We start from the raw sequence: 72,089 nt of genomic DNA on the forward strand, positions 1-72,089 counted from the left end.
GCTGCTGTTCACTTCCTACACCCCTCTCTGGAAATATGTCATTGTGAAGTGTGAAATGATTTTTCTAGGGGAAGGGGATTCAATCTGGGAGCCCTTGGTGGTGCAGCGGATTAAAGCCTTGTGACTTGAAGGTTGGGTTGCTGACGTGAAGGCCGCCAGGTTCGAATCCAACCTGGGGAGAGCACAGATGAGCTCCCTCTATCAGCTCCAGCTCCATGTGGGGACATGAGAGAAGCCTCCCACAAGGATGGTAAAAACATCAAAACATCCGGGCGCCCCCTGGGCAATGTCCTTGCAGGTGGCCAATTCTCTGACACCAGAAGTGATCTGCAGTTTCTCAAGTCGCTCCTGACACACACAGGCCTGTACAATCTGTGCCCTCCCCCTGTTGTTTTGTACTTCTTAGATGTCAGAAAGGGGCATCTGTGTGACCAGTTGGTCATGACAGCCAAGAGCTTAGATGGCAGTGACATAGAAGAGGTGAGATATGGCCCACCCTAGCAAAGCATATGTATTTCCATGCTGACTAAACAACAGCCTCTGAGTCAGATTTTCTCTGGGTTAAACTACAAAATGTAATTAAATCCTTGGGGGGGGGGGGGCACCACTTTCTCCTTATAGCTATCCATTATATCTCAGATGACAAAGGCACAATGCCATGGGTTATGCCAATGCTTTGGAATCACAAGAGGTGTAGTTTGGTAAAGCACCAACATGCTTTGGTAGAAAAGGCTAGAGACCTTTAAAACTACAACTCCCATGATTCTATAGCACTGATCCGGAGCAGTTAAAATAGTGCCAAACTGCATTGCAGTGTAGGAAGCCTTTCGCCAGGGTGGTTCCTCGATGGAGCCTACTGGATGCCATCACATGATGTAAGACAACTTCCAGTGGGGCTCCGTTGACAAAGTGCCCTGGCAGCATGCTAGGACACTTTCCTGAGAACAAGGAAGGCCTCCCGTGTTCTCATTAAGAACGGGGGCAGCTGGAGATGATATTTTCCCTCCTATGATCGAGGGAATGGGGTAACAGTTTCCCCTAGCTGGCCGCTGGATTCGCCACGTTGTATGATGAATCCACCTGCTGTTACTTGCCTTCAGACCTCAGTGTGATGAGGCCCTTGGTGTAGTTAGGTGAATTATTGACCCAATGTATTACCTATAACTTATCTGCCTGGTTTGAGTTTCATTTATCAGCAGTTGATGCTGTTGTTTACTTTTCAGTTCCTTTCAAATTGTTTGAGAGAATGTATGACCTGGCCAAGGCCACCTAAGGGGTTCCTTGACTCAATAAGGACTTAAATCCTGGGCTCCTGGAGTACTTGTCCAACTCTCAAACCACTATGTCACACCGGTTCTAGTGTGCCACCAGACTTCGGTCATTTTATTAGCACATCTAGGTGTTCATTTCATACTATCATTGCTTCACGTGAACTGGAAGGTGGGAGGAGGGGAGAGGGGGGAAGAGAGTTGGCTATCATCTATATGTGGATAAACTCTCACCCTGAAACAGACATAGGAATCATGAGACCCTCCAAATGTTACCAAATTACAAATACTGGCATTGGTCACCATCACTTATGCTGGTTGATGGAAGGTGCAAGGAGGGGTGCATGATTCCTGCGCTTTCTCCATTTAAAAAAAAAACATAATAGGAATTATGCTCTGATTTTAGAGTAAAGGATTTTTAATCTGGACTGAGTTTGTTTCCATTAAGAGAATGAACCTTGTAAAACAGTTCTTCTCAAACTACAAACAGGTGCATGGATCTTCCAGGTGGGATTTGTTTACCAAACAAATTAATATTAATTTTACAACACTTTATCCAATCATGCTAAAGAATCCAAGTCATTTCTGGTGAAACAAAAAAAGTTATAAACATTTTTTCATTTCATTTTCAGTAGAGGTATTTCTATACATTTCCTGAGCCATTTCTTTCTTTGACCTGTTCCCTGCAACTCAAGTGCTGATCTCTGAACATAAAACTAATCTTTGATACATTGTTGTAGCACTTACAGAATTATTATTTGACCTTTTTTTAGAAATGTCCACAGATGCTCTACATATGAGCAGCTTGCACATATCGGCCCCTGCTATGTAAAAACTCCATCAAAACACCCATGAGACAGACATAAATATCTTGAATCACTATGAACTAATGTAGGGATGCAATTATTTTAAATGCTTCTCCTAGGGATTCTCTTGGTAAAGGATTTTAAACTCATGCATAAAATATTAATGTCGCTGTGCACCAGATATCCTATCAGTTGAAGTGGATTGAAATGATAGATAAAGGATTCAAATATCTTTATTGGATAAAGGGGTAGCTAAAATCTACCTGTACTTTCTTTTTTTCTAACATAACAGTCAGATCACATTTGTGTTACAACTAGCCAAATCTTGACAAAATTTTGGGCCAGTGTTTGAGATCCCAGACCCCTTCATCTAGCAGGTATTTAGCCAAGAGGAAGGGGGAAGAAGATTAACAATGTTAAAGCTATGAGGTCTGTATGGTTTAGTTTTACAACGGAGTGGAAGGGGAAGAACAGACTGGAACGGGGAAAGGTTCTGTATGTTTTCATGTAGAGTTTCCCTCTCCTCAACACTGTTCCTTATTATGTTGTTCTAGGATTGTTTTTAAATCAGTTTTTCTTCTTTTTAAATATGATTTTTATTAGAGGTTTTTATATTGTATATACAAGGAAAGAGTGGGAATATATTTTATAGGAAAATCAGGGAAAAAGATATAATAAAGAAGATGTATTAGAGAAAAAAGTTATGAATATGAAAAATAAGCCACAATTTTTCTTCTTTTTAACCTTTTAAAAGGTAAAGGTTTCCCTGACGTTAAGTCCAGTCATGTCTGACTCTGGGGGTTGGTGCTCATCTCCATTTCTAAGCCAAAGAGCCGGCGTTGTCCATAGACACCTCCAAGGTCATGTGGCCGGCATGACTGCATAGAGCGCCGTTACCTTTCTGCTGGAGTGGTACCTCTACTCACATTGGCATGTTTTCGAACTGCTAGGTTGGCAGGAGCTGGAGCTAACAGCGGCCGCTCATGCCGCTTCCGGGGTTTGAACCTGGGACCTTTCGGTCTGCAAGTTCAGCAGCTCAGCGCTTTAACGCACTTTGCCACCAGGGCTCCTTTTAACCTTTAAACACTGGAATTTTGGGTTACTTTGAGAGGCTCTGTGAAGAAATAGTGAGAAGCTCCCTCTATGGTAGTGACTTTAGTCAGCTGAGGTAAAGTCATATCTGCCTGCCCTCAGAGAAATCATCAGGAACAACTAGCCCAGACATGGGCAAACTTCAGCCCTCCAGGTGTTTTGGACTTCAATTCCTACAATTCCTAACAGCCCATAGGCTTTTAGGAATTGTGGACTTGAAGTCCAAAACACCTGGAGGGCCGAAGTTTGCCCATGCCTGAACTAGTCTATAAGCAAGAGCAGCAGAACCAGCAAATCATCTGGGCTCCCGAGTCTTAGAATTATAGAGCTGAAAGAGACCACAAAGTCCATCCAGTCCAACCCCCTGTCATGCAGGGACACATGATCAAAGCACTCCTGACAGATGGTTTAAACACCTCCAGAGAAAGAGACTCCACCACATTCTGAATCAGCATATTTCATTATCTAATCGTTCTTACCATCAGGAAATTATTCCTAATGTTTCACCGGAATCTCTTGTAGTTTGAAGCCACTGCTAAGTGTTCTATTTTGCAGCAGGGGGACTAAGAAGAGGCCAGGAGATTCCTCCAAAGCCCTGAAACAGAAATGAGCAAAGTGAGGCCCTGTTGCCATCTGTGATTCCCATGGGTGGTTTTGTCACCCCATCACCTCCAGAATCAATAGATCAATCTTTTTCTACCCCTCACTCACAGAAGCCTCCTAGCGTTACAATTAAATTTTGAAATAAGTTCCAAGAGCATGTTTCAGACTGTTTGGTGCAAAAATTACACATTTTAAAGATGGATATATTGAATGCCAGCTACCTGGGGCCTTTCCAATGGCTCCTGTATCTACTACAGAATTGTCTAAATATGCTAAAGACATCAGATATTGTCTGATCTTGAAACCTAAGCAAGGGCAATTCCGGTTATTTCTTGGTTGGGAGACCACAAATGAATAATAGGTGCCATTGGCTATATTTGAAAGGAAGGAACTGGCAAAACCTCTGAGTATTCCTTGCCCAAGAAACCTCCATGAAATTATTGGAGTCACCATAAGTTTACAGGTGACTTTAAGGCATGCAGACACACCTCCTGCAGTTGCTCACTCCTGCCCCAAAGACTGAAGCTTTACTTCATAGCACAGCTTTCCAAACTGTGTGTCATGACACATTAGTGTGTTGGCTGCAGTATGTAGATGTGTTGCATGAAGGAACCAGAAAGCATTCATGCATATATATGGAGTCTATATGAAATAACCCCATACATTTTGTTATTACAATTTGTACTATGTGGCTGTATATCTTATAAGGGGCTGGTCTAACCTCTGGTTTGTTAGTAATCTTTGTTGTGAAATGATACATATATAAAAGGTGTGTCACCAACATGAAACATTTGGCAAGCTCTGCTTTATAAGATCAATAATTGATCCTCAAATTGCATTATAGCAAATTGAGCAAAGTCAGGTCACCAATGTTACTTCCTGAAGGAATGCAGAGGTCTACTAAAAAAAATCTCTGCACAGCTCCTTTCCATTACACTTGGTCATTATAAGAAGTTGATAACATTAAAAATCAGTGTCTGCAATCTTTCTTTTGATCTTTTCCTCCCTCATGGTTTCCCCCCCTTTTGAAGCATAAGAGAGGGGCCATCTGTTTTATTGATTTATAAAATGTGCCAGGAGCCTTTTTGTCTGAAACACAGAATATGAATTTTAAATAAAAACACATATTCAGTTAACCTGGGTATTTCTCTCTTTCAGGGCACTTATGGTGTCAGCATCTAGATTAACTAGGAGACCAACTTTGCATCAAACATTAGAGCATAGTAGGCTATACTTTGATATGCAGGAACTCAGCAGTGGGAAGATGATATTCAGATCCAGAGCAAACCTATAATTGTCCACTTGTTGATGTTTTCATGATCCACATTTCTTTCTCTACCTTTTAATCTCAAAACACAGAAAAATCTTTATCAGGTATAGTAACAGACTCCATGAAAAGGGGCTATTATACCCCCCAAATAAGTTTCTACATTGATGCTGACTTGAAGGACCACTCCATTTTCCCCTGAATACCTTTCCTGTTCCACAGGTATATATGATACATTCTTCACAATTATAACACTAAGACTCCACTTTAATTACCATGGTAATATTCTATGGGGTTTATAGTCTCATGGGGCATATGACAATTACTCTTTCAGAGAATTCTAAATATGGCAAATCCCAGGATTCCATAACTTGTTGCCATGACATTTAAAGAGGAATCTTCATGCCAAAATTGATGGATGAGTGTAACATTCTGAAATTTGGTGGAAAATGTGTGGTACAATTATAGCAAGTTTCATCATGATAGCTCTAAAATGAGGGAAAAATGAACTCCTGAAGTTTCCCAATTACTTAACAAAAAGAGTAATGAAAAATTCGTTACTTTGATATTGTTGCAAAAAATTTAGGGCCATAATTTCAGAAACACCCTCAAAAACAATTCACTCCCTCCCCAATTTCATAGGAGTATTGAATTTTTTTTTCATTGATCACACAGCGCATATATATACAGTACAGTCTCACTTATCCAACATAAACGGGCCGGCAGAAGGTTGGATAAGCGAATATGTTGGATAATAAGGAGAGATTAAGAAAATGCCTATTAAACATCAAAATAGGTTATGATTTTACAAATTAAGCACCAAAACATCATGTTATACAACAAATTTGACAGAAAAAGTAGTTCAATACGCAGTAATGCTATATAGTAATTACTTTATTTATGAATTTAGCACCAAAATATCACAATATATTGAAAACATTGACTACTAAAATGCGTTGGATAATCCAGAATGTTGGATAAGCGAGTGTTGGATAAGTGAGAATCTACTGTATATATGAAATGGTTAACACCCTCATGGTGTTGCTTTGCTCTCTGTCTTCCTGTTCAGAAGATTTCACTTCACTTTCTGTCCCCGTGATAATTGGATTTTGAAAAATATGGCTTGTTGTGGAAAAAAGGATTGATGATAAAGTTTCAGCTGAGACACCTTTTCCTCATGATAACTCTTTCATGAGTGAATTCCTCACCCTAAGGGTAGATTTGTTCACTTCCTCTTGTCTCACCCCCATTCTTAACTATGAGTCCTTTGTAAGTCTGATGTTTGCAACTCTGGGACTGCTTGTTTATATGAAAACATACAACTATGGAGAGAATGGAGGCATGGGTCACATCTATGCTGGTAAAAAAAAAAAGGTAGGCTCAGCTTGAAGCTGGTGACAGCAATCCAGGCTCTGTACATTTACTTTTGAGAGGAGGATTCATCTTTCTTTTGGCCAAGTCAAGCAGAGTCAGGGGAAAGTCTGGTCACTCCAGAGTGACCTCAGATTTTTTTGCCATGTATTAGTTGAATGGTCCAATTTTGCCTGAATAGTCATCCACACTGCAGAAGCTTCATCATCCCCAGTCTACATGGAGGGGAAGAACCTGTTTTTGATATCAACAGAAGTGGTGCACCAGGCAGCAGTGGCCCCTATGCAATAGGCAATCAGCATAGTCTCTCCTTCTTGCTGATCATGTGGGCACCCTATTCTGACCTAAGTAGGTACATCCATGAGAACTACACACTTTCATGAGTTGCATGGACAGCAGGGAGTGGTGGTATGATATGGGCATGATCCATCCCCTTTCCTGTGCTGATCAGTGCAGGGAAAGAAAAATGGTGTCTGTGTGGACAGTGAATCAGGCTGCAATTGAATCAGTCCAGCTGATCATGATGTTCATGATGTTCTAGCACATTCAAGAGTTTGCTGCAAACTCCAGAGTATTCTCTGAATTTGCTTCGTGCAGAGCAAAATTGTGTTTAGGGTAAAAAATCTGGGATACTTATTGGAAGCCCTATGTATCATGAAGCTTGCCAGTGCTGGATTCCAGGTATGTACAGATTTCTTTGTGTAGACAAGCCCTTGGTGTTACCTGAAGGCCTGACTACTTCTGTGCTTGTGAAGGTCGAGCATCCCTTATCCAAAATGTGTGGTACCAAAAGGCTTTTGGTTTTGGGGATTTTTTTTTTTTGCATTTTGTAATGCCTGCGTTTGCATATACATATATAATGAGATATATTGGACATAGGAGCCAAAGCAAAACAAAAAAATCATTTATGTATCATATACACCTCATATGCAAAGAATTAAGGTAAATTTGGGCAATATTTTTAATAATATTGTGCATGAAACAACATTTGTATACATTGAACATAGCGGAAAGATGCCACCAACTTAACCAGCCATGTGGACAGTTTTGGATTTTGCAGAATTTCAAATTTTGGAATTCTATTTAAGGATGCTCGGGCACTATATAACTTCAGATTCATTTCTGGTTTCAGCTCAGGATGCCTAATTTTACTCAAATCCATTAACATTGAATTAATAAATAAGCCTGGTTCCTGGTATGAGTAAAGGTCCACTTCCATCTCTATGTCTTGTTCTTATATGGGCAAGAAATATGAAAACAGGGAGTAGAGGTTGTTTAGTCACAGAACACATGTTGTGGAAACTCTTCCTAGTCGCAATGTTACCTTATGATGCTGAGATTTTTGACAAATGAGGAGAGCATGGAGGCATTTTAAGTTTTATAGTGATGTCAGATGCAATTATGTAGCTAGAATGATGGATTTTTGTAATATTGACATAAGTTATTCAAAGGATTAATTGAATATCATGCCAGGTATAAACCCAATATATAATAATAACACTGGCAATAATAATGGAAATACTTTTTGAACTACACATTAAAGAAATTGGATATGTGAACTGTTTTATAGAATATTAATCAAGCACATCAGAAAACACGAATGCGCTTCTCCTGAAAGTATCTTCAAATAAATTATTTTTAATACAAGAAAACTAAGGGATTTACTTGAAATTTAAGGTGTATGATCAAAGAAGCAGCATATTCACCAAGCTACATGGGAGACACAGCATTGTTGATATGCACATTTGGAGGAAGAATGAGATCCCTGTGGTTCTAAGTGCGTTCTAAGTGCATCCACATCTGATCTTGTGCCCTTATACATGACTACTGAGAAAAAAGAAAATCAAATAGATTGTCATCTGGATAAACCAATTACACTGTCAGTTTTCTTGATTTGTCATGAACTTGACAAAGTATTCTTCAGAACAGCAATCGTAGCCTAGAGCTCACAAAACCTTCAAGAGGGCATTTTGTTGAAATATATGAATGATCTGTAGATGTGGCTGGCTCCTTGTGAGCTGCATTGTCATGTCCAAGTGCTGGCCTCTGGGGTGTTTTCAGATGCAAACTTCATTCTGTAATGCTGGCAAAAAGCATGGAAAAAATTAATATATGCATAACATTAGCACTAGCATCATTATTTTATTTCATATTATATGCTGCAGGAAAGGTCTGCATAGTTTTCAACTGTTCTTTCTCTCACCTGGGGTGCATTTACACTATAGAATTAATGCAGTATAGCCCACTTTGTCAGTGCTCAATCCTGAGAGTTTTAGTTTGGTGAAGCACCAGCAGTCCATGGCAGAAAAGGTCAAAGACCTTTTAAAAGGTTAAACTCCCTTGATTTCATGGCATTGAGCTATAGTGGTTAAAATAGTGTCAAACTGCATTAATTTTTTGCAGTGTAGATGCACCGTCTGTTAGGATTGGCACATTCTAATCTAGGGAGCTCCTCTTCTCCTTTAAACCCTAATATGAAATACCATATTTCCTCAAGCGTAATATGCCATTAAATCTAATGTGCACCTCCATTTTCTAAACCCTGAAACCCAAAAAATATTTACTATATTATGCAAATCTAATGTGTACTCTAATTTTGGGAATATACTTTAGTCAAAAAAGGTAAGCATTAGAATTGGATTAATATGTAGTTGCAGTTTTCCAAATGTTTTCTTTTCCTCATCTTGACACTTACTCATTTGCTAACTTTCATCCTTTGTCCTTATTCAGCTACCCAAGTTGTTTTCCCAAAGAAAAATTCCATCAATGGATTGTCACCTTGTCATGGTGAGGGGGCTGGCATGTTCCAATGAACCTGTGGGTGTAAATATTGGAGTCATGTAATACATAATAATAATAATAATAATAATAATAATAATAATAATAATAATAATAATAATAATAATAATTTATTTTTATACCCTGCTCCATCTCCCCGAACAGTCTCGGAGTGACTTACATGGGGCCAAGCCCGGATAAAACAACAAACCAAAATAAAATGACATCAGAAGATACAGACACAAAAATTAAATTAACACTCTAAACATAATAAAATATAAAATGATAATCATAGTAAAAACATGGATTTGGCACCCAAGTAGAGGGGATAAGACGAACTGGGTAAAGTGCAACGAGTGAATATTGTAAACAAGGTAGTTGATTAAGTGCTAATGTAATGTATTCCTAGGAGGGGCCGCAGGGGAGGCTCCAGGCCAAGAGCAATCTGAAGATCTCAACAGTGGAACAGGGAATAACAACACGGAACAAGGCGGACGAAGGCCCCAACAGATGAGAAGCAACTGTTGTCATGTTAACCATGCCACCAGATGGGACCCTCATTCTGTGAAGACTGTGTTGATCAGCTGTACCTCTGCACATAAAAAAACCCTCATGCACAGGTGTCTTCCAAGAAAAATAAAACTAAATCAACAAAAGTCCCATAGTGATCAGTGAGTGGTGATGGAGGCAGTACTGCAAAATCTGGAAGCCCCTAGACACAGTCTGGCACATGGGCAGTGGATATGGATTCAGTCATTCTACTTCAAGGTCTGAGGCAGTTGAGATGTCTGGCAGCTGTATCCATGACTGAGCAGCCCTTTTTAGAATTCACCCTGCTCCTGCACACATGGAGGGGGTTAGAAAAGGTGCCCTAAACATAGCCACCCTCTCTTATACCTGACTGTACTGCCATGTCCAGAGGGGTCATCACCTTGTGGCCAAAAAAAAAAGAACTTTGGAACATGGAATGTATGGACACTGTTGGACAACACAGACAGTGAACTCCCTGAATGCAGGACTGCTATTATTGCAAGGGAGCTGGGATGCTTTAACATTGATATAGCAGCACTTCAAGAAACTTGGAGAGTAGGAGAGGGACAGCTGAAGGAAGCAAAAGGAGGCTATACCTTCTTCTGGAAGGGACTGTCTGAAGAAGAACGAAGAATACACGGACTTGGCTTTGTGATCAGAAACAATGTGGTGAAGCACCTGTCCGAAGCACCCATTGGCATTAACAAATGACTCTCAACCCTCCAAATTAACCTTGCCAAAAACCTACAGGCAACAATCATGCCCATACACCAACACTAGATGCTGATGAAAACATCAAGGAAAATGTTTACTGTCAGCTGGACACCATCTTGTTGGTCGGCAGGAAAAGAGATTTAAAATTGAGCTCAAAGCCAACCTTTGAAACTATGGCATAGACACAGAAAAATTGCAATCCCTGGTCCTTGAGCATTCTAACTAGGGATCAGCTGATACCAACAGTGCTGTGAAATTCAAAGAGGCACAAATGGGGGGCAAAAGGGAGATATGGATCAAGACGAAGGCACATCAAGCCAAGGACTGCCGGGACTGCCTTCCACCTGGAAATTGATGTCTTCACTGCAGAAGAACATGCAGGTCAAGAATAGGCTTCATAGTCACCTAAGGACCCACCGCCAAGATCCTACACTTGGAAGGCCATCAAACTTGGAATCAAGTGATCACCAATGATGATGATGATTTCCCAAAAGAGTGTCACTGTAGAATTCCTCCTGTAAGCTGAAGTTCTGTTGTCAAGGCAGCATTTTCTTGATATTTTACTTTCAGTAAGTTGGTATAAGTAAGAAATCCCTCTGGGAAGTCAGAGGGTCAAGGGCTAAGTGATTATGTTCTCTGGTCCAGAAGGATGTCTGAAGCTGCTGCAGGTAAATAGATAAGCAGCATAACAATACAGTACACTCGCAGTCTATCTGGGCAAGGAAACCTCTTATTCCCTCCTCATCCTAATGGAAGGACAATAGATACTAGCCTTGTCAGGTCTAACTGAGCAGTCCTTTATGCCTCTGGCTCAACGTGCTGACTCCAGAAGACCTTTCACCCAAGCAAGGACATATAATTTCCTTACTTGGGCATAATGCTAAATTATTGTTTAATAGTAAAGGTTTCCCCTGTTTAATAGCATTATAAAAATGATGTGCTACTGTATGCTCCTTTTAGCCTGCTTAAAAGGCTAAAAGTCACCAGATTATCTTGGGTCAACTCTCGTTAGTACTTAAATGGGAGACTCCCAAGTAATATCAGGTTGCTGCTGCTGCTCAGTCGTTTAGTCATCTCCGACTCTTCGTGACCTCATGGACCAGTCCACGCCAGAGCTCCCTGTCTGCTGTCACTGCCCCCAGTTCTTTCAAGGTCAAGCAAGTCACTTTAAGGATACCGTCCATCCATCTTGCCCTTGGTCGGCCTCTCTTCCTTTTTCCTTCCATTTTCCCCAGCATCATGATCTTTTCCAAGCTTTCCTGTCTCCTCATGATGTGGACAAAATACTTCAGCTTTGCCTCTAATATCCTTCCCTCCAGTGAGCAGCCGGGCATTATTTCCTGGAGGATGGACTGGTTGGATCTTCTTGCGGTCCAAGGCACTCGCAGGATTTTCCTCCAGCACCAGAGTTCAAAAGGGTCTATCTTCCTTCGCACAGCCTTCCTTATGGTCCAACTCTCGCATCCATAGGTTACTATGGGGAATACCATTGCTTTGACTATGCGGACCTTCGTTGCCAGTGTGATGTCTCTGCTCTTCACTATTTTGTCAAGGTTGAATATCAGGTACTACAGACTACATTTCAGAGGAAGGACCTGGCAAAACTATTTCAGAGAATTCCTTGCCTAAGAAAACCCCATGACATCCATGGGGCCACCTTAGGTCGTCTTAAGTATCTAACATTTGAAGGTCTCAGCTCCTCATCTTGCCTCCTGCTCCTCCAACAGGGGTACAAAGAGATTTTCAAAAGTTGGGGTATTGTGCAGTTTCTGGACGGTATGGGCTATATTCTAGCACCATTTTCTCCTGATGTTTCGCCTACATCTGTGGCTGGCATCTTCAGAGGATCAGCAACAGATGCAGGCAAAACATCAGGAGAAAATGCTGCTAGAATACAGCCATACAGCCCAGAAACATACCACCCCAGTGATTCCAGCCGTGAAAGCCCTTGACAACATGTAAGTTTTTTATTTTCATTTTAAATGCTTACCATTGTCTTTGAAACAGAACAATAGCTGCTAATCTTAATTCAATGAGCTGTAAAGTCATGGTTGATAACACTGGTTCCCCCCCCCCCCCCAACTCCACATAGTGAGGATTAACTTCAATTTAGAGTTCAGATGATGTTCAAAACTATGGTTTGTGTAAAAGGCAAGAGTAACATTTGATACACTTTCTCACAATGGAGCTGTGCAGAAAGAGGGGTGTTCACAAGCAAAAAGCTTGTTGTGACTCAGTTCCATAAGGCTAAACCACAGTTCAACATTGTGATTGTTTTGTGGGCATTATTTCAAGGGTGTCTTTGATTCACTCTCTTTAAGTCATGCATGGCATCTTTATTTCAAAAAGTTTGGGATAGTGACCTACCTCAGGGCTGATGTATTGAATCAGACCAGTGTGTATTGCCTGATGTTATTTAATTCATGTTAAGATAGACATGAGTTTGACACATTCAAGTATTGTGTGTTCAAGCGATAGAATTGTGATACATTAAGTGCACTCCCTTAGCTGCTCAAGAGTGTAACATTTCAGCCCTCAAAGTATTCCACTGGTGTATGGCTCTTTAAATGACTGAGGAATGCCTCTGAACAAAAGTGGATATGGGAACATACTCTGACGCCACAGTCCTTAAAAAGCTTTCTTAGCAGCCATATAATTGAGAGTAGAACCATTCTAGAGTAAATGGTTTCAAACCTGTGGCACTAAGTGATTGAAAACACCATTATTCTTCTCTGGGGACGCCCTGTTGAGAAACAATGGCAGCTGGAGCTATAAAAGCCTATGGGGTCCTTTCAAAGGGGTGGTCTTTACACAACAGAGATAACTGTAGTTAACATGAAGTAATTCTTTCAGATTAACATGCTGAATTGTCACAAATGATACTGCCAAAAACCTCTTCTTCAGGGTTTTTTTTTTAAATGAAAAGCACTAGAAAGGCAGAGAGCGTCAATGTTTAATTATGTTCTAAAGACTTCAAAGAGTAAATAATTTGGTCTATTGTAATTGTACAGCCATAATTTATGAACTTTATTAGGAAATAAAAAGGTGGCACACATTTTAAACAGAACACATTTAAAACTGCAGTGCAATTATAGCAATGGAAGGGTTTACAAGAAATTATGAGTGTAATCCAGCCCAAATTAAAACATCTTTAAATTCTAAGGATTTTACTGAGAAAGAGTTCAGCATGTATTTAAATTGTCAGAATGAAATCACTTCAGGTTTCAGTGTGCTTAAGATTACAATCCTAAATATAAACGCCTGAGAGGAAACCCAACTAACTCATTTCAATTTACTCTGCAAATACTAACTATAGTATTGGCTGTTTCATACTCTGTATATTTGATCCCGACAAGTAACTCTGCAATAATTCTGAAAAAAATTCTCAAAATTGTCAGTGTAAAGAGTAATATTGAATATAAGTATAGTGTTTAAGGGGGAAGATGTGTTTGCATATTTTTGCACATTAGAATATTCGGTGCAGTGCAGATACTTCATGAGTATCTGAAGCTGTGCTTTTTTGTACTGTATGTATAGTAACCATCATTGTTTAAACCAGTGGTTCTCAACTTGGGGTCCACGGACCATTGGGGACAATTATGTCATAAAATATTGAAGAAACGTTAGGTTTTTTGTAGTTAAATCATTATAATAAAGACATTCTATTATTATAGCAGTATACGTATAAACAGATGAACTTATATCCCCTTCGCTCTAAATCTGAAGGACTTTAATGAGAAAATTGAAATAATTATTTGAGGCAGTCTAGTGCTTTAAATCTTAAGTTAAGTCTTGGTGGTCTTAAAGGAGGATCCTTGGTGAAGAAAAATTTGAGAACCACTGGTTTAAACTATTGTCACTAGCGTCACCCATTTAGGATTATCCCTAGATTTCAGGGTGAAAACCCTTGCCTTGAAATGCAGGCCCAGAAAGCATGCACACCTGCCACTGCCTGCAGCCGAGCGCCTCCTCTAGACTAGAAAGAAACAGCAGGTAAGAAGAAGCCTTCTTAAAGTGCACGGGAAGGGGAGCCTGGGACCTCCCCCCCCCCCCAATAATGGGCCGATAGAAAACAGATCTTTCAGCACCCCAGACTGAAAAGAGGTATCTGGCCTCCCAATTTTGAGAGGCTCCCCAAAAACTGACCGAAAGCCAGGACATGAAATGAAAAAAGGATTACCCCTAAAGCACAACCCTAAATTCTAACTGCAGAAAACATATGCATTCATTTCTTTCAAGGTATATCTCCTGCCATGAAATTTCTCCCTTTTACCTTGAGGACTGAAGAACTGCAGCTCAGTAAAAGACAAAGAAAGAACCAGGAATATTCTGTCACAAAAGAGTTCTCCATTGTGCAATGGTAGAAGCAAGTATTCATACAACAGAGATTCCTGTGTTCTCCCATAGTATGAATAGGGGAAGTTTAAGGCTAGAGGTAAATACAGACAAGTGACTCTGAATGTAAACATGGTTAAAATTCACTCACATTACCCCCTTGATGGATTGTCACCTTGACGTGGTGAGGGGGCTTGCGTGTTCCAATGAACCTGAGGGCACAACCACAGGAGTCACACACTCCCAGGAGTGGCCACAGGGGAGGATCCAGACCAAGAACAATCCGAAGACCCAAAGACCTCAACGGCGGAGCAGGCGAAGGATAACATGGTACATGTTACAATGGCTGTGAAGGTGGAAGAAGGCTGTAACAGACTGAGAAGCCACTCTCGTTGTGTTAATCACACCACTGCTGGGACCTCACTTTGTGAACACTGTGTGTTGACTGGCCATGCACCGATCTCCACACATTAAAAAAAATCATGCACAGGCGTCTTCCAAGAAATCGAGGACCATCATCCTCGAACTACAAGGGATCGCCTAAGTAAGTAAGTACATGCTAAGGATTACACATTTCCAAATTATCTATTTGGGTCAAAATGACCCATTGGACAGTGCTGGGGAATTCCTTGGACATACTCTGTAGGCACCCATGACCCTCATTTAGTAGTGACTTTCCTTCAGATTCAGCTCTAAGGGAAAGTCATTCTTTGTTGCCTAAAATGTCCTGCAGCTAGTCAGGATTGTTTTCTGTAGTCAAAATATTAAATAGAATTACATTAATCTGAGATTTAATACCAACCAAGCATCAAGTTGGCTACATTTGATTAAACACAATTTTAGCATATTGTCACAACTAGATGACTGTGTAATATGTTCTGTAAAAACATGAAAGCAGCAGGCTGCCATGAATCGTTTAGAAACTTGCAAACAGTAAACAATTTTTCCAACATTATTTGTTTATTGCCATTAGATGCCCTTCAATCATTTTCTAATTTGGGCTATGGAGAAGCATGTTTCATCCAACAAATTGGAATGATTTATGCTGTATGAGTACATATGAGTAGGACAAATAAATACTTAATTGGAAGAAGTGCTCAGAGCCAGATGGATTTCTTAAGGCTATCTACCAGGAAAGCATAAAAGAAACATGCCAATGTGGCCGAAGGAGACTAAATATTGATAATTATAAATGTTGCTATGGTTTGGTAAATAGTGGCAAAATATCCACAGTTTGATCAAGCATGGGAGTCCAAAATCATTGGGTGTTTATACTATTCTGTGTCTTATAGACAGTAAGGACAGGGGTGAAGAAATGTGTGTACTTTGCAATTCAGTAAGAACCAATATAATCCACAGTTCCTGAACAAATATCACTGGAATGTATTTACTTTTCAGTTCCCACATTTCTCTGAATTTTGTGATGCAGCTCCTCAATTGAAATATATTATATACTGTCCTGGTAGATACTATGATTACAGTAGAGTCTCATCCAACATAAACGGGCTGGCAGAATGTTGGATAAGCGAATATGTTGGATAATAAGGAGAGATTAAGGGAAAGCCTATTAAACATCAAATTAGGTTATGATTTTACAAATTAAGCACCAAAACATCATGTTTAACAACAAATTTGACAGAAAAGGTAGTTCAATACGCAGTAATGCTATATAGTAATTACTGTATTTATGAATTTAGCACCAAAATATCACGATATATTGAAAACATTGACTACAAAAATGCATTGGATAATCCAGAATGTTGGATAAGCGAGTGTTGGATAAGTGAGACTCTACTGTATTATAATTATATAGTATTGTTTGGTATATAAAATGATGGTTTCAATCCAAAAAAATCCCCAATAGTATCACTTTGTACAGAAAATGTTGTTTCCTGCGCAAAAAAAAAAAAAAATTGCTATTTTCTTGCAAACAGAAAATTCTTTGCAGAATATTTCCTGAACTGTGAAAGTTCTTGTCACTCTACTGGGGAAAAAATCATCATTTCTTGAACATTTTTGGATATTCTTTCCCCTTTTTTAACAGCAAACTGTTGCATATATGTATTGGATGACTATTTTTTAAAACATGACTTGATTCTTCACTTAGAAGTAGAACCATCAATTGAAAGTATGATGTCATAGACAGAACGCCAGCGAGTAAGACAAAACTCAGTTTATTGAGGTTACAGAACTAAAAACGCCCGTAGGAGACAAAGAACAGGGCAAACACTTGACTTCAGTGTGATAAGTAACAAAAAACAACTCAATTTGAGCTTAAACGATTCAAAGGGATAAACCGGGTTAAACAGAAGTATAATCCGGATTAAATCAAAAGTGCTTACTTCAACCTGGCAAACAATGCAAACAAAAGAGGATCAACAGGAGTCAGAATGTAAACAACAGACTGGTAGCAGATTCCTCTCTGCTACTCAGAAACAGCAGGAGAATAAACCAGGCTTGTTTATTCCTTCCTGCAGCAAACGGAAAGCGTGGTCGTAGTCAGGATTCAGTTTAAGGTTCAGCGGCCAACGATATCCAGGTCCAGGCTCAGCAGTCAGGGTAACGGCAGTCAGCAGGGTCCCAATCCGGTCCAGAGGTCAATAGCCAAGCGTAGTCGTCTAGAAATCCAAAGGTCTCACCGATAGCCAGCAGAAGGGATAATCCGGAATCGAAGTCAGTCAGTCCAGCGTCAATCCAGTGCGAGTAGATATTGCCCGTCAAAAAGACGACGGAGATCCAAGCTATCGAGATTAAACACAAGTTGCACAGAGAAAAACCCCGCACAGTTCCTCCCGCCGTCGATGCCCAGTGTCCTTGGTAAACTTACGTATCCAGTAACGAATCACACCCGTCTTCAGGAAGTTCCCCAACAAAAGCCCAAGCGTCCGTCCAGATTACCTTGCCCAACGCAATTAGACATTTGTCCCAAACCCCAATTTATCCCAGTTCAAGCTCATCATCGCTGTCAGCTGCCATCCCAATTCCAGGTGCCCCAACATCCTCATCCTCATCAGAGCTTAAGCTCCTTTGACTACGCCCCACAGCATCCCCAGCTGTGGATCCCGCTCCATCCCTCCAGCCAGTCCATGGGTCTGATCCTGCAACCCGCCAATCACCTCCCATGCTTTCATTGCCTGTTTCCCCAACACCCAAATCCTCCCTCACACGAGTCCATTCCATGTCATCCTCCTCCGAGCTGGCCATCTCTTCCTCCAAACCCTCAGAAAAACCCTCAAATGAGTCCTCATCTGTCGGGTCTGTAAACAAATCCCGGAGCCGTTTTCTTTCACGCTCCTCGAAAGAGTCTGACTCTCGAGGAGTCTTATGACCCCTTCTTCTATTACCGGAGCCCGAAGGCTCAACCATAACACATGATTATCATTGACTCTGGCGCAATCAAGACACTGCAGTTTTCAAAAGATAAATGTAGTTGCTAGAAAAGGATGGTTCATGGTGGAACCAGGGCAAGAGGAGTTTCGACCTTTTCAAATAGTGCAGGTGAGATTATGGCAATGAGTTAGAGAGACACTTTTCGAGCCCTTAGCGAGATGACTCCAGGATTCCAAACAGTTGAAAAACTTGCACCTAAAAGAAATATGAACTCAATATAACATTAAAGGAAATGTTTTCTGCCTGCCTGTTCAGGATATGTTCCATTATATAGACAATTAATCAAGATACGAGTGAAACTCCTGCTATAGTTTTCACTTTGTTTGTTTATTAGCTTTCATTATGAGCATAGCTAAGGTGTGATTGTAAACAGGATGGATTATACTGTAAAGATATTTCTTTCTCCTTCTCCCTCCCTCCCCCACCTCAGTGCCTCCCTCCCTTCCCTTTTTGCTCTCTCATATAACATCATCCATTCATAGAGTTCCTTATTAAACCATACCATGGTGATGTATTATGTTAAGGAGATATAAAATGTAAGGTGACAATGACCTTCTTCTTAATTAGATGTGATGGAAATAAAGGTGAGAACAATGATGATGAAGCTGTGCCAGGAACCATAAATCATAAGCTACTCTGCTGGACAGGACACAGCTACAAAAATAACATTGCAATTCATAGGTAAGATGTGTGGCCTGATGAAGTGTATTCCACAATTATTTATCTATTGTGTGTCAGCTCATAAAGTTTTCTTATAGCAAGAATAGTTTTATATAAAAAGGCTTTCAAATGAACAGGATACTTCAGTAGAGAGTCTTTCTAAATCTGTTTTAAGTACCAAAACTAACTGTGAAGTCACAATCTTTCCACACAAAAATCTATTTCTGATTACCCCAATCTTTCTCCACATTATTGGTATAATTTAGGAAGGATGAGATGTTTTATTGCTGCTGTTGAAAAAAAAAATAGAACAGAGAAAAATAGGAGAAGGCATCAGAAATTCCTCCAAACATACATTAACATTGTAAAGCCATCCAATCTTTCTGTTTTTATGTTTCTTCAAAATGTTCCAATAGTCACAAGCAGGGAGTTGCCTGTTGTCTAGTCAGGGAGGATGAATTATGTTTAAATGATGGGAAGAGAGACACTGCCTCCTCGAAACCGGGGTTGCTGGTAATTCCAAGTTAAAATGAACTAGGATTTCTTTATTGAGGAGATTAATAGAATTTTGGAGCAAATGTAGTTGAAGTGCATGGCTTCATTATTTCTTTTAAACGTCAAATACGCTCATTCTGAAAGCATGAATATGGTGCAATAATACATCCTAAGTACATGTGCTCATCATGAAGAGTCCCCATAGCACTGCCCCCAAGAAGAATAAAAAATACAAGCAGTTCAAGTTGTGTGCTTGTGTTATATTTGTGATTCATATGCTCAAATTCATGTATGTACAGAAATACAGTCTATAGAATAATATTCAATTGGTAGGATCTGATAACTGTCACAGAATAGTTATGCTCAGTTAATTGAGTGGTCTGTTATGTTGTGTGTTTGCTGTTGAAGCTTCAAATTGCACAGGAAAACAAAAAAGGACATAAGTTACTTTTCTCAGCATGAAGAGCAAACTTTTAATCTCAAAACCAACACATCAGTTCTAACAGTTTTTATCTTCTTGAAGAGTAAGTCATTCATAGCAGTAGCTGTTCTGTATTGACCATTTATGAATCATTCAATTCACAATTTTTAAAAATATAACAGAAATAGTATATCTTTTAGTTGCTTTGAAGACTGCACCTAGATTCAAACGACACAGGGAAGTTTGTGGAAACAGCTTTCTGAAGGAATATTTGAATGCAAATGCAGCTATCTCAAGCCTAGGATTGGCATCTAGGTTCCTGATCTGTTAAAAAGACTTATAAAGTTTGCAAGTGTTTCAATAAGAGGGGATAACTTTAGGTTTTGTAATTGTTTTGGTACCCAGTAGTTAACAGCAACACCTCACATTAGCCCTATTCAGTATTGTTAAACACTATGGGTCCCATAGTATGGGAGATACAGACTTTATATATTTCCCATTCTATCTTGAAGGCCAAAGTCTTCCCACCTTTGTCCTACAGATGAGGTTCTTTACTTCTGAAACACTCTCGTAAACACATTTAGTCTTTGGGAAGTCTGTAAAGACCTTTTAATTTCATGCTGCATAATTTGGATACAGATAAGTTCAATGCTTAGTGGTGATGCGATCCATTTATCTGGTGTTATTGATAGCTGTTCTTTCTTCTATTTTTATATTATTGTTTTAAATGATTTATTGATTTATGAGCTTTTTAAATATTTTAATGTTGTTTATTTTTATGCAGTATTTCATTGTAAATCCCTTGGAAAGGCTATTTATCTTGTAAGGCAGTTTAAAATCCATTGAGGAACAACATCTTTAAATCCTTAACTTTTTAAAATATTCAACACCTCATTTTAAGTGGTTTTTTAGTAATAAACTCAGCAAAAATAAACCTGCATATTATCAAAAACTTCAGAATACTGCCTTTTCAGCTATTGAAAGAAGTGTGGAATAAACATGAACTTTCAGAAATATAACTGTTAGGGCAAAAAAGTTCTTAAGTCTTAATCATTCATCTTTGAATCCCTTGAGGACAAAACATATGACTTGCTGACTGATTGATTAGACTTTTAAAATCCCCACTATTCAGAAGTTTTTGATACAAGAATAATAATACAGTCATATCAAGACATAGTCCTGTTGGTGACATGTGATGGCTTATATGGTTTTTTATGGTGTACACCAATATCAGAGAATATATAAAAATCCATCAGAGTACATATAAATCACAGTTGTTTCATTGTACACACCTTTGTGTGTACAGCAAAAAAAGAGAACTATCCAGTCCTTCCTTCCACAATACCTTTTGTCCCAGATGTGGAAGAAGGGTTGGAGGAACCCCTGGTGAAGTTATGTCCTCCTGGACACTGATCTGCTGGGGGGGGGGGTTATATTTTTTGGCTGCCCTTCTACACCTAGAATTAGAGGCTGCTTCTTCCCTTGGTGTGCATGAGCAGCTGAGCTGTAATAGACTTTATTGCTGTCTGATTTAGGCAAATGCATCATGGAGTTTTCTTAGCAAGATTTCTTGGGAGGAAGATTAACGTTGAGGCCATCCTGAAGGTTTCCATAGCTTGTAAGAGTTCAAACCCTTGTTTCCATGATCATAGTCCAATGGTCAAACCAGTACACCATGCTGGTTCTCTATAATAGAGTATATTAGCAGAATCAATAATGACCTCATCATACGGGACTAAAATCAGTGTCAAATGCTAATCTAGCCCTGGTCACCCATGGAACTGGCTGGCTCCCACCAAGTGATACTGTACCAGCTCTGTGGGTGAAGGAGGGGAGAATTGGCATGCTGCCTTCACCATTGCAACATGGGAGGCTTCCCATGTTGCCATAACTTTAATAGGGGGAAGCCATGTGCTCCATGAGTGCACCATGCTTCCCCCATGGGATCAGCTGCCGGAGGAACCCAGTGAAGTGGGGCATGGGCAATGGCTTCCCCATGCCCAGAGGTCGTAAGTGACTAGGGTGAAGACCTATACTGGGGAACCCTTCTCTAGCTGCTCTTATAGACTCATGAAAGAAAAGCAAAAACCAAAAAAACAAAAACAAAAACAAAACAATAATTGTAATGGAACAAAAAAGTTTTCCAAAATACTCATATTGGCAACAAATTGCATCTAACAGCAACTGGACGTAGAGCTTTTACAGCAGTGGCGCCATCACTCTGGAAAACTCTGCCACCTGAAGTTCATGCCTTGCGGGACTTATCAGTCTTCCGCAGGGCATGTAAGACACACCTGTTTTGGCAGGCTTTTGATCTCCGTTTTTGCTGTTTTTAAATTGCTTAGATTTTAGCTTGTTCTTATAAGCCGCTCCGAGCCCAGGGGAAGTGTTTTTAAAATGTTTTTTAAAGATGTTTTTAAGATGTTTTTAAATTGTTAGATTTTAGCCTGTTCTTGTAAGCCGCCCCGAGCCCTAGGGGAGTGGCGGCATATAAGTTTGAATAATAAATAATTAAATAAATTGAAAAAAATGGATTCCAAGGATACATTTCATAAAAAAGCAACAAATATAAAAACTTAAATGACTTCAAGTAAAAAAATGCATTCCCGTCAGATCACTGTTAAAGGCTCATTAAAATGAATATTCATTCCTGGGAGTAATTGTTTTTTTTTTAACTCTTCAACGGTACACAATTCTTGGACTTTGTTTTGTTTCTATGTCCCATTGATGTGGATGTTTGAATATACTTGGATATTCATATTGATTTGGTTTTCACTGTAGAATTGCATATCTGGTTCACTATTGAAGCTGTTGTTTTTTTAACATTTATTATCCAGTTGTAGATATCCGTACAACTATTTTATGTTATCTTATTATAGCTTGTTGTTGTATATTATATATTGAAAGATCTATATATTATGTCCCATGATCTGATCCCAGGTTATTTGCTTTGAACTGGATTATATGAGTCTCCACTGTCATATAATCTGGGATATTCAGATAATCTGGGATTTGATCTTCCTCACTGTGAGGGCTGTTCGGCAGTGGAACTCTCTTCCCCAGACTGTGGTGGAGGCTCCTTCTTTGGAAGCTTTTAAGCAGAGGCTGGATGGCCATCTGTCGGGGGTGCTTTGAATGCGATTTCCTGCTTCTTAGCGGGGGGTTGGACTAGATGGCCCATGAGGTCTCTTCCAACTCTACTATTCTATGATTCTATGATTCTATGATCCTGGGATATAGGGTAGTGTAGAAGGGGCCTAGGTTACTATGTTATCTAATCTCAGGCAGTACATGGGTATTTTTGCATCTTTACATCAATCTCCTCATTCTTCTCTCTCCCACTCATTTAAGCTCTATTAAGAAAAAGTGAGTGAAGTAGTTGCATGATTTTAGAATAAATTGTTTATTTGTCCTACCCTCAAAATGTAGTAGCTTTTAAGACTGACTCTCAGGTTTAGAGGGATCAAACCAGAAAGAAACAGGACTATTGCCCATGAATCAGAGTCATGGAGCAAAGGACACTCCAAAGCTGGCATGATGGCTGCTTGGGAATTGACTGACATTCTTGCATAGAAAATATAATTCAAGCAAGTAAATGAGTATAACTTGAAGAATGCTAAGGAAAAATTTGCATCATCACATATACACAGATGGGATCTGAAACTAGGATTGATTAACCAAGAAAGAAATATGGATGGAAAGAATATTTGAAATAATTCCTCCCAAAATCCTGGAAACATTTTCTTTGAATGTCAGGAAATCTTGATATCATTTTCTGCATGGAAAACAATACTTACACAGAAGAAGTCTCTAACTACAACATTTTCTACATCAGAAATATGAGGGTTGAATGAAAAGTAATGCCTCCACCTTCGTTACTTGAATTTGAATGGGAATATTTTAATAAATCAAATGCAGAAATAATCCTTAGAATGTGCTCTTTAACTACCACTATTCACTTTTCCACATAATCACCAGACAAATGGATACATTTCTGTCAACGATTAACAAGTTTTTTGAAGCTGTCATGGAAGAAGTCGACACTCTGTTTCCGCAACCAGTATCTCACAGTACCCATCATGCACAGATCTTCCGATATCCAAGCAAAGCAATAATGTGACCCACACGTTCTTGTGAAATGCCGAGTATGCTTGAAATTTTTCTCTGAGTGATACAACAATCATCCTGAATCAATCTGTTGACCTTTTGCTTGTGAAAGTCGGTGGTTGCTGTCACAGGAAGTCCAATTCTTTTTTTGTCACGCAAGTCAGATGTTCCCACGTCAACATCTTTAAACTTACTCACCCAACAATGCACAGTACTCACATCAACACAATCACCATAAACAGTTTGCATTCTCTGATGAATCTCCTTTGGGGTGACACCTTCTGCTGTCAGGAATTCAATGACTGCACGTTGCTTAAGTTGCATTGACCAACTGTCTGTGCACGGTTCCATACTTTTCACTTTAACAAGACAACCGTTCAATGCTAAGGCTTCCCGCCAAATGGAACTGTACAGGAGAGTCTACTGAACAAGCCAGTACCTTCTGCATACCAGTACTGCCATCTGTTGAGGAGTTACAAATGCAGAGGCATTACCTTTCATTCAATCCTGGTAGCATTTCTGCACAGAAGTATTATAATTCTGCACAGAAAACTATCTGCAGAAATTACCCTACAGACAAATTTGGGCAGAATAAGTTAAGAATTGTATATATTCTTTGAAAACTGAAGGATTTGAATACTTTCTCACAGTAGTTGGAAAATTGCTAAAATTACTTATTATTTTGTTGGAGGAAAATTCTGAGAGTGCCTTGGACTGCAAGAAGATTAAACCAATCCATACTCCAGGAAATAAATCCTGACTGCTCACTGGAGGAAAGGATATTAGAAGCAAAGATAAAGTATTTTGGCCACATAATGAGACGTCAGGAAAGCTTGGAGAAGATAATGATACTGGGGAAAATGGAAGGAAAAAGGAAGAGGGACCAACCAAGGAAAAAGGAAGAGGGGCAAGATGGATGAATGTTATCATTGAAGTGACTGGATTGACTTTGAAGGAGCTGGGGGTGGCAATGGCCGACAGGGAGCTCTGGCATGGGTGGTACATGAGGTCACAATGAGGTGGAAGTGACTGAATGAATAAACAACATAAATACTTATTATATCATTTAAGAACAAAATTAGTGAAGAGTTACATCCCTAGAAAGGGATCCTGGGGTCATGGTGGATCACTCAATGCAAATACTAGGCTTGATCGATCCACGAAAAATTTGATTCTAAACTCGTTGCAAAAGTAGAGGGGGGCAGCGTTTCGTTTTTGAAGGTATTTCCGAATTTTGCCCCCCAAAAATTTCGAAATTAACGAAAATTCGTTATTTTCAAAATTAATTCGTTAATGGCGGACGCGCATGCGCAATTCCCAAAAACAGCACAGAGGGAGAGGACTTTACAGGACTCTCCCACCCTCATTTTTTGAGTGATCTTCTTCAAACTTGGTACAGTGGTAGAACACATTTAACACTGATATAATAATAATAATAATAATAATAATAATAAATCCCTTACAATATCCAAGATGGGTACCATTATTGGCAGAGAAAGCCAAGCTGTAGGAGTTGAAATCCAATCATTTATCCTCCCTATAGAATCAATTTTATATGCATTTTTAGCTACAGAAAAGCTAAAATCAGGACAGTAAAAGAACAACACCCAGAAAATGGGAATTCCAGACAGGAAACAATCAGGGCCAGCTAATACCTCCCAACAAAGGATTCCCCCAGGTAGGAAGCAGCCAGGCTTTGAAGCTGCAAGGCTATTCAATGCTAATCAAGGTGACCAATTGCAACATTCACACTTGCCTCCCACAGACAAGAGTTCTTTCTCCCACCCTGGACCTTCCACAGATATATAAACCCCACTTGCCTAGCTTCGCACAGACGTCAAAACCTCACCGCCGGGCCCCTCTCTGTCTCTCTCGGTCTCTCCATTCCCGGCTCCATCCGCCGCCTTCCCGCCTCACAGAGAGACACCGGGCCTGAGCTGAGGCGAGGCGGCGGCGGCCATTTCCCCCCTCCGTCTTCCTCCTCCTCCTCGGCCTCCTTCCCCCTCGCCCCCTCCCATTGGCTGAGCCCGTGACGCCCCTTTTGCTGAGGGGCAAAAGGAAAGGGCCTGAATGGTGGGAGTTTGGGTGATTTGCAAAAGCTTTTTTTTCCTAACGAAAAAAACGACGAAATAAGAAAAAACGGCCTCTCGCGATTCGAAACCGCGATATCCAGACGTGTGGACAATCAAGGCCGTATATTGCTTCAAAACAAACGAAAATAACGAATTAATAACGGATAATGGGGAAATCGAATTATTTGAGCAAGCCTAGTAAATACAATTGGTGAATATCCTATTAAAAAAGACAAATTCAGTTTGCAGGATCAAAAGAGTACTTGAAGCATTTATGGAAACATTGTTGTGTGACCTTTAACTTACTAAAAAAAGTGAAAGAAGGTATACAGTAGAAATGTACAAAAAGATTCACAGTACATTCTCTTTCATAATACTGGATTCCAGAATCATCCAATAAAGCTGAATAGAAGATTTAAGACACAGTAAAGCCAGCTTTTTACACATGTGATAGTCAAGCAGTGTGGTTTTCTATTACAAGATATAGCGATGGCCACTATTGAAAATGAGAGTATCTGAGCTTCCAAACCTGTAGGTTAGGGAAAACCTACAAAATTCCTATATTCCTTGGAGGCTTATAACTTTTTACGTAAAACAGGTCATTGTGTTTCCATCAAGCTATCTAGTCCCTGAGTGAATCCAACCCTGGGGCTATACAAATCAACCAGATCAACTCCAATTTTCAGTTTGGTATACTTACTAAAAAACTGAAGCAGACAGAAGTTCAGAAAAGAATCAGATACTTTAAAATAGGGGAAAATCTTCAGTATCCCTTCAGCTACATAGAATTTTAGCTTACAAAATTGACTGTTAACAGTTTGATTGACATTTTGACTGCCCATGGCGTACTGACCATTGGAATAAAGAAGGCTACAGACACAAACCATTGTGGATAAATGTGAAAGAACTAAGGTGCACTGCACTACCAATATTTTGCACATGTGTTGAAGTGACATTTTTATCTTAAGGTGCATCTACACTGTAGAATGCATGCAAATCGACACCACCTTAACTGTCATGATTCAATGCTATGGAATCATGGGCGTTGAAGTTTTATAAGTCTTTAGCCTTCTCTGCAAAAGAGTGCAGACTGCAAATCCTAAGATTTCATATCACCTAGCCATGGCAGTTTAAATAGTGTGAAACTGCATTAATTCTACAGTGTAGATGCACCCTTAATTTTTTCTTCTTCTTGAGCATCTGCCACTAAATTAGGGCATATCATAGATTATTCGGTTTAAATTTAGGAGCTGCCTAGTAAATACTACACAAATGAACATGGATTTTTTTTCTCTCTCTTTAGGGTTCACTGAAGAATTTAGAAGAAACACTTAGCCATTGTATACACTTTGTATGAACTGCTGCCCTCCCAATTCAAATTTCTTATGAAGACACATCAACTTGAAATAGTGGATGGTGCAATCTAACACTGAGCATTATAAGAGATGCAATCACTTCCATGAAAGTGTTAGTGGAACCTTTAATTTCTCATTGAAATAAAAAAGAACTTAAAAATTTTAGGTAGGTGATGTTCTTTGTTTCAACAAACTATGCTTTTAAAAAGGCAATAGCTTGGCACCTACAACAACAACAAACATGTGAAAGTCAAATCAATTTGACTGGCCTGTTCTGAAAGCAGATTTTAGCTTAGTTTATTACCATTTTAATACTTTTTTCCATGCTTGGTGTTAATCAGGCATGACAAATAGGCTCACCTCTGAACATAGTTGGCACTAATAATGCCATAAAATAGCCCTCTTTAATTGTTACCTCAGGCCACAGTCATCAGCAAGCCCATAAAAAGAAACCAATGACAGCTCTCACTTTTGCAGGATTTATAATGGCATTCTCAACACTGCATAGCTGAGATGTATTACTACTATCCCATTTTTTTTAAAGAAGCAATTTAATACATTTCTCTTTTTGCAATCACCTTGTATACAAGATGTAAATATCACTGTGTCAGCTGACAGTATTATCAATATTTTACACTCAGGGGAATCAAGGAAACTGTTGCTGCATCAAGTGAGATGTGCACTGAAATCTTTTTAATGTAGGATCAATAGTTCATGTACTATTGGACCTATGTTGATTATATATCCTCTCGATGGATTGTCACCTTATTGTGGTGAAGGGGCTTAAGTGTTCCAGTGAACCTATGAGCAAAGACATTGTAGTCATTTACTTCCAGAGGAGTCTCCCATGGCAGTGGGGTCATAGTGGAGAAACCAGACAAAGAACAATTTGAAGACCTCAATGGTAGAGCAGGCGGATGATAACATGACACATGTTAACAATGGCTGTGAAGGCAGAAGAAGGCTGCAACAGATGAGAGGCCAGCATGTTTACCATGCCATTGGATCAAAACCTCTCTCTGTGAAGACTGTGTGTCGATTGCTACTGATCTCCACACATAAAAAAAATTCATGCACAGGGGCCTTCCATGAAAAAGAAAAAGTAAACCAACAAAATTCCCATAGTGATTGGCAAGTGGCAATGAAGGCAGGCTTCTGAAAACTAGAAGCCTCTGGTCTGGCACATTGGCAGTGGATATGGATTTAGTCATTCTAACTCAAGGTTTGAGGCAATTGAGTAGTTCAACAGATCTATCCATATCTGAGTAGTTCTGAGTAGTTCAGAGGATCCACTCTGCTCACCTCATATGGGCAGGGGGCTGGAAGAGGTGCCCAAAATTGAGTCTGCCTCTCTTATTTATCCCTGTGTCATGGAACCCAGTTACAGGGCTTTGGTAATTCAGCCCTGTAACTGGGAGTCATAACATAAACAATCCCAGGAGCACCTGGCAGAAGAAGATAGAATATGCCTGGGAACTTGGGGCCGAAAGTATAAACAATTATAATTGGTCTAGTGTGTGAAAATGGTAGTAATGTGATATTGGGGGTGGGACTTGATGATGATATTTACGTGTGGTGTTACGTAGCATTAAAAGTTATAAAATTAGTTGTATGTAAACATTGAGTCATTCCTGACTTTTCCAAAGTCATGTGTTCTTCAATAAAGATTGGATTTGAGAGCAGCCATCTCTGATCTGCGTTCAGACTGATCCTTTGAAGTGAGCAGGACAATTAAGTCAGGAATCCAGTTCTCACCCTCCTGCAAATTTGCAGTGAAGTGATAATGAGCAGGGAAGGAGATCAAAGCCATGACGGAGCAAAGGGGCCTCCGCTGGGAGCTCTGCCGTTGGCAGAAGAGACATTGCAAGCCATAGCTTCCTCTACGGGGTACCCCAAGCCGGACGGCGTGACCCAGAGGATTCCCAGAGGGGGAAGAGGTGTTCCGGCGGCGGCAGAAACCAGTTGGGGATCTGGAGGAAGCATGCCGGAGACCGTGGCCCTGCGGTTATCCATCCTGGAAACTCATTTATCCAGGCTGTCGGATACCGTGGGGAGAATAGTGCCAATATTGGAAGAGAATCTCCAAAAAGAGCACATCCGATATGGCGCCGAGAGAGAGCCAAGCAAAGGAGGCGATTGGAGCCAGAGGGGACAGCGAGCTTCAACGCAGAGTCCCGCGGCGGCAAGGGACAAGGGAGACGAGGAATATTGGCAGGAGCTGGAGTTCAGAGACAGAATGGCACGCGAAGTGGAGCGCCAGCGAGCTCTGGGAACTCTGAGGCCGCCATCTCCAACAGAGCTCCCAACCCCCCGGATGGGCGTCGGGGTGGAAAGACCACTGGGGCCAGGAATCGGGTCCAGTGGATTAGCAGACGAAGGCGGAGAGGAGCAGGAGATCCAGGAAGAGGAGGAGGATGTGCCGTACGACGGGGAAAGGCGAGATGCGGGGGCTACAGCGAGGCCAGTATGCGGATGGGGGGAAGGGCCGACAGCGGCGGCAGGATTTCGGGAGCCGCGCAGAATGACCACCGGAGTGGGGCGCGGCGTGATCCAAGGAAACCCGATGCAACCCTTCCCCATGCCTCCCAGACAGCATCAACGGGCCGCTGAATGGATGCCAAGAAGGGAAGATCTCAAGCTAGAATACGGAGGGGAATCAGCCGAACTGAACTTTTTTCTAATTAGCATCAGGGGATACATGGAAGACAATGCACACACATTCCCCTCCGAAGCAAGCAGGGTTCGGGCCATCGGCAACACACTAAAGAGAGGAGCGGCCAGCTGGTATGTGCAACTACATGCCAGACAGGACCCATGCCTGAGGTCAGTGCCCCGCTTCCTCGCCGCACTGGAAAACCGGTTCAGAGACCGGCTAGAGCAATTGAGGGCTCGAGACCAGCTGAAAGGAATAAAGCAGAGGGACAAAACGGTACCCGAGTACGCAGAGGAATTCCTCCACCTCGCGGAAAGGGTACCAGAGTGGTCTGAAGTGACCAAAGTGGAATTATTTAAAGAGGGACTACGCCCCGAGATTTTCAGCTGGGCAGCGCACAGAGATGACCCCGAAACGCTCCAGGGATGGATTCAACTAGCGGGGCGCGTTGAATCCACCCTGGCCCAAGTAAAGCGCTTCAGGAGCAGCGGCGGCCAGCAAAGACCGGTGGCGAGAGGTCGAGGAGAAACGAGGAAGCAGGAAAGACCCGGAGGGAGGCCGGGGATTCCCTCCAGAGGAGACGACAACAAACCTAAACCGGGATGCTTTGTATGTGGGAAGACGGGCCATCGAGCAGCAGAATGCTGGGCACGGAAGGGGGAGCCGCCAAAACCCTCAAAGCCCAAGCCAGCAACCGGGAGGCGTGCGGAGGAGGAGGTGCAAGCCCCAGAATCTTCAGAAAAATTGGTGAGTCGGGACAAACGCATGATAGTAGTGCCAATCTGCCTCTTGGGGCTAGAGAATCGGGCCACCTGCAAGGCATTTGTGGATTGTGGTTGTTCCAGGAATATTATAACTCCAGAGTTAGCAGGAGCGTTGAAATGCCAGCAGATGGCGCTTGACTCCCCAATTGCGTTTTCGCAGCTAGACGGATCAGTTGCTACTGGGGAAGTATCTACAAAGGAAATACGGGAGGTCCCATGTAAAATAGGCAAATGGGAAGGAAGAATATCCTTTGTGATAGCCCCTATTGCCACATACCACGTAATATTAGGGATACCATGGCTCGAACAGGCAAATCCCGAAGTAGATTGGAGAGGAAAGAGCCTAGCATTTAAAGAACAGCAGACGCAATGGGAGATAAGCAAGATTGCAGAAGAGGAGGACGAGGGAGATGAAGAAGGTGAAATAGACCCACTGCTATTGCCACCTGAATACAGAGACTTTGTGGATGTGTTCAATCAGAAAGAGGCAAGTAAATTACCTCCCAAAAGGAATATAGAAGTAGAAATTGAAATAACCCCCGGAGCAAACTTACCAAAACCAAAAGTGTATCCCATGTCTGTGCAGGAGAAGGAGGAATTGAGGAAATACATTGATAAAAACCTGGCGCGGGGCTTCATTAAGCCATCCAATTCTCCTCTCGGGGCCCCAGTGTTATTCAGGAGAAAGAAAGACAACTCCCTAAGATTGTGCATTGATTATCGAAATTTAAATGCAATTACTAAGGACAATAAATACCCTATGCCCTTAGTAAAGGATTTAATTACCGTATTGAAAAAAGGGAGCATATTTACTAAACTTGATTTAATTGAAGCATATCATAAATTAAGGATCAAACCGGAGGATACTTGGAAAACTGCATTTTCCTGCGCATTCGGCCATTTTGAATATAAAATTTTACCTTTCGGATTAAAAAATGGAGGCGGGTGCTTTATGCAGCTTATAAATGAAATACTGCACCCATTGTTGTACAGAGGGGTATTCATATTTCTTGATGATATCTTGATTGTGACTGAAGATAAGGAAAAGCACGTGAAATTGGTCCGGGAAGTTTTGCAGAGACTAAGAGAAGCAAAGCTGTACGCAAAACTGTCCAAATGTGAATTTAATAAAACTCAAATTGACTTTCTGGGGTATCGGATATCTCCAGAAGGGTTAGCTATGGATCCAGCTAAAGTATCAGATGTAAAAGAATGGGGAGTGCCTCAAACAAGGAGGCAATTGCAATCGTTTCTGGGGTTTGCAAATTTTTATAGATCCTTCATAAAAGGCTTCGCGCAAATAACCGCACCCCTTACTGAACTTTTAAAAACAAAAGGGAAAGGAGAGACAGCAAAAGTAAAAGCTCCTGGCGCCAAACTAAGTTGGACGCCAGAATGCCAAAAGGCATTTGAAACCCTAAAAGAATGCTTCACAGAAGGACCCATTCTAAAACACCCCGATATCAGGAGCCCTTTCATAATCCATTGCGATGCCTCAGACTGTGCGTATGGGGCAGTACTATTGCAAAAGGATCAAAATGGGAACTTAAAACCCTGTGGATATTTGTCCCGGAAGTTCAGCGAAACTGAAAAATGTTGGCCGATATGGGAAAAAGAGGCACTAGCCATATTAAAAGCCTTAGAATGCTGGCGACACTTTCTCGAAGGAAGCGGAATCCCATTTGAAATTTGGTCTGACCATAAGAACCTCCAGTATTTAAAGTCCCCTCGAAAATTGTCCCCCAAACAGATTAGATGGGCACAATACTTCAGCAGGTTCGATTTCCAATTAAAGTTTTTTCAAGGGAAGCAGAATGTCTTGGCAGATGCTCTTTCACGCATGCCTCAACACGAAGGAATACCCACAGCAAAAGAGGGAACAATATTCTCTGACAAACAATGGGGCTTAGCTGTCAGAACAAGAGCACAAACCCAAAAGGAGAACACTGCTATGGTTGAACTCGACGGAAAAGATAATTGGGGAAACGAGCTGAAACAGTCTTATGAAGGAGACCAGTGGATCGCATCCAATGCAGAACAGGGGGAGCAGAAGGGGGGATTTTGGTTTGTGAACAAGAAACTGTATATCCCAGCAACATTAAGGATCAAGATTTTGCATCGTTTTCACAACAACCAGAGCGCTGGTCATACAGGAATTACAAAAACAACAAAAGCAATAGCAAAACATTGCTGGTGGCCAGGGATGAGGAAGGACATAAAAAATTATGTTGTTCAATGTGATGATTGTGCCAGAAATAAATCGAGAGGAGGGAAGCCAATGGGATTATTACAAACAGTAGCAGAACCTACCAGACCTTGGGAATGTGTAGCTATGGACTTTGTGGGGGAACTACCGGTTAGCAAAGGACATCGTTATATTTGGACAGTATTGGACCTGTTTTCTAAACAGGCCCACTTTATAGCACTGACGAAACTACCATCAGCCGAGAAACTAGCTGAATTGTACATAAACCACATTTACAAACTGCATGGATGTCCCAGTAGAGTGGTCAGTGACAGAGGAGTACAATTCACAGCAAAGTTTTGGGAAAAATTCCTGGAAATGCTAGGAGCAGAAAGGAGTTTAAGTTCTGCTTTTCACCCCATGACAAATGGGGCGGTAGAACGTACTCAGCAGACACTTGGGCAGTTCCTTCGAATGTACTCTAACATGAGACAAAATGACTGGTCTCGGTGGTTGGCTTTTGCAGAACTAGCTTTTAATTCGACTATACATTCAGCAACAAATAAAACCCCCTTTGAAGTAGTTTACGGGTATGAAATACAGCCTCTGCCCCAGCTGCCAAGATGGACAGAGAATGAGGGAACAGAGGCAGGGAAATGGAAAGCGCAAATGATGGAATGCTGGAGTCAAGTGACTGCATCCTTAAAAGAAGCACATAAAAAGTATAAAGTATTCGCAGACAGAAAGAGGGTGGAAGGTGATAAATTGGAGAAAGGAGATTTAGTGTGGCTAAGTACCCAAAACATCAAACTGGGGCTACCTTCGAAAAAATTGGGCCCTAAATATATTGGACCATTTAGAATACAGGGTGTTATCAACGAGGTGACTTTCCAGTTGGCATTGCCAAAAAGTTTAGGGAAAATACACCCTGTATTCCATCGTAGCTTACTGAAAAAATATATGGGTACTTTGGACAAAATGGACACATAGAATTATTGTTTCAGGCTTGTGATGAAAGAAGAACCGAAGAGGAGGACGAAGAAAAGGAGGGCACCATGTCATGGAACCCAGTTACAGGGCTTTGGTAATTCAGCCCTGTAACTGGGAGTCATAACATAAACAATCCCAGGAGCACCTGGCAGAAGAAGATAGAATATGCCTGGGAACTTGGGGCCGAAAGTATAAACAATTATAATTGGTCTAGTGTGTGAAAATGGTAGTAATGTGATATTGGGGGTGGGACTTGATGATGATATTTACGTGTGGTGTTACGTAGCATTAAAAGTTATAAAATTAGTTGTATGTAAACATTGAGTCATTCCTGACTTTTCCAAAGTCATGTGTTCTTCAATAAAGATTGGATTTGAGAGCAGCCATCTCTGATCTGCGTTCAGACTGATCCTTTGAAGTGAGCAGGACACCCTGATTGGACTGCCACATCCAGAGAAGTCACTAATTAAAGAAAGACAAATAATTTTGGAACATGGAACATATGGACACAGACAATGAATGCCCTCAATGTGTTGTTGTTCATTCAGTCATTTCCGACTCTTTGTGACCTTTTGGACAGTCCATGCCAGAGCTTCCTGTCAGCCGTTGCCGCCCCAGTTACTTCAAGGTCAGGTCAGTCACGTCAAGGATACCATCAATCCATCTTGCTCTTGGTTGGCCCCTCTTCCTTTTTCCTTCCATTTTCCCCAGCATCATGATCTTTTCCAAGCTTTCCTGTCTTCTCATTATGTGGCCAAAATACTTCATCCTTGCCTCTAATATCCTTCCCTCCAGTGAGCAGCCGGGCATTATTTCCTGGAGTATGGACTGGTTGGATCTTCTTGCAGTCCAAGGCACTCTCAGGATTTTCCTCCAGCACCAAAGTTCAAAAGCATCTATCTTCCTTCACTCAGCCTTCCTTATGGTCCAGCTCTCGCATCCATAGGTTACTATGGGGAATACCATTGCTTTGACTATGCAGACCTTTGTTGCCAGTGTGATGTCTCTCCTCTTCACTATTTTATCAAGGTTGGCCATTGCTCTCCTCCCAAGAAGTAAGCGTCTTCTGATTTCCTGGCTACCGTCTATATCTGCAGTGATCTTCATGCCTAGAAATATAAAGTCTGTCACTGCCTCCACGTTTTCTCCCTCTATTTGCGAGTTATCAGTCAGTCTGGTTGGTGGTATGGGGATATCGTCACGTTGTCTGTCTCCTGAGGAATCTGTATAAAGACCAAGTAGCTATAGTAAAAACAGACCACAGAACAACAGACTGGTTAAAGATTGGGAAAGGAGTACGGCAGGGCTGTATACTTTCACCCTACCTATTCAACTTGTACGCAGAACATCATGCGACGTGCGGGGCCTGAAGAATTCAAGACTGGAGTAAAAATTGCTGGAAGAAACATTAACAACCTTAGATATCCAGATGTTACCACTCTGATGGCTGAAAGTTAGGAGGAGCTGAGAAGCCTTATCACCAAGATGAAAGAAGAAAGTGCAAAAGCTAAACATCAAGAAAACCAAGATTATGGCCCTCAATATAGGACTGCTTTTATTGCAAGGGAGCTGAGACATTTTTTTCAAAGATATAGCAGCACTCCAAAAGATCTGAAGAGGGGCATCTGGAGGAAGGAAAAGGAGGCTACATCTTCTTTTAGAAGGGACTGCCTGATCAGGAATAGCAAATACATGTAGTTGGCTTTGCTATCAAAAATGGTTTGGTGAAGCATTTATCTAAAGCACTCATTGGAATTAACAAACAACTCTCATCTCTCCGAATTAATCTTGCCAAAAACCAGCAGGCAATCACCAACACTTGATACTGACAAAGGACCTCTTTGTGGCACCCCACATACTCTCTCATCCTCTCATCACATGGAGGGGACGGGAGGGGGTGCTTTGGCACCTTTTTCCTCTCCCTCATCAGATGGCAGAAAAAGCAGCAACATGTGGCCATCACATGGCAAAAAGGGGAGGAAAGTGCTCGTAGCTCTGTCAGAGCTATCCAAACTACACTTTACTCCCTGTAGTGGTGGAGAAAGTACCTTTCGGCACTTCTCTTCCACTTTGGAAGGAATGTGGGTGGGGCCTGCCATGTGATGGTGCACGACAGGCACTGTCCTTGCTGTGCTTAAAAGTGGCAAAATGGGGCAAAAATGTCCCATGTCAAGAGGTCGAAAGACGTCAAGGAAATATTCTACTGTCAGCTAGACACCATCCTATCTAGGATGCCTAGGGAGGACAAAATCATCCTCCTGGGTGATTTTAATGCAAGAGTTGGGTGAAATTTCGACCTGTGGCCAGAAACCATAGGGAGAGACAGCAGACAGCAAAAGAGATTTAAAGACGGGCTTAAAGCTTTAAAAATATGGAATATACACTGAGAACTGGGAAGCCCTTGCCCTTGAGCATTCATACTGGAGGCCAGCTGTTACCAAGAGTGCTGTTACCATGAGGAGGCATGAATAGAGGGTGAAAGGGAGAAATGTGCCAAGAGGAAGGCACATCAAGCAAACCCTTGTCAGACTGCCTTCCATCTGAAAATCTCTGTCCTCATTATGGATCCAGAAGTGATCTCTACAGTCACTTGTGGACCTACAGCCATGACTCTATCCTTGGAAGACTATCATGACAATGAGTTCATCTACATCAATCCTAATTATTAGTTTGCTTACCCTTTCCATACTCCACAGACTGGGGGTTGGTTCACATGTCTACCCAGGTAGCCCTTCTCTTTGCATAGTAGATGGCAAGATATAATAAAGAAGTTTTAAAATAAGCCAAAGACAGATAAGAAATAATCTAGAACCATTTCTGGATAAAATTATAATTCCTGGATCAGGGATAGACTACTTGCCAACAGTCAGGACTCCATGCCAATCCTGAATCTGAATCAAGCTACTGCATAGTTTCCAACTTTTTGCTTGGAATATCATTGTTTTAAAACATATCTGGACAAATTAGATGGCATCACACCCTTCTATATATATTATACTTCTTTATAGGTAGGTAAAGGTTTTCTCCCAACGTTAAGTCCAGTCATGTCTGACTCTGGGGGTTGGTGCTCATCTCCATTACTAAGCTGAAGAGCCGGCGTTGTCCGTAGAGACACCTCCAAGGTCATGTGGCGGGCATGACTGCATGGAGCGCCGTTACCTTCCCACCGGAGTGGTACCTATTGATCTACTCACATTGGCAGAAACAGCCAGAAAAATTGAAAGATATGAAGCAAGAATCATTCAGTACAGACAAAATCAACTGTTTTAATCAGACCAAAGATGGTTCTACCAGAGTCTAAACCAAAAAAAAAACAGGCACAGTAATCATAAAGCTTGAGAAAACTGCAACAACTAAGTTCTGGAAGGAACTTTGGGATCACAAACCTTCAAAGGTAGTGGGAAATGAGCATGTAAAGATACTGTGGGATTTTTAAATCCAGACTGATAAAGTTTTGGAACACAACACACCAGACCTCATGGTTGTTGAAAAGAAAAATGTTTGGATTATTGATGTCTCTATACCAGGTGACAGTTGGATTAACAAAGAACAACAGGAAAAACTCAGCCATTATCAGGATATGAAAATCGAACTGCAAAGGCTCTGGCATAAACCAGTACAGGTGGTCCCAGTGGTGATTGGCACACTGGGTGCCATGCCAAAAGATCTCACCCGGCATTTGGAAACAACTAACATTGACAAAATTATGATCCGTCAGAAGCAAAAGGCCACCTTACTGGAATCTGCACGCATCATCCGAAAATACATCACACAGTCCTAAACACTTGGGATCTCGTTTGCTGTGTCATACTATGTCTTTGTGTCAATAATAATAATAATAATAATAATAATAATAATAATAATAATAATAATAATTTATTTTAACCCACCCTATCTCCCTGAGATACCCCGCTTAGCATCCAAGGTCAGGCAAGATCTGGTGCCTTTAGAATATTTAGGCCAAATAGCTTATTATTTTTTCAAATATCATTGAGCATACTTCAAAAACAGGGATCCTTCTTCAAGATGCATACCTCAATGAAATATTTGCAAATAGAGATAGAAATAGTTCCACTGTAGTTGTTTTGTATTTCTGGTGAATCCCATACAGTATGAACATCAGTGAAATATATTCCCTTTAAATGATTTGTCACACAATAGATTATTCATTTGAAGAATTTAATCCACTGTGCAACTGCAGAACACAAATTAATCCCATCTTGTTGCTGTCAAATCGATGTGCTACTACCTATAGGATTGTTTTTCTAGTGAGTGTTGTTCCAAAGGAGTTGAGGTTTTTAAATGCCAAGAAACCACGGAAATATCTTTCTAGTTTTTAATTGTACATGTATATGACCTGTTATTTCAAATCTGTGAAGAGAGGACAGAACCAGGATTTTACAATATATATTTTAGTGCTTCTAAGTTCTTCTTCCTAGAGTTGCAGCACTGACAAGATGGAGAGGAGACTGGCATGTAGCAGGTTTCCAGAATACATGGAATGCAAATATCTGCTATGAATAATTTATCTTTTACTATCACATCTAGAAAATTGCATTATGTGCATTTCAATGACAGATGCAGCCAACTGAACATTTGATAAACTCCATTTCCCCTCTTTACAGTATATGAGTAGCTAGGCTTTCAGAGCAAGTATCAGTTGTCCTCTTCTAAGCCTTTGCTGGTATTTATGTATATTATATTTATTCCCCCTGGAAAACTCAGAGAAGCATACAAATGATTGTCAGAGGATTTTGCATCCAGGCAGCTAAGAGGAATAGGTGTGCTTAATTTCAGCCATAAAGTTGTGTAAGGTGCCTACAGACTATTCTATTGCATCATGTTAGCAGAAATCAGCCTACAGTATGCACCATTTAGTGGTTTCCAAACTGTCCATTAAATGGAGTTGAGCTTCAATTCCCAGAAGCACCAGGCATCATAGTTATCATGGGATCCAGCTTTAGAAACTACTATGAAAAACTACTAAAACATCAAATTCCCCTTCCCCCTATACTGAAAGTAGAACCTATGTGTTAACTTGAGATTCCATGGGACTGGAGTTACCATTAAATACAGTGAAGCAGTCAATGCAGTAAATAGCAGAATGCAGTAGCAGGTTACTAGAAAAGACAGCTGTAGCCTTTACTTACTTACTTACTTACTTACTTATTTCCATCATTTCTATCCTGCCTTTCTCACCCGTAAGGACTCAGGGCGGCTTACAAAACTGGCAGAATTCGATGCTGTGCTGGTACAGCTGTACCAGAACCTTCTATTTTACTTTCTTGCTGCAAATGTTTGCAGCCATAGGACAGGCCACCTGTCAATCACCATTAAGTTTGGTTCCGCCCCCTGTTCAGGGCTCTGGGAGGGAAGGAGCCATTTTTAAGTTAGTCTCTCTTAGGAAGCTCAGCTGTAGGACATAAACCAGCTCGTCCCGTAAAAGGCTTCCTATTTCAAGAATACCAGGGATAAAGAATACCAGAGATAAAGAATACCAGGGATAAAGACCTCCAGGGATAAAGAGCACCAAGGTTAAAGAACCCCAGGGATATTGACTGTCCAGGGATACGACAACAGCACAGAAACATCTGCAAGCCATTGGCTGGTAGGTCCACTCAACAACCAGACGCACTTGGAGTTGGCAGTGGGTCCCAGACTAGCTAGGCCCAGATAACAGATAGCCTGGGAGGGGTTATAAGAGGGTTTTCACAGTTATTCAAAGCCTATAGCCTGTCCTGTGGGACAAGACTCCTTGAAGATTTATTATTTGTTCGTCAATAAAGACTTTGTTATTTCTTTAAAGACTTCAAGGCCATCTTTTCAGGAAAATTCCTCAACTACCCTTCTTTAGGCCCCTGGCTTCCCGCTGGGCGTAAAGCATATGTCCTACATAACAGACAGTCAGTCACAGGCCCAGCGCGTGACAGAACATTGAAATAGGTAGCTGGTGGCTTCTTCCACCCGGGAGTAAAGTAAAGGACTTGAAAAAGCTAAAAGACAGTGCATAAGGGAGCCAGTTCAGGGCCATTCCAAGCCTCCATTACCTGCTATCCATGTGAATGTGTTCCTGCATTTTCGGCCATCTTGGAAGACAGCCCATGTGACCAGAAGGGAGGGGCCGGTGCATTCCTCCTTTTTTCCAAGTTTGCTGCATTTGCAGCAGCCTCTGCAAAAGCAAGCCTTCCACAACAGTTTGCAACATTTTGCTCCAGCAACAGAAGCAAGCCTTTCCCGCCCTTTTTGAAGCAAGGCCTCACAGTTTGCTACATTTGCAGAGTTCCAGCCCTGCAGAAGCAAGTCCTGCACAGCATTTGCTACATTCGCTCTGCAGAAGCAAGCTTTCCACAGCAAATTGCAACATTTTGTTCCAGTAGCATCAGGACTAAGTCTGCACAGTGCTTGCTACTTCATCTACCAGGTGCCTGCAAAAGGGGTTTTGCAAACTCCTTGGTGCTTGCAGGAGTTTGTTTGCAACTGATTTATTGCTGTGTTCTTATTTCTTGCTTTAAAGTAATAAGTTTTGAGTGTGCTTTTGTAACTGCATTGCCATTTTGTTTGCTTAATTTGTGATTATGGCTCATACTCTAGGCTCTGCAAAATCAGAGGGAAAAGCTTATAGTTTGAGATCTCAGGGTTCAATTCATCCTACCCAAAAGGCTTTAGACCTGCTTTTGCTAGAAGAGGCTCAGCTGACAAATAAGGCTGAAAGCGTCTGGCTTTCTATTGTTAACCTTGATGGTCAACTAGAAGGTTCTAAAGACACTAGGGAGTCTCAATGTATCAGGGCTAATCTCAAGGTTCTGATTAACAAATGGAGAGCCCTAGTGGATGGCATCACACAGGTGCTTGGCAAAATAAACAACCAGGAAGCAGATCTTAGAGCTCTACAGTTTCTAAATAGTGTTAAGCATAGGGAACTAAGTTATGCACACCTGTTTCATGTAGCTGACTTCAGCCCCTCCCCCAGAAGGGACAAAGATGGTCAAGCTACACCCACCCGTAGTGTGAGCCCCGAGCTCCTTAAACATTCCCTACAGGCCTTATGTTTGAAGGATAGTCAGGGAGGCATGTCTGCCCATAGCAAACACAGCCACCCCAGCAAGAAGTTTGGCAGCAGACATAACTCTGCGCCTGGATCTTCTGTTTCAAGGAGCAGCTCCTCATCGATGGCGGCCTTCTACAACAAGGAAGCCAAGCGCATGGAGCTACAGGAGAAGATCCTCGAGGCGGAAGCTGAGGCAGCAGCAGCAGAGCTAAGCCTGAACTTCGAGCGGGCTCAAACTGAATTAGAAGCAAAGTTAAAGCTCACGCGCGTCCAACAAGATGCAGCTCAGAAGAGGGTTCGTGCCAACATCCTGGCGAAGACGCTGCAAGGAGAACTGTCTCAGGAAAACGTCAACCGTTTACCAACACCACCAACCACGCCTCTTCTGCCAGCTCACGTTGGCTTCCAAGACAACAAGCTGATGCAGGTGGACAGCGTGATCGTGCCACGCAGGCAGGTCGAAGAATCCAGGGCCAGGAGCCCACAGCCACCAACTCAGATTGCGAAACCAATAGAAACCAGGGTTTCGCCCATACCTGAGATCACAGATGTTCCTCTGAAGGGACCTTCTAGGTTTGAGAAGAACTTCACCTCTACCCCTGACCAAACACCCCTTCCGTTTCTTCAGACTCCTCAGTCACAGCTCGAGTCTCTGTTTAGGAACCCGAAGAAGGATTTGAGGGACAAAGGTGTGGAGAAATTCTCTGACCGGCCAGAAGATTTCCTACTTTGGAAGAAGACCTTTCAGCGTGCCATACAGAACTTAAGACTCACCTCTGAGGAGGAACTAACTCTTATGGTTGCCTGGCTTGGTCCAACATCAGCCCACCAGGTGAGAAGAATCTTCTCAGCCCTCATCGACCAACCAGAAAGAGCACTGGACACTGCATGGACAAGGCTTAACCAGCGTTATGGGTCCAGCACCCAAATTGAAGCCTCGCTGATGGACAGACTTCATAAGTTCCCGGTGCTCAAAACTAAGGACTTTGAACAGCTTTGGGACCTATCAGACTTATTGATTGAGCTCCAGTCAGCTAAGGGAAACCCACAGCTTCCAGGGTTTGCCTGCCTGGACCAGCACTTGTCCCAAGCTGCCATCACTCAAAGACTGCCCCTTTTCTTGCAGGAAGAATGGGGCAGGGAAGTCTTCAGATACAAGCAGGCCAATCATCAGGTCTACCCACCACTCACCCATCTTGTGGATTTTGTTACAAATGCTGCCATGCAACTTAACGACCCACAGACAGGATTTCCAACTCTTTATGGGGCTCCAAGGACGGATAGGCCCATCAAAGAGCCCAAGAAACCTGCAAAGGACAGTGGCACCAAGAGAAACATCGTCGTCAAGTCCACAGAGACTAGCCCATCTCCAGCTGATGCCAAGACGACTTTTAAGGATGTTTTGTGCCCACTGCATGCAAAGCCCCACAGTTTGGCCGACTGCAGAGAGTTTGCCAAAAAGCCTCACGCAGACAAAGTCGAGATCCTCAAGAAATCCGGGATCTGTTTCAGGTGCTGCGGTACAACTCCCCACCAATCAAAGTCATGCAAAGAAAAGGTAAAATGCGAGGTATGTCAATCCGAAAGGCATTGCTCAGCTATGCATGACAAGGACTTCATGCCCTTCAAGGTCAAGAGTGAAGCAACCAGTCAACGCACCCCAGAAGTGCATCCAGAAGATTCGGCTGGACCTTCATCGGGCACTGAGGCACCCTCTGTGGCCTGCACCCAGCTGTGCGGCAGCCTAAAGAAAGCTAAGATTTGCCACCCCATTTGTTTGGCAGATGTCTATCCCGCCAGCCAGCCATGGATGAAGAAGAGAATGTACGTGGCCCTTGACAACCAAAGTGACAGTTCACTGGCCACCCCTGACTTCTTCAGCTTCTTCAAAGGGCAGGCAAAGACTATTGACTATTGTATTTCTACTTGTACGGGTAAACAAAGAAGACAGGGCCGTGTTGCATCTGGATTTATCATTTCGCCATGTGGCAAAGACATTCGTTTTGAGTTACCTGACCTTATTGAGTGTGCGTCCATCCCACGAAATAAGGACCAGATTGCTACCAGAGAAGTGTTGCAAGCGCATCCTCACCTGAAAGGACTACAGGACCTCATTCCTCCCTTTGAGCCGGGCATCGACATAGTCTTGCTCATCGGATCCAACTGCCCAAGCCTGATGAGCGTCCGGGCTGAAAAGAGAGGTCCTCCTGATGCACCCTTGGCACAGAAGACTCCTTTAGGATGGACCATACAGGGACCTGTATGTGTTGACAGAATGCATCCTCCATCTTCTTTGTGTCCAGATCAGCCAAACACTCTCAGCTGTGGCAGAGTCACCCTCATGCAGAGTTGCCTCAGCCACATCTCTGTCTGCTGCCAAGGAGTTTCATCTGAGTTAACCACCGATGACAACCCTGCAAATATCACTAGTCGTGACGCTCCTGCACACAAGACTTTAAGTTCCACCTGGCTGACAGGACCAGAGTGTCTAGCCAGCCCCGACTTTCCAAAGGTTTTTTCATTTACGGAGGAGCCGGACCTTCCTGAGGTTCAGTCCTGCAAAGCCACCTCTCTAGAGCCCAGCAAGCTGTTTGGAACTTTGAATCCATCAATTTTTGAACGCTTTTCAAGCTGGCCCACACTGAAGGGCATGGTGGCCAGACTCTTCCATTTAGCTGTGCACAAGAAGGGAGGCAACCCCCAAGGCTTAGACCTTTTAAAGGCTGAAAATTTGATTTTCAGGTCTGTCCAGAGGGACACATTTAAAAAAGAGGTTGACTGCCTTCAAAGGGGAACCAGTCTCCCTGAAGACAGCTGTATTAAGTTGTTGAACCCCTTTCTAGACTCTCAGGGAGTCCTTAGAGTGGGTGGGAGATTAAATAGATCTAAGCTTTCGGACTACATCAAAAACCCCATCATCATCCCTAAAGGCCATTTAGCCACTTTGCTGGTTCGTTATGCTCACAGCAAGGTGCAGCATCAGGGCAGGGCCCTTACAGAAGGGGCACTAAGAAAAGGTTTCTGGATAGTCAATGCTAGAAGGCTGGTCAGTAGTGTTATTTACAAATGTGTTACATGCAAGAGGCTAAGAGCCAGTTGCCAAAGCCAACTCATGTCAGAGTTACCCCCAGATAGAACCCAGATTGACCCTCCTTTTACCCATATTGGTATTTCAATCAGGTCCAATTGCGGCACAAATTTTGTTGGGGCTACCAAAGAGTTAGACTGTGTTTTTAAGCTTGCCAAGGACCCCAGTGTCAACAGCTATTTGAGTTCAGAAAAGGTTACACGGTTATTTAATGTACCACATGTGTTTCACATGGGGAGGGTGTGGGAACGTATGATTGATTTGTGTAGAAAGATACTGGACGCTATGTTTTTGAACTGTAAATATTTGACCCACGATGTTTTGGTCACCTTGATGGCAGAAGTGACAGCCATTGTAAATAGCCGTCCATTGGTGCCCATCACCACAGATTCGGACAACCCACAGCTTCTCACTCCTGCATCCATTTTAACTCAAAAGACATCTGAATGGCAGGAGATTATGTATCCTGTCCCCGAAGGATCTCACAAAGCACTCTGGAAACAAACTCAAACTCTTGCCAATCAGTTCTGGAGACGCTGGAAGGCAGAGTATCTGGCTCAACTTCAGAGTCGCAGGAAATGGAAAGACTCTAAACCCAACATCCAAGTTGGAGACATTGTACTTCTCAAAGACAAATCCTTACCTCGTTTCAAATGGCCTTTGGCCAGAGTTGTAGAGACCTTGCCAAGTCCGGACGGATTGGTAAGGAAGGTAAAACTAAGAGTGTGCCAAAATGGCAATGTTTCTGTTTTACACAGACCAATTTGTGATATTGTGTTGTTGTTGAATGTATAATCAGTTCATTACCAAATTGGTTTGTTAATGTTTTAGTGTAGATTTCTCATCATTAAGAAATCTAGGCCAGGAGTGTGCTGGTACAGCTGTACCAGAACCTTCTATTTTACTTTCTTGCTGCAAATGTTTGCAGCCATAGGACAGGCCACCTGTCAATCACCATTAAGTTTGGTTCCGCCCCCTGTTCAGGGCTCTGGGAGGGAAGGAGCCATTTTTAAGTTAGTCTCTCTTAGGAAGCTCAGCTGTAGGACATAAACCAGCTCGTCCCGTAAAAGGCTTCCTATTTCAAGAATACCAGGGATAAAGAATACCAGAGATAAAGAATACCAGGGATAAAGACCTCCAGGGATAAAGAGCACCAAGGTTAAAGAACCCCAGGGATATTGACTGTCCAGGGATACGACAACAGCACAGAAACATCTGCAAGCCATTGGCTGGTAGGTCCACTCAACAACCAGACGCACTTGGAGTTGGCAGTGGGTCCCAGACTAGCTAGGCCCAGATAACAGATAGCCTGGGAGGGGTTATAAGAGGGTTTTCACAGTTATTCAAAGCCTATAGCCTGTCCTGTGGGACAAGACTCCTTGAAGATTTATTATTTGTTCGTCAATAAAGACTTTGTTATTTCTTTAAAGACTTCAAGGCCATCTTTTCAGGAAAATTCCTCAACTACCCTTCTTTAGGCCCCTGGCTTCCCGCTGGGCGTAAAGCATATGTCCTACATAACAGACAGTCAGTCACAGGCCCAGCGCGTGACAGAACAGATGCCAATACACAACAGTACAAAAGAATAAAATATAAGCAGTTAAAACAGTTAAATAAATTAGCAATATGCAATATACAGATTTAAAACAATACAAAATACTTGAGCCATTCCTCCACAAAACCTTGTACATAAACCTTAATCCAGACTGAGTCAAAGCCAACAAAACTTATTCTTTGAACGCTTGCTCTCATAACCAGGTCTTCACTTTCTTTCTAAAACTCAAAAGGGACGGAGCCTGCCAGATGACACTAGGGAGCCTTCCCTGTCCTACGTGCACCTCTGTTCCATAAGAATATTGTTTTGAAATGTAATGAAAGATAATGGCCCATCACAAGCACTGAAGAATGATTAGTTGCCAATCCAGTTAACTCTGGGTCTTTCCACTCAGCCATATAATCCAGAATATCAAGACAGATTAACCCAGAATATCTGCTTTAAACTAGGTTATCTGAGTCCAAACTTATATCCTAGTTCAAAGCAGTTAATGTGGGATTATATTCAGCTATGTGGAAGGGCCTCTGTTATATCGGTTATCAAAATGTTTTGGTTGGGCCCTGGATCATAAAACTTACTTTCAAGTAGGCCATGTTGAAAAATAACAGCCCACAGCATGCCAGTTGAACTCTCCTTCTAAAGAAAAGAACAACTGAAGCAGAAGCTTCCACTGATTATAACGATGTTACATTGAACCAGTTCTACATAGGGACAATAGTGTTTGATTTCTACCATTATAACCACAAAAGGAGTAACAACATCTACTACAGTTACTGGATGCATTTTGCTACCTGCTGAAAATAGTTTTACTTGGTATTTTACCTAGTTATATAAATTTTACCCAAATTGTGCACCCATTAAGCTGCATTGACTCATTGACTTTTGAACAATCAGCTGAACCAGAAGCAATTCCAGCTAACTGGAGACTAGGATGCGGAACAATGGCTTCAAACTACAGGAAAGGAGATTCCACCTGAACATCAGGAAGAACTTCCTCACTGTGAGAGCTGTTTGGCACTGGAACTCTCTCCCCCGGGCTGTGGTGGAGGCTCCTTCTTTGGAGGCTTTTAAGCAGAGGCTGGATGGCCATCTGAAGGGGGTGCTTTGAATGAGATTTTCCTGCTTCTTGCAGGGGTTGGACTGGATGGCCCGTGAGGTCTCTTCCAACTCTACAATTCTATGATTCTTACTTCACAACCCATACCTGCCCATTTCTGTGACATCACAAGAGTCCAACATCTCTCTCAGGTTTTGGCTTTAAAATCTCAGGGAACTGGATGCTGTTTACCTAGCAGCTTCAGGTACTGTCTGTAGAGCAGAATGGACTTGGTGAGTGAGATAACTGTAGATAACTGTATAACTGTGGGCTCTCTCCAGTTGTGGCTGGTATAAAGAAATTTTCTCTTGTATACAAAGGGGGAACATCATAACAGAAAAACATGGTTACTCTTCATGTTTAACTAGCATTGGCTTCTTCTTTTGAGTTAGGTTCTGTTTTTGAAGTTTATGCTTTACTTTCTCAGGGCATGTTTTCAAGATGCATACTATTATCCTCATGCAGTTGCCCTAAATAGGCAAAGCACTGGAGGACCAAGAGATTTAAACTTGTGAATAATTAAATCCGTAAAAGTGAAACCCTCAAATGTGGAGGACTGACTGTATTTTTGATTGTATGCCTTTGCCAGCACCCACAGTTTTTGGTTGGTACATTTGATGTCACTATATAAATAAGTGATAATACTAATACTGTAATAATAATTTCAAAAAATATAGCTGACAGTATACATTTGAGAGAAAAGACCTCATCATATGTGCCACAGGGAACAAGGAGACACCCCAGGTCCCATCCCACAGGGGGAAGCATCTGCCGTCCAGCTTCCCCCCATTGATCCCAATGCAACATGGGAAGCCTCCTTTGTTGCTGCCATGACAGCATATGCTGTTTCCTCTTCAGTTTTGCAATGAATCTCTGCCAAAAGTAGATGTATACCCATGGGATGGAAGCTGGTGGGTTCCATTGCAAAACCGAAGAGGAACTGACATATGCCTCTGATTTTTACCCCGTCCGATGGGGTCGAAAGATTATTTATGCATTAAAATAGATTTACCAGGACACAACAGACTTGTGTGTGAATATATAAAAAGTGAGATTGAACAGATAATTCATCCATCCTTATCAGGGTTACTGTCTCAGTGATTCAGCAGATAAAGTGGTGGGACCTGATTATGAAGATGTCCATTACCAAGCTACTGGCAATTTGCAACTGCATAGTCTGAATCATTCCTAAACAATCTCTATTCCCACCGGAGTGAAGGATAGTGTAGAGTCAATGCTAGAGTGCTCAGAATAAGAATGCAGGAAGGACTTCATGGAAAGCTGACACTGTGTACAGATGAGACTATGATGACAGAGAACAGCTTTGTCTCATAGCTCTGAGTTCCAAAAATTCTCTGTTTCTTGGCAATTTAAAGCTTTCTGAGCATTGAGATTATGCAAAGATGATGGCTTTGCGAATTAGCAGGCTCTGCATCTAGAATATTTTTAGCCTTTCTGAGAGTTGACCAAAGCTATTTCCTTCCCATGAATGCATTAGTTTTGCTCTGTAAACCAAATGGAATGGAAGAAAAGCTTGTGCATTGACATTTTCTGGTTCTAATTTATTCAGTTGACAAAGAAAATATGATAAAAGAACTAGTCAAGGATTCATTGCTTTGTAAACAATGAGATAATAATTGGAATATTGTAAGCCAATTGTCTATGCACAGCCCAGCTTCAAAGATAGGACACTTCATTTGTATTTGTTTTTTTATTGCACCATCAATTGATCTTTCCTTCAGTTAGAACATTGCTATGAATTAGATCATTCTGATACTGGAGGCAGTAGAATATCCTCTTTAGGATGAGATTGACCATATTTGCTTCCAGTCTGGACAATCACTTCTCCTGTAGCTGAAGACGGCAGAACTAAACTAAAATCAGTTATCTATGTCACACCCTGCAAACATGTGTTTACTATTTTTTTGCATCCTAATTGCATCACAAGTTATTTTCTTTACACATATTCTGACGGTAGCCTGCTTGTCTAGTAGGGAATGAAGGAGAAGAGGCATTTTATTATGTGTTGGTTTTTCAACAAAATGTCAGCCTTTGTCTAGACGAAAGAACTGAAAATATAAGTATTTCATCGGCCATTGGTTGAAACATGTCTAACCACCATTTGGATAAAGATCTGCCAAGATATTTGACCATTTACTTTCATTTGGCTATTGATGTAGTCCTTGCAGACCTACTCCCATATTGCTATTTCTAACTTGGGACTGTCCAGTTTTTACATATGAACAACAGATTAGTTAATAACTGTATTATACTTTTTAATCATGCACATACACATATTATTTTCACACCCTGACTCAGGGCACATCTACACTGAACTATTATCCTGAAAACTTCATGATGGCTAAATAATACATGGAGCTTATTTGGGTTAACATGGACCAAAGCCTTGAACTATGTTAACCAAACTTGTGGGTTGCTCTGAATTCTACTTGAAAATGCAGAGCAAACTGTAACTTTGGGCTCATGTAAGCAATTGTTTATATGGTAAACAATTGCCCATGTGGTCCAGAGACATGGGATCGCACTCACCATCTCACTCCAATGGGCATGACATTACTACTATTCATTGCTCCTCACCCGGAGTGATGTTGGCTAGGGTGGAAGGATGATCGGAGATGGGGGGGAGAAAGAAGCAGGGAATGCCTACTCTCCCCCCTCCCCCTTCCTGCTTTTCTCTGGCATCCTGGCCAATGTCATGAATGGCTGACACTAATTAATTTTAATTTTAATTTGTGACATTTATATCCTGCCCTTCTCACCCAGAAGTGGACTCAGGGTGGCTTACAACTTAATACGTACATACAATATGTTATATTATTTGCATAGCACAATATAAGCATTATATATTGCTATATTGTCCTATGCCACTATACTGCAATATTATTAGTAATATTATATGTAATATATAATATACAATTATAATAGTGTATTATTCTTATTATATTGTATTATATTATAATATCATTATGAATATTATATGTATATGCAATCTATATATAAAAAATGTAATGTGCGTTTTCCCATGGAGTAAACAACAAAACCACCAGGATTCTCTCCTACCTTAGTAGTGATAGCGGGCTGTCATTCAGAACCATTCCAGAACCAATCCAGCATTCACCACTCCAGATCGGTCCAAAAGATAAGTGGTCCATGTAGAGTTGTCCTCAGTTCATTTCTTTGCTGTTGATCTGTGATTCGTCTTTTGAAGGTAAACAAGAGCTTAATTTGCAAATCCGATTGTTCAGGCATGTGTCTTTGAGTAAATGCCATTAAAATAGATTCATTGTAGAGAATATGTGTTCCCTTAATATTTAAGGAGGAATATTAATGCTAATTAAATGTTTTACTTAGCCCCAGGAAAATGCTAGCAACTATAGTAATAATTATCTGTTAAGAAAGCAGAGGAAAGCAAAGGATTAAGATGAAGCCAATATATAATTTGTAATGAATTATTATAGTAGTTGCATGATCTACCTTGCCTTTTTATGTTAATATCATAACATACACTTTTAAAAATTTACCACTTTTCTCTGTTTAAAGACTAAGCAATTATTTGGTCAGATCTATGTTCTACAGTATTTGCATAGTGGATGCTATGTTGCTGGAATGTTTTTTTTGCAGTCAATTACTAAATGTTAAACACATGATTTTCCCAATGCTATGCACATTTTAAGTCTGATGGCTCAAAAGGTAATCAACATTACCTTACCTTTCTCCTATTGAAATTGATAGGGGTTAAACGTGCTTCACTTTAGCTGGCTTGTGACCAAGATGTTTCAAAATTATTTCAAAAACTGATATTGATAACAGCATTCCACTGCTCATATAGGTAAGTGTCAATGAATATATTTAAGTGCTCATTTTAACAAGTTGAACAGACTTACTAACCCTTCATGTGTCAAAAACATTAATTTGTGTCAATAAACATATGCCTTTGGTACTGCAAACAAAATCTGATATTGTGTTATTTCTTTGCCTTGTTGGTTCTAACATGTATATCGTCCAAACTCTATTATGCACACAAAGGGATTGCATAACATGTGTATGCCTCGAATGAATTTAGTTAATGCGCATCATCGGCTGAGTGGATCTCAAACCATTCCCATTGTTGACTTGACAAACTAGGGAATGTTCTCCATTTTCAGTGTTTAACTTGACTAATGATGGATAATCAGTACAGCTGTTACAGCTTCACCAAATATTAAAATACAATAATCTCACTCTCTAAAAAAATGCAAAGAAAAACTGCCATCATAATAACGCTGTTTTGAAGACTTCATCAGCATGCACACACTACCTGCCTTTGGTTGCTACAGTAGTTCAATTAACCTGCTTTGACAGCATATTTTGGCAGACGGGAAATATTCCCACTGTTTCATGTCTGACTTTCTTTCACACCTACTTTACAAATCTCTGGATGATTTCAAGAGAGTCACTTTGGAAATGCAAGATAAAAATAATCTAGAAATAATTCATCTATTCTAAAGTTACAAATGAAAATGGATGTGGAAAAAAAATGAAGCCACGGGACGAGTGAAGAAAAACAGCTCTGCACATTTGTTTCTTCTTACCAATATTATTTACTGTTAAAAATGATTTTATAGATGCTGTTTCTGTAAGTTAATTTAAATACTGGCAGGGAACATAACACCTAGGATGAATTCTAATACAGTTCTAAAGTTTAAGTAAATGGTCAATCTATTGTTAGGGTCGCAGAACATTATATTTCGTGACTATTTGTCAGGACCCAGGCTGCAGAGCACCAATAACCTTACACAGAGGCCAGAATCTATCTAATATCTTTATTAAAGAAATATATAAAGTCAATAAAAACAAGTAAAGAATATAGTTCAGAAGCAGACCTTTCAGATGAGGTCAAATATAGTCCAGAAATGTATTGTCCAATATAAGATATTAGAGTTCAAAGTTTTAGTCCACTTGACCGAAACACACACTTTGCCAAGCAAAAGTGTGGGGAAATGACAGAGTCTTTAAAGTCCAATGTAGCTTGACAACAAGGCTGGAAAATAAACTTGATTCTTGGCTAGATCAAAGACTTGAAACGAGGCAAACATGAAGTATGAACAAGGTCCGTGGCAAACGTGAAACAAGGCAGGCTTGAAACTTGATCCGGGAAGCAAGGAACTGGGGTTACGAAGTCCACACACGATCTCTCTCCTCAAGCTGATCAATTGACTCCGCAAGGTTCCCCTTGCGACAAGCACCTATATTGGGTCTCGTTTTCCCGCCAACAGAACACTTTCCCTGGGGAACGAGAAGCGAAACCCAACTCTGTCCAGATGCATGACTCCTTAGAATTTCCCAAGGGAAGCAGACCTAATCAGTTGTTTGGCAGCGATTCTCAGGCTCCGGCGATTAGCCTCTCTGACTCCTCTATCTCTATTATAATTGTCCCTCTGGGGAAACGGGGGGGAGTTCTGCCCAAGGCCTGTTTGGCTGAATTCTTGAGGGCAAACATCCTCCAGGTGGAGAGGCTCCGGCTCTGGCTGAACCGGTGGAAATCCCATGTTTTCCTCCTCGTCTGCCACAATAGTACTAGGAACAGGACTACAAGGCCCATGAGTCATCACACTATTTCTGCATCAGGTTAAGACCAGACTTTGTCACTCATTGTCAAATAAACTAGACATTTTATGATTGACTTTTTAAAATATTGGCTCCACATGATGATTCACTAGCCTCTGGTACATGACATACCAGGTTGTTCCTCCATGTCTACCAGAACATCACCACGTTCCACCTCAACCCCACAAAATCTAGTTGGGCTCTGCTACAAGTCTGCCAAAACCTTTCCAATATTTGTGCCGGGCTGTGGCGCAGCTGGCTAGTAACCAGCTGCTATAAATCACTACTGACCGAGAGGTCATGAGTTCGAAGCCCGGGTCGGGTTAAGCCTCCGACCATTAATAGCCCCGGCTTGCTGTTGACCTATGCAGCCCCGAAAGACAGTTGCATCTGTCAATTAGGGAAATTTAGGGACGCTTTATGCGGGAGGCTAATTTACAACACCATAAAACTGTCAGCAAAACACGAAGAAAGGAATGCGGAAGTACAGCCACTACTGGACGGTGAAGCAACAGCTCCCCCTGTGGCCGGAATCGTGAAGCTGGAAAAATGTTAAAAATGCCTCTGAGTCTGTCTAATGTATGTTGTTTGTCTGTTGGCATTGAATGTTTGCCATATATGTGTTCATTATAATCCGCCCTGAGTCCCCTTTGGGGTGAGAAGGGCGGAATATAAATACTGTAAATAAAAATCCTTTCTTAGAAAAGGCTAGGGTATAATTTCAGCCCAGGGATTGAATTGTGGTTTGAAAAGGGTCTTGGGAGTTTCTTTCTAGTGGTCTGTGGGGCCAAGGACCCAGAGGAAGAGCCAAGGACAGAGGCAGAGTGAAAGCAAAATATGTAGAACCTTGATGATTGATCTGGACAATCCAAAAATAGCCATATTATTGTTATTAAATATGTGCAGAAATGGTATGCCGAAATTGATAGAAGTAAGCCCCTGGTGGTCGCGCAGTGTGTTAAAGCGCTGAGCTGCTGAACTTGCAGACCGAAAGGTTCCAGGTTCAAATCCCGGGAGCGGAATGAGTGCCCGCTGTTAGCCCCAGCTCCTACCAACCTAGCAGTTCGAAAACATGCCAATGTGAGTAGATCAATAGGTACCGCTCCAGCAGGAAGGTAACAGTGCTCCATGCAGTCATGCTGGCTACATGACCTTGGAGATGTCTACGGACAATGCCGGCTCTTCAGCTTAGAAATGGAGATGAGTACCAACCCCCAGAGTCAGTCACGACTGGACTTAACATCAGGGGAAAACCTTTACTTTTACTTACCTAAGTCTGATGAAACTGGCCATGTTATCACAGTAGGGCTTTAAAGCTGGAAGCCCCGCATTTCTGCCACCTACAGAATTTTGGGAAATGTAGTTTAGGATGGGGCCTTTTTAATTCTCAGCTACAGAGGTTCTCATCTTCCCAAACTACATTTCTTGCAATTTTGGAGGCAGCAGAAATGAGGGCTTGCCGGCTTTTAAAGCCTTGGTGTGATAACAATGTTACTCTAAAAACCTCTGAACAATGGAAAACAAATTACATTAAAAATTTATAACATGTTGAAGGACATCTACACTGATCAATTAGGTTGGTGTGGGATAAAATCAGCTCCTGAGCAGCTACACAATGCATGGAGGCTGATCTGGCTTAACTCAAGGAAAACAGCTTAATGCGGCTTTCACCTCAGGATAAGCTAACTGGGAGGAAAACCCAACTTCTGAAGTAAGAACTGACTGCAGCTGTCTCAATAGCCACCCCACACTATCATTAGTATACATCAATGGCAGTACTCACTTAGAACAATAAACAATAGCAAGGATTTTTACAAACCAAAAGTTCATTCTGTTATCCCACTGAAGCACACTGCCCTAAGGAAGTCTATGTAAGGCTCAACCAATACCCCAGCATGGACATCTTCATGGCATCTTGTGCAAGACATAACTTCCTCTCTGTATTTGGAAAAAAGGAGGTTTTTCAGGCCTGTTGTTTAAGAAAGTATTACAACAGCTGTCTCTGATTAAGAAAGATACAATGATACAACAGCTGAAATGCTTTTGAGTTCAAGATGCTGCATTTTTACAGAATCAACTTTAAACTTTAAACTTTTACAGAATCAACCATGCTTCTTCCCCAGCCATCTCACCTAGTATTAGCATAGGGTTGAACCCCAATTGGGATATGGAGGCAATGGTTTTATGCAGTAATTCTAGACTCAGATCTATTTTCAATTAAACAGTGTTCTTCAGGTTAATCTATTTAACAAGTGCCCATTACTACACAAGGGAAGATGTCTTGGGCTATAAAGCTTCAAGACACAGAAATACTACTGACTTCTATAGTGTGGACACAGCAAATCTGCTTTTGAGGGGATCAGGTCCAGCACTAGCAGAGCTCCTGCACAATTTAGAGCAGCAGCGGGTAAAACTGAGTGTGCAGCTGATTCATTATGTACCCCTGGAAAAGAGTCCTTTGCTGCCATTAATATTTGGAGAGTTAACACACCAAAAATATCAGGGCATCCTTGCATGGCAATTAAAAAGTTATTAGCTAACCTCAGATATAGGGAACAGTTATATGACCTTTTCAGACTTGCTGCCAGAATCACCACATATAGTGGTGAATCCACTGGTGCCTATAGTGGGGATGTGGGGAACCCATCACCCCATGCCCCACATTGCCCAACTCACCCATCGCCCCATCCCACGGGGGGAAGTGTTGGCTGCCCAAGTTCCTTCATTGATCCAATGCAACATGAGAAGCCAAAAGTTGCTCTATGCCAGGGGTCCCCAAACATTTTAAGCAGAGGGCCGGTTCACAATCCTTCAGACTGTTGAGGGGCCAAATGATCATTTGAAAAAAAAATACAAACAAATTCCTATGCATACTGCACATGTCTTATTTGTAGTGCAACAACAACAACAACAACAACAACAACAATGAAAGAACAATACAATATTTAAAAATGAAAACAATTTTAACCAACATAAACCTATTAGGATTTCAATGGAAAGTGTGGGCCTGCTACTGGCCAATGAGATAGTCAAGTGAATTAGGATTGTTGTTGTTGTTGTGTGCCTTCAAGTCATGTCAGACTTTGGCCGGGCCTAAGTCTAAAATTAATTATTTATTTACTGCATTTATTTACTACATTTATATCCCACCCTTCTCACCCCTAAGGGGACTCAGAGCAGCTGTATGTACATACAATATATTATATTATTAGCATAACACAATATTAGCATTATATATTACTATATTGGACTATACCACTATACTATTATATAATATGTAATATATAACATATAATTAATATTATTATATAGTATTACTATTAGTATTATACTGTATAACATAAAATTATTATCAATATTATATGTATATACAATATATTATATTATTAAAACTGATATAAAATATTATATTATAAAACTGAGGGCGGGGGCCAGGTAAATGACCTTGGAGGGCCGCATCCGGCCCCCGGGCCTTAGTTTGGGGACCCCTGCTCTATGCTGTGGGATGGGAGCCAGTGGGCTCTGTCCCAAAAGTATTGATGAACCAGCACATGCCACTGAAAAGTTCCTCGTGTGATGAGGTTAATAGTATGAGCTATTCTGATGTGTAAAACATTCTGGATTTTCTAAAAGGTGGAATAAGGATTTTATCAAGATATACCAAAAAAGAAACTTAGTGGGGTTGTCTGTGTGCCTGCTGTGCTTACTGTGTGCCTCACCATCCAACTCATTCTTTGACTTTCAGCTTTCCAAGTGATGTTTTAGTGGGCAAATGACCAAAGACGACCCATTTCATGTATTGAATGTACATATAGAGAAAGTTGTGTGGACTGCACAGTTTAGCCCAACTCTCCATCATTTTTCTCTCACCCCACTGAAAAAGTCCCTCATCTTGTTTGTAAGAACTCTTTCTGAATAGACCTGTGCACAAAGAGAATTTCTTCCAACATGCATTTTAACAGAAATTTCAAAGCACCCCCGACAGAGGTTGGATGGCCATCTGTCGGGGGTGCTTTGAATGCAATTTCCTGCTTCTTGGCAGGGGGTTGGACTGGATGGCCCATGAGGTCTCTTCCAACTCTACTATTCTATGATTCTAGGTGTTTACTGGAGAAACATGTGTCAATATGAAGTGAAAATAATGGCTGGGGCCTTGTAACAATTCATTAAAAATGTGGAGAAACTCATGTGTAGCCTCCTCTTAGGTTGCCATTTTTATCTTCTCCTACTATGTAACAGCGCTCCATGCAGTCATGCTGGCCACATGACCTTGGAGGAGTCTACGGACAACACCGGCTCTTCAGCTTAGAAATGGAGATGAGCACCAACCCCCAGAGTCAGACATGACTGGACTTAACGTCAGGGGAAACCTTTACCTTTACCTACTATGTCATTAGTTGTAAACATGTCAGATTTTAGAAAAGAGCAAGTATTTCCATTTTTTTCTGTTACTTAAATCCAATTTTGGCCGCCTTTGTGTGGAATAAATTCCTTACATTTGATTACTGTTATCCTGACCTTGATTAAAATACCAAGGCTCTTCTCAGTGACCAATAAGATGCCTGAGAGCTGGATAGGTTCATGGCTGAGTATTTAAGGAGTATAATTATATTCAGTCACAGTTGAAAATACTAAAATAGCATCTCTATTGACCTCTAGACACTGAGTTAGGTAGAGGGAGTTTTTAGAAGTATAATTTCCATCTCCCTGCCTATTGGATCAGCCTGACTTGTGAACAACCTCCTGGAAATGTTGTATAAAAACAGGATGTTATGCACAAATGGAAAGGGCCATAGTTCAAAGGAGTATTAACCAACTAGGCTAGGTTTAGAAGTACTCAGTTAATATCCTCTCAGTATATTTGATCATTTCTAAAGTGTGAGCTTCACACCACAGGGGTCAGGAATAGCAGCGCTGTGCTTGTTTAGCCGAGATCTAAGCTCTCTTGACAAACCCTCTCTAACTATGCCTGGAAGCCTTCATAAATAATACTCCATTGTCGAGTTGTGATTCATCTTTGGTGAGCTGAATAATCAATCTGAATGCTGCCTGTACAGCGCGTGTGTGTATATCTGTGTGCTGTTGTGCTGCAGGTCAAATTCATCCAACTAGGCAAATGCCTTTCATTTTTCAGAACAAAACAACACATTGGAATTTAGGATTCCTCTTGATGAAATGGAAATATCTATTGCATTTGCAAACACAAATAAAGTCCAATTAAAGGGCCACATTTTGGGGGTGGGGGTATAGCTCGACCTTTGTACCCAGAATTGGTAAATCTTTCTGTTGATTGACATCATTTCACTAGGCACTTAAAATAAGGAAGCACAAGACATGTTACTTATTCATGTTGCCAGTTCTACCTGCTTTTAAAGATCCAGACTACCTATATCTAGTGAGACCTATATCTCCCATTAATATAAATATAACCAAACTAGCTGTGCCAGGCCAGGCGTTGCTGTGGCTTATGGGAATCATTTGTTGGCTCGGTGGAATAGCAGTGAATAGCCTTGCAGCCTCAAAGCCTGGCCATTTTCTTCTTATGGGAATCCTTGTTTGGTGAGCTGGAATACAATGGAATAGGCTTGCTGCTTGGGAGGCTGGGTACTTGTGTTGTAGGGGAATGGTTTTTTTGGCCTGCTAGAATGGCAATGAATAGCCTTGCTGCTTCAAAGCCTGGCTGCTTGCTATCTAGTGAAATCTTTGGATGGCTAGCTTCAATAGTAATATCGCTGCTTCAAAGCCTGACTGCCTTCTACCAAGGTTAATCCTTTGTTGGTCTGGTTGAATTGCACTGATTAGCCTTGCAGCTTCAATGCCTGGCTGTGTTATAGCAAGAGGAATCCTTGTTTGGTGAGCTGGAGTAGCACCTTAAGTCAAAGAGCTGCTTTGAAGCCTGGCTACTTCCTTTGTAGGGGAATCATTGTTTGGCCAGCTTGAATTGCACTGAATAGTTTTGCAGTTTAAAAGCCTGGTTGCTTTCTATCTTGTGAAATCCTTGGTTGCCCAGGTTGAATAGCAATTAATAGTCTTGGCGCGGCACGTATGAATGCTGCAATTAGTCACCTTGATTAGCATTTAATGGCCTTGCAGCTTCAAAGCCTGGATACTTCCTGCCTGGGGGAATCCTCTGTTGGGAGGCATTAGCTGGCCCTGATTGTTTCCTGTCTGGAATTCCCCTGTTTTCAGAGTGTTGTTCTTTATTTACTGTCCTGATTTTAGAGATGATATTGTTCTGTATTATTATACCACAGTAATGATTATATATTATACTAGCTGTGCCCGGCCACGCGTTGCTGTGGCATTGTCTGGTGGTGTTGGTGAGAAATTGTTGAGGTAGTGGTGGTATTGAATGTATGGTTGTCTTTATGTTTAGTATGCACACTGAAGTGGATTATATGGCAGTGTGGAGTCAAGATAATCCAGTTCAAAGCAGATAATATAAGATTCTAAATGGGTTATATAGCTGTGTGGAAGGGCCTTGAGTCTACACTGCCATATAATCCAGTTCAAATCTGATAATCTGTGGAAGAGGCCTAAGTGAGGCCTAACTATGCCTGTCCCCTGGGCTGAGTAGGTTGCTAGGAGACCAAGTGGGCGGAACTTAGCCTTGTAACTGGCAGCAATTGGATAAAAACTATTATTCCTCTCCCTCTAATTAGGACTTCATTTCTCTTCTCTTTTTGTTGTATCAACCTAGAGCCGTGAATGATGGGTTGTGTTGTCAAATTTTGAGGTTGGGGGGCCTGTAGTTTTGTTGTTTTGTCCGCTGCCCTGATGCCATCACTCTTTTATATATATAGATTTATAATCTTATATTAGATGCTTAGAATTGGATGATATGAGGCCCCTTCTACACAGCTGTATAAAATCCACCGAACTGGTTTATATGACAGTGTGGACTCAAGATAATCCAGTTCAAAGCAGATACTGTGGATTATGTACTTTGGCATTCTGGGTTATATAGCTGTGTGGGAGGGACTTGAGTCTACACTGCCATATAATCCAGTTCAAATCAGATAATCTGTATTTTATAGGCAGTGTGGATAAGGCCTAAGTGCACTCTGCCTGTGCCCTGGGCATCATTTTGGCTGAGAGAATTGCTAGGATATGAAGTAGGTGGGGCGTAAAAGGGGTGGGGCCTACCATTCTGAGCCGTTTCTAAAGGGGAAACACGGCTCTTTCTCGTCCTATAATTTGGGCTATAATTTGTCCTATAATTTGGGCAAGTTCTTGGAAGACGTCTGTGTGTGAGTTTTTTTAGTGTGTGGAGGTTGGTGCACAGCCAATCAACACACTGTTTTCACTGAGTGAGGGTCCAAACCAGTGGCATGGTTAACACAATGTCTGTGGCTTCTAATCTGTTGCAGCCTTCTTCCACCTTCACAGCCGTTGTAACATGTACCATGTTATCTTCCGCCTGAACCACCATTGAGGTCTTTGGATTGTGCTCAGTCTGGAACTTCTCCTGTGCCCCCTCCCCCCAGGAGTGAATTACTCCAGTGATTACACCTACAGGTTCATTGGAACACGCAAACTCCCTCACCACAACAAGGTGACAATCCATCAAGGATTATTATTATATACTAGCTTGGGGACCCGGCGATGCCCGGGTCATTTGAGAATGGTATTATTTGTCTTTTAATGTTATGTATTCTGTTTGGAGTGGGTGAACTACAATTCCCAGAATCGTGTCATGCAGTACTCTGTGGATGTGGATGAACTACTGCAATTTCCAGATTTCTGGGGTAATTGTCCCGAAATATCTATCAGTATTCACAGCAGGCAATATTCAGTCTGTGTTCCAAGTTCAGTCTGTGTGCCAAGTCTAGATTCATCATTGGCTGGGTTCAGTGGTCTTTGAATGGAGGTGAACTACAACTCCCAAAATCAAGGCCCTTTCCCAGAAATACCTGCAGTATGTTCAGTAGGTCATGAGGCTTCTCTGTGTGAAGTGTGGTCCTAGTGCATTGTCGGTGGGGGTCAGTGTTTATCTGGCTGCAGGTGAACTATAACTCCCTTTCCCCCAAACTTGTCCAATATGTTGTATTGGTTATGGGGGCTCTGTGTGCCAAGTGTGATGCTCATTCATTGCAGGTGAACTATAAATCCTAATACCTACTACTCCTTAATTTCCAGTCCAGTTCCCCTCCAAACCCACCAGTAGTCAAAACTGGGCATATCGAGTCTGCATGGCAAGTTTGGCCAAGAGCCATCATTATTTGGGTTCATAGTGCGTTCTGGGTGTAGGTGAACTACAACTCCTCTATATTCCCCAGTAGGAGTGACAGTGCTCTGACTTGATGCAGGGTGAACTACAACTTCCACCATGTGGAGTCAATCCCTAAACTCCTCCAGTAAGTTTAGCTGCAGGTCAGTTCTGCTCTGTTTGTTATGCAGAGAGATTGGAAAGGAAAGGGCAGTGGGCAGAGCCATGCAAATTCCACAGCAATGAGAACCCTGGGATGCCTGCCTGTGGTGGAAGAAAAAGCAAAATCTAGGATGAAATGGTCCCCAAACGAAAGCATTCCTTGGGTGGTGGGCTGTAGTGTTTGGGAAGGACATTGGCAGGGTTTGGGCTGCATTTTCATGGCGCTCGCTGTAACCACAATGTCAGTGGAAAAGAGTGACTTGCTAGATTTTTAACCCTGGGAAGTATAGCCTGTTTGTGGAGGCCGGAGGCTGTCTGTGTGAGCAGACATCCATGCCACATACACACATATGGGTTTTTGCTTTTATTATGGATTTAGATTTATATTTAGATTTTTAGATTTAGATTTAGATTATAACATGAGTATCCACATTTAGAGCTTATGGAATTCCTAAGTTACAATGATAAGGAATTAGCTGTTGATTTAATGTAATGGGACTATGATAATATGGGTAATCATATTAAGAACCTATGGAATCGCTAAGTCACAATGATAAGAAACCAGCTGTGAATTTACATGGGGAGTTGCCTTACAGCTGTATCACTAGGATACAAGGAGAAAAGGAAATCTCTAGTTTCAAATCCCACAATCTCTTCACCCAGTGTTAGTAGGACATGCAAATTCCAAGACTTTTAAAAAATATCAATTCCATATGTGCTTCCCAATTTTTCATGAGGAATCAGTTACCATGAACATTACACTATCAACATTTATAGAGAATGGCATGTTTAGCGCAGATTTACTGTGCAGTGAAATACAACTTATTATAAATCCAGTTTTTTTAAAAAATAAAATTGTTGTTGTTGGAAAGATGAGCTTTGGAGCAGATATTTCTAGGGTTAATATTATTTCCATTCTGGTGAGTTTTGCTTGCCATTATTTTCTTTTTCTTTTCTCCCTTTTAACTGATTCATAGCATAAAATCTTCCTGGACACCTAATTATCAAGCCAGCTCGCAGTCACAGCTGTCTGCTTGGAGAACCCATTAGATGCAGCAGTTGAAGCCTCCGTAATTCCCCAAACTTCCCGGTTGTGAATATTAAGAAAAGATTTTTACATGTCATATGCAATTCGGAGGTGGTGTGAATGGCGTTGGAAATGACGAGCGCTGAATGCTTGTCCATCACTCCATTCACTGGTTACAGGTGGTCTCATTTTCCACTTTCAGATATCGGCTAGCTATGACAGCAGGCACTTAATTTGCATGTTCGACAGACAACAAACGGCCCTGTGCATGTCAAAATAAGTGGTGATGCGTGACAGTTCCTACACAATACCGTCTCCTCTTTGCTTGACCTTTGACCTCCCTGCATGTCTTCCTTCACAATAAGGAAAAAATGCACTTTTCAGCTTTGGAATAAATTTGATACCAAATTGATTATTTTCCTTTCTTCTTCTGTCTCCCTCTCACTTCCCCCATTTCTTCCTCCTCCACTCTTCTTTTAAAGTGTGCAGGCATTCAGACTTTCATCTGAAGAGCTACAAAACTCTGCCAGAAGAGCTTCGGCCTCGTAAAATGTAAAAATAGGTAGGCAGCTAGGACAGGAAGCTGCCTTGTTAAAATTCATTGTAGTTAAATAGTTTGGAGGATCTTTGTAAATGCAAATGTAACCTTTAAAAGAGAGCTTAAGTCAGGTTAATATTTGATTAGGGGAAAGAATAAAATTTAAAAATACCACCTTAGGGCTCACTTGTACTTAGATGACCAGGCATCCTTCTTGTGTTATGTGAAGTTTCACCATTTATCATCCTATTCACACTTAATATTTCACTTGTTTTATGTTTTCTAAAGAACTATAGGGTGCATCTGTACTGTAAAATTAATTCAGTTTGATCCTATGTGAATTGCAGTTTGTCAGTGTCTTTAGCCTTCTCAACGAAAGAGTGTTGGAACTACATGAAATTACATATTCCAGGATTCCTTAGCATTGAGTCATGCCAGTTAAAGTGGTATTAGATAGCATTAATTTTACAGTGTAGATCCATCCATAGTCACATTTTGTACCTCATATCTGTTTTACTATTAGAAAGTAATTATGTGCTGATGAATGCCATCAATGTAGAAAGAATGTATGGATATTATAAGGGACACATGAGGCTGCTCTAGTCTTCCATTGCTTCTGAACTCAGAAGTAAATTGCATCCTCATCAAGACCCCTGTTGAAATAGAAATTGGGTCACAAGAACACATGTTTGCAGATGTAACACTACTCTTAATAAAACATGTAATAAGAATTTGTTGTGAGGACACAACATGCACTCAGCCATTTGACTTCCAGACTCTGCAGGACGGCTACTTCTGGCTGGCAAAAAAGTGGAAGGTCTTTTTGAAGTGTGGTCCTTAGATAGCCCCAGATATTGCTTGATCCAGTTGTCCACACTTCAAAAAACACCAGGATCACACTAGATCTTCCTGGAATAGTGGAGGTGGTGGCAGTCCCCAGAAGGACAGGGCATTGGTACCACTTCCTGAGGAGGCCTCTCTTTTTCCCGCCAATCTCACACTCCTACGAGGCTGAACTACCTTCCATAACAATTGGTCCACCCTAGATAATTCAAGGTCCTCGTTATCTCGTACCTGAACTGGGGCTTGAGACATCTCTTGCTCATTATTTCCCATGGGAATGTCATTCTGGCTGTTATCTATGGCTTGTGGGTCAACAGTTCATTCTGCTCAAACTGCATTTCTTGAGCCTCTGAATCAGCCTGTATTCTCATTCCCATGCCATTATCCTGAAATTCATACTGCATCCCCTCGTCTGACTCATCTGGCTCTTGTATCTGAAACCCAGAATCCCCTTCTTCATCCTCACTCTGGCTATGCTGTGGCTGAGTCACAACAAGTGATAAGGGAGGTAACATGTATTCTGTTCATAACATGAACTTTTTTTCAAAACTATTTCAGAATCTTTCTGTGATTAATTGACAATCTAGAGATTTTAGACAGGAATGCCCATGTTAATTTCAAGTAAATTATTAAGAAATAAATCTGAAAATTTACTAATTATCGCTCTTCATAGGTTTTGTAATCAAGATGGCAAAAGAAATAAGTTTGCACCAAATCTTTCCCCCAAAATGTATGGATAGAGGAGGAAGAGGGGGTCCCCTCTTGCTTTTATATATGTTCTATACCATTTTGGTGCTTGTTCATACATGCTTCTTTTCCTGTTCCAAGACTTAAAAGAATAGGTATCCCAATCAATTAATGATCACTTTACCACCTAGACAGCGGAATTACAGTAGAGTCTCACTAATCCAAGCCTCGCTTATCCAAGCCTCTGGATAATCCAAGCCATTTTTGTAGTCAATTTTTTCAATATATCATGATATTTTGGTGCTAAATTCGTAAATACAGTAATTACAACATAGCATTACAGCATATTGAACTACTTTTTCTGTCAAATTTGTTGTATAACATGAAGTTTTGGTGCTTAATTTGTAAAATCATAACTTAATTTGATGTTTAATAGGCTTTTCATTAATCCCTCCTTATTATCCAAGATATTCGCTTATCCAAGCTTCTGCCGGCCCGTTTAGCTTGGATAAGTGAGACTCTACTGTATATATCATTTCCATTACATTTGATGGCTTGATAGCACAACACTTGGTATGAGTGAAGTTGGGAAGCATTATGTTTGCATGGGTACAATAGTTACACAATGATATCACAAATGCCCTTCTTTTTATGGATAATAGAGTTTATTCTATTTATGTTCCTCCAAAAGAATTACCAGAAGAGCAGGCAATGTTATGTAAGGCAAGAAATTTCACAAAATACATTATTATTATTATTATTATTATTATTATTATTATTATTATTGTATGACACAGCAAACAAGATAGATATGTTGGATTTCGTTTCACATCATCACAAGTTGAACACTTCCCAAGTGTCTAGGACTGTGTGATGTATTTTCGGATGATGCGCGCAGATAATAATAATAATAATAATAATAATAATAATAATAATAATAATAATTTTTGTACCCCGCCACCATCTCCCCAGAGGGACTTGGGGCGGCTTACAGATATAAAACCAACACACAATCATATCAAATACAAAAACACACAAATAAATTTAAAAGGCATTAAAAAATCAACAATTATTATAAAACACTTGAGAAACACAGCAATAAAAAAATAAAATGAGCTGGGCAAAGTGCACTGAGTGGAACTTGTAAACAAGAAGGAAGTTAAGGTGCTACAAGATCATGGGAAGATCCCAGTAGGGTGGCCTTTTGCAGTTGGCAGATTGTAATTTTGTCAATGTCTATTGTTTCCAAATGCCGGTTGAGATCTTTTGGCATGGCACCCAATGTGCCGATCACCACCAGGACCACCTGCACTGGTTTCTGCCAGAGTCTTTGAAGTTCAATCTTGAGGTCCTGGTAGCGGCTGAATTTTTCCTGTTGTTTTTCGTCAATGTGACTGTCACCTGGGATGACAACATTAATGATCCAAACCTTTTTCTTTTCCACAACTGTGATGTCTGGTGTGTTGTGTTCCAGAGTTTGTGGAGAGGTGGCTGCCACCTCTCCACAAACTCTGGAACACAACACACCAGACATCACAGTTGTGATGTCAAAAGTCAACATCGACACTGAAATACAACACCGCCTGAGCTCTGCGAGTGCAGCATTTTTCCGTATGAAGCAGAGAGTGTTTGATGACCGGGACATCCGTAGACATACCAAGGTGCTTGTTTACAAAGCCATTGTCCTCCCAACCCTGCTCTACGCCTGCGAAACGTGGACTGTGTACAGACGTCACACCAAACTCCTGGAGCGTTTCCATCAGCGTTGCCTCAGGAAAATCCTGCAAATCTCTTGGGAAGACAGGCGGACAAATGTCAGCGTGCTGGAAGAAGCAAAGACCACCAGCATTTTTTAAAAATATTTTATTTATGATTTTTCCTATACATAAAAGTGAAGGGAAAAAAAGAGTCTAGAGAAAAAGAAAACGCATACATAAATTATGAGTACATATAGCTGTGAAGCTGGACAGACAAAAAAACAAAAAACAAAAAAAACAAAAAACAAAAAACAAAACCCCATATCCACTTCCAGCTCCTCTGCATTGCTTTATAGATCATCATATAAACATTTGATATATTTTAGCAAATCTTCGTTTATAGCCTGAAGTCTGAGAATTTCTTAAACAGAAATCACAAAATCACAAAAGTTCTATGTTACTTTTAGATAAATACTGTCTTAGTTTGTTCCAATCGGTCCATTTTCTTGGCGAGATGCTCTGTGATATTTTTTGTGTTAATAAATCCATGTTTTTGATATCAATTAGTTTCAGCAGCCATTTTTCTGTTGTGGGGGTTTCTTGTGTTTTCTAAACTTTAGCAATGCAATCCTGGCCGCTGTGACCATATAAATGAAGAGTCTTTCCGTGTTGGAGTCCATTTGGAAATCAACCATACCTAATAAGAAATATTCTGGCTTTGTATTAAATTTAATTTGCAATATTTTCTCCATTTCCCTATTTATTTCTTGCCAAAACTTTTTTATTTTTCTACATCCCCACCACATATGCATGAAGTCTCCGATATGTTTCTGGCATTTCCAACATTTCCTGTCTCCTTTACCTTTGCTAAACTTCGCAAGCCTTTCCGGAGTGAGGTACCACCTGTAAAATATCTTATACCAGTTCTCCCTTAGTTCTGTTGCATATATAAGCTTTTGATTTTTATTCCATATCTTCTCCCAATCTGATAGCATGATCGTATGTCCTATTTCTCTTGCCCATTTTGTCATTACCGTTTTTACCTGATCTTCCTCCGTATCCCATGTCAGTAGTTGTTGATATAGTATTTTTGTTGTTTTTACTTCTGTTTTTAATATTCTATCCCAGCATGTTTCCTTAAGTTCGAAACCTATTTTCCTGTCCTCTTGGAAGATTCCCTTTATTTGCCAATAATTTAACCGCTACATTGTGGGGTCCATTTTTTTTTATCTCTTCATATGATTTAAGTCTGACCTCGAGATTTTCCATTCTTAGTATTTGCCTATAGGTCAACCATATTTCCCTTGGCATTTCTCTCAGATGCTCTGCTTCGAGAGGGGAATACCACATAGGTATCTTTTTATAGAATCTTTTATTGAATTTCTCCCAGATTCCAATGAGTGCTGCTCTCAAAAAATGGTTTCTAAAATTTCTTTCCTTTCTAGATTGATCTCTACACAGATAGCTGTGCCACCCTTTCCTTAGATCCTGTCCCTCTAGGGCTAGTGTTTTCCTTTTGGATAGGGTGGTCCAGTCCTTAACCCAGCTCAGGGCAGCAGCGTCGTAATATAACTGGAGGTCAGGTAAACCCCTCCCTCCTCTCTTAATGTCGTCCTTTAAGTATTTGAATCCTATTCTAGCTGGCCACGTTGTCTGCATGCCCGATCACCGTCTCCCAAAGCAGTTACTCTACTCCGAACTCAAGAACGGGAAACGGAATGTTGGTGAGCAGGAAAAGAGATTTAAAGATGGGCTCAAAGCCAACCTTAAAAAGTGTGGCATAGACACTGAGAACTGGGAAGCCCTGGCCCTTGAGCGCTCTAACTGGAGGTCAGCTGTGACCAGCAGTGCTGCGGAGTTCGAAGAGGCACGAACAGAGGGCTTAAGGGAGAAACGTGCCAAGAGGAAGGAGCGTCAAGCCAACCCCAACCAGGACCGCCTTCCACCTGGAAACCAATGTCCTCACTGCGGGAGAATATGCGGGTCAAGAATAGGTCTCTTCAGCCACCTAAGAACCCACCCTCAAGACACCAAGGATGGAAGACAATCGTCCTCGAGCTATGAGGGATCGCCTAAGTAGTACTAAGTAGTTCCAGAACTTTGTCAGTCTGGATTCGGAAGTCCCACAGTATATTTGTGTGCTCATTTTCCAATACTTTTGCAGGTTTGTGGTCCCACCAGTTCTTTAATACTGGGAGGTGGTACTTGAGGCATAAGTTCCAATGAATCATTTGAGCCACATAGTTGTGCCTCTGAAGTACAGAAAAGAAGTACAGGCTGAAAATGCTTATACACATTTAATCAAGCTATGTTTTAAGGAATAGAAATCAATGCCGTCCCAAGTTTAGCACCTACAATTTTCCATGAGAACACTAATATAACATGTGCACAACTCAGAACAGAATATACTTATGTTCCCCACACTCAGTCGGTTTACATATGCCCAACTAGGGTCATCAAAGAGGAGGTTTTGTGCAGTAACTATCTCTGGCACATTGTCATCTGATATTTAGGATTCATCTGGTACATATACATGTAGTCCTTGACATTGTTAGTAAACTGTTACTGACACAGATGGATCTTAAATGGGACTTCTGAATTTCTCAGTTGGTGACCATATGGCTGATAAAATATTAAATGATCTTCCCCTGCCTGGACTCTAATTATAGAAAATCTGCTTAGAAAAAGACCATCACTGACTTAAGAGAACAATACAAGTTCAAAGGAAAAGGAAAGCCCTCATGCTCTGAATTCAAACTTTAAATGGTATTTATTTTGCTACTTGCAAGGTGCTACTCAAATCTGTAGTAAACTCCCTGTTTAAATTCTTAAATTAATAAGTGTGACTTTATTTTCTAACTCATCCTGTAGTAATAATAATAACCAGCAACACTACTTCACTCGAGCTGGAAAGTATAGCTTTTATAGTTATATATTAAATTCAGGCAACATTATGGAGCTGTCAAAACAAGACACTTGTTTTCCATATCTAGTTCATGTGATGATTTGGAGTGCTGCATTTAAGGCATGACGACACCTTATGAGATGTAGGTACTAGCTGGGAGCAATTGAACATTGCCACCATTGCAACATATCCCTAGAAGTATTCCTAGTTGCACAGCTGTGTGTGCAAGAAGTTGGTTGAGATTGGATACTCATTGTCCAGCTATAGTAATTCAACACATGTTTTACTGCACTTGTTCTCTTCTATTGAATCTCTGTACATTATGAGGTTTTTAGAATTCTCTAGCAGAGAAGTTCAAGTATTGCATAAAACAACATATTCTAGGATCCCATAGGATAGAGCCATTGTTGTTAAAGTGGTATCAGACTGCTATAATTGTGCAATGTAGACAAACCCTGAGCCAATTGTATTTAATGACTCAGAACCATAATCCAAGGATTGGTTGTAGGGGAATGGAAAGTGCTCCCTTCCAAAGAAGGAAAATCAAATAATCATACACACTTGGGCCATCTTAATATCAGTTACAAACTTCAGACACCTCTCTTTCATGGACATAGAGTTATGGGTATTGATATGATCTATAACTTTTTTCCTTAAAAGAAGCAATAAGTAATTTAAGCATTTTCTTCCCTCTGTGACACTCTGTGAAAACCACATTTTTAAAGCCTATTCACTGCGGTCAGCAAAGGAGGCCCTGCTCTCGGTCCCACCCCCATCTCAAGTACGACTGGTGGGAACAAGAGAGAGGGCCTTCTCTGTGGTCGCCCCACACCTCTGGAACTCCCTACCTAAAGAAATAAAGCTGGCCCCCTCCCTCCTCTCCTTCAAAAAACAACTGAAGACCTATTTATGCACACTAGCATATGGAGAGGAGGAGGATTAGATAAAGCGAGAGCACTACTGGGCCTCTGGCTGAGAACTACGGTATATAATATTTGGACCTTTTTAGTCCATGCCAGCTGAATGGTCATTGTTTGACCATATAACCACCTACACTGTGAACTCTAGTTGGCTGCTGTAAATTAATGTGGATGTTTGTTTGGATTTTGTTATATAATCCAAACAGTTTAATTTATTGACGTTAGGTTTAATTCACTGATGTTAGGCTTTAATTTGATGTTAGGTTTTAATGTGATTTGGACAGAGACCAAATCACATGACATGAGTTTGAAATTAATCATTAAAGACTGGCTGGGTGGGCCTGCTGGAAATGATAGGTCTTTACATGGTTTTTAAATTCTGACAGCTGATCTAGCTGTTGGAGCTCTACCGGCAGGTCGTTCCACAGTCTTGGGGTGGCTGATGAAAAGGTCCTCTGGGTGATGGTTGCCAGCTGGGTTCTGACTGGTTGGAGCAGACACCTTCCCAGCGGGCCTCAGGGTTCAGGGTGGATTGTACAGGAGAAGGTGGTCTTTTGGATAACCTGGACCCAAATCATGTAGAACTTTAAATGACAAATCCAACACCTTGTACTTTCCCCAGAAACAAATTGGCAGCCAGTGGAGTGAATTTAGAATTGGTGTGATATGCTCACTCCTGGATGTTCCCGTAACCAATCTGGCTGCTGTATTTTGAACCAGCTGGAGTTTCCAAACTCAATACAAAGGTAGCCCAATTTAGAGCACATTGCAGAAGTCCAGTCTTGAGGTTACCAGTGCATGAATTACCATCTTCAAATCCTCCAAATTTAGGATGGGACGCAGCTGGTGTATCAGCCATTGTGTGTAACTGTGGCCCAATTGTTACTTCCCCTTTGTTGTATACCACATCATTATAGCAGTAAGAACATATAAAGCAAATACAAGCAACAAACATAAGGGAGAAAGGTGCTGTTGAAATATGTGCACAAGTTCCAAGGCTGAAACCCTAGCTTCTATAGTTCAACAGATCTCAGATAAAAGTGCTTGAAAGAACACCTGTGCCCAAGAACCACTTCTGGTCTAAATACACAATATTGGACTAGGTAAACCAATAGCATGATTTCTTCAGTAGAATAACTATGTTGGTGCAAAGCCATCTGGGAATTCCTCCAGTATGTCCCTTTATCATCCCATGTGGCCTCTGCATTATTCCACTGGCATAGTGGCATGGGATGCAACTGAGGGGGAATCAACAGCTGTGATGTTTTCTAATGTAGAAATCAGGCTTTTGTTCTCAAGCCACAAAAAAACAAAGCAAAACAACACCCCCTGAGCTCTCAAATTACCATGATGAGAAACTGACAAATAATTAATATATAACAAACAATGACAGCACTCGAAACCAGATACTCGCAAGACATAACCATATGAAAAAGTAAACCTCTCTTGTTTTCCTCTTTGTGCAGAGACATAAGCTGCAGATTAAAGGAAATAATAAGATTAAAGTGCCTAAATCAGCTGAGGTAGGTGTTTTCATGAAAGAAAACACTAAGAGGCAAATCCCATGAACAAATTAAGTTTATGTATCATGACAGATATAACAAAGGCTAATGAAAGGGAGGCAAACATGTGTCTTTGGGAAACAGGAGTAGGCAGCTAGCCTCAGGGAGGCTATAGTTAGGGCACAGAATACAAGAGAACATACTAGGTGATTAAAAGGCATTCCAAAGAGCAGTGCCTAATGCAAGACTCTTGATGGTATAGCCAGTCTACGCTTTGCTAGGGTTTACTGTAATTGAAACATGGGTAACAACAAGAAATGGCAGTTGAAGAAAAGCCGGAGGCCATTCTCACTAGAGACACACTAGCTGCCAGCACATTAATCGTGATGCATTATTGCGGGGGAAAGATGGCCACCTAAGTCTTATGCATTGGAAAAATTAAGACGGACAACAGTTCAGTGTCGGAACCAGCCCCCATAATCTCCTTGCAGAAATTAGAAGGCAAATGCCTTCTGAATTTTACACAGAGAATCAAGACCAGAAATGTAACTTATTTGTACTGAAGAACCTGAGAATCACCTGAGAATTGGTTATTGCCATTGCTGTACACATTCCTATATTGTATTCGACATGCAATTAATAGCATCTTGGAGCACTGATAGGTCTTGAAGTCACAAGTAAATGCAACTGGAGAATTTAAATCTTTCCTCCCCTGCTATGCTCCTGAGAAACATTTCATCCTCTCCAACTGGTGGAAACAGGGAAGTTGTAAAACACAAAATCCAGAAAAGCAATAAGCACAGAAAATATATGAATGTTCAAGCATCCTCTCATCTCCTTTAACTGCCTCTCTTTTCCTTTGTCTCCAGAAGGGGATATTTGCAATAGGGTGGTAGTTCTTATATAAAGAAGGTCCTCTTCAGAGGGGGTTAATTATAGCCTCTTTCAAAGCCTCTTTCAAAATCTACCCAACCATCCAAGTTGGACAAGGTTATGTTTGGTAGTAGGATTTGTTTTATTAACGTCTCATATTTTATTAATAAAATAAATCCTACTACCAAACATAACCTTGTCCAACTTGGATTTTAGGAACCCCGGTGGCGAAGTTATGTTAAAGCACTGACCTGCTGAACTTGCAGACTGAAAGGTCGCAGGTTCAAATCCCGGGAGCGGAGTGAGCGCCCGCTATTAGCTCCAGCTTCTGCCAACCTAGCAGTTCAAAAACATGTCAATGTGAGTAGATCAATAGGTACCGCTCCGGCGGGAAGGTAACAGCACTCCATGCAGTCATGCCGGCCACATGATCTTGGAGGTGTCTTCAGACAATGCTGGCTCTTCGGCTTAGAAA

General features: G+C 41.2%; 1 long non-coding RNA gene across 1 annotated transcript; it reads right to left on the reverse strand.

Moving 5' to 3' along the window:
• Positions 1-7,350: 7,350 nt before the first annotated feature.
• On the reverse strand, positions 7,351-54,379 carry LOC134298692 (uncharacterized). The gene is made up of 4 exons (XR_010005804.1): positions 54,071-54,379; positions 49,726-49,864; positions 9,103-9,222; positions 7,351-8,490 (listed from the first exon to the last, which is right to left on the reverse strand). It is a non-coding gene; the product is annotated as an uncharacterized LOC134298692 (long non-coding RNA).
• Positions 54,380-72,089: the final 17,710 nt, after the last annotated feature.

The sequence above is a fragment of the Anolis carolinensis genome, chromosome 4, assembly GCF_035594765.1.
Source record: "Anolis carolinensis isolate JA03-04 chromosome 4, rAnoCar3.1.pri, whole genome shotgun sequence".
In the NCBI taxonomy this organism is placed as follows: Eukaryota; Metazoa; Chordata; class Lepidosauria; order Squamata; family Dactyloidae; genus Anolis; species Anolis carolinensis.